This window comes from Papaver somniferum, chromosome 6 (assembly GCF_003573695.1).
Source record: "Papaver somniferum cultivar HN1 chromosome 6, ASM357369v1, whole genome shotgun sequence".
Taxonomy (NCBI): Eukaryota; Viridiplantae; Streptophyta; class Magnoliopsida; order Ranunculales; family Papaveraceae; genus Papaver; species Papaver somniferum.
In genome coordinates this window covers 80,354,798-80,426,886 of record NC_039363.1, presented here as the reverse complement: position 1 = coordinate 80,426,886, position 72,089 = coordinate 80,354,798, and the positions used below count along the sequence as shown (strand labels likewise).

General features: G+C 37.8%; 1 protein-coding gene and 1 pseudogene across 1 annotated transcript; both read right to left on the bottom strand.

Annotated features, from left to right (window-relative positions):
• Positions 1–21,112: 21,112 nt before the first annotated feature.
• On the bottom strand, positions 21,113–24,409 carry LOC113290971 (calcium-transporting ATPase 12, plasma membrane-type-like). Its single transcript, XM_026540553.1, has one exon. It carries the CDS (start codon positions 24,407–24,409, stop codon positions 21,113–21,115), a length of 3,297 nt encoding a protein of 1,098 aa, XP_026396338.1.
• Positions 24,410–25,248: 839 nt separating this feature from the next.
• LOC113288129 lies at positions 25,249–32,100 on the bottom strand (annotated as a pseudogene).
• Positions 32,101–72,089: the final 39,989 nt, after the last annotated feature.

Here is a 72,089-nt window from a genome sequence, read left to right as displayed (position 1 = left end):
ACGATTCTTCTTCAGAATATTTTAGCTGATTTATCTAATTACTGTGAATTTTGGATATGTTATAATGGATATCCGTATGAAGAGAATCACATGTCCTTAAATTCTTCATCAATTGCTCCAAGTTGCCGCTTTGTGTAGTAAAGTGTAAAATTTCGAAAGACGAGCTTGCTGCAAAAACATTCATTTGCTTGCGTCTTTGAAACATATGGAGCCGTCATGAAGAGATGTGCAGTATCATGGTGGCAGATTGTCAGTCCCCAGTTTTGATGGGACCTTCTCTTCGTTCCTTCTCTTTCTTCTTTCTTATTTATATAAAGGTAGAGATATCGAGGTTCAAAGACTTTGTGGAAATACCTAGGGGGCGTCGCTCGTCTGTGAGTGTTATGAATCCCGTCTATAAATTTCTTCTTGCATGTCATCTGCGATGTCGGAATTTGATGCTTGACCCCAACTTTTGAAACTAAGAGACCGAGGAATCATATGAAAAAGAATCCTTCAGTTTGGGGATGTCTAAGGGCAGTCAATGACGCGTGCACATTCATAACTTGTAATCCCGTGCAAAATTTCAGATTCTATAAACCTGAGTGTGGAGGACATATCTTTCTGCTCGTATGCCTGATTGATGTGCCCTTTTGGTATGTTGTAGTAGAGACATAGGCGAACATATTTTGTCAAGGAAACATTGTCCCATTTCTCACTCGTTGGTACGTTTTAGTAAACCCATGGCCTGGAGTGTGTTGTACCTCATTTGTAGAGGTGATGAGAACATCTTGTAGAAGACTTTAGCTTGTGTCCGTCCGTCGTGCAGGATTTGGGAAAACTTTCATGTTAACATGTTTTCATGTCTACACATCTTGATATGAATCATTAGTGACTGGAGAAGTCTGATTCATCGAGTAACACTTCATAGAATGGATGGTTGATGAAGCGGTCTTGAGGATGTTATTGTGGAAACCGTTGTTGATACTGAGATCATGATTGAATTTGATCCATAGATCCTTGTTGGTGCTGAGACTGTGGAAGGAGTTTCTCTAAAGATCCTTGTTGATGCTGAGACCGTGGATGGAGTTGCTCCAGGATTTGCTATAGATACTAGAAATATAGAACCATGATTATCGACATAGTCCTTATCCTCCATCCAATGAGCCTTTATATTCACGAACTAATTGGTGATTTGAGCATCCCTAATATGAAGATGTACTGTGAGTTCAACCCAAATTCTCCTGAACAGTGTGACTTTACTGTGAAGTGGCTTTGTCAGAGAATCAATGTTGTTGCGGCAGATAGCAGTGGCAGTCTCCATTCTGGTGTGATTGGTGGGGAGAAAAAGTTCCTTGGTGATGTATAGAGGTTGATGTTTCATGGCATCACATCAAGTTGAAATGACTTGTTATGTGGAACACGTTTATTGAAATTGATTTGAATTGATCTTTCCAACCAGATCAAGTCCCCAAGTGCATCACAGAGGTGTTCATCTTCTTAGCAAAAAGATATATGTTGAAGGAGTTTGTGCCATCCATGGACGTATGATGTTGCATCTGTTTCATAAGTCTTGTCATGGGGATAGTGAATACTTATCGATTGTAGTTCAGCTACATTTTGATCGTCTTAGTATTGAATCAGTATGTCATCGTCGAGATAAGTTGTACTCTTTGATTGGGAGTATAATTTGAAATCTTCTGAAGAATATAACACTAAGAGATTGGCCTTGGATAAGTAGGTGATTGACAGTTGCAGGGATTTTCTTTTGGTTTGATAGATTCAATTACTTAATGCAAGTATTGCATATATTTTTGGAGGAATTGAAAAATAACAGATAAGTTAAGAAAATCCTAAGTGCTTCGAACCTTAGATGCTTGAGCGTTGAAGCGTTACATCCCTTAAGCCTTGATTATCTTAGGTTTGATCATCTCAACCCTGAGTATCTTCTGTTGATTCAACATTCCTTTCGTTGCGGTAGTGGGATTCAACACTTGTGCAGACATCAGAGCTTTCTGATTTTGTAGCACACATGGACACTCCTGCAAGGCTGATGGATGAACGCCTAAAGTGTTCTTTGCCATTGGACATCATCTTGATAATGATCATTCCAGTGCGGTGCTCAATTTGAAGAGGAGTCGGATTCAACCACTTGGTAAAATACTATTAGAGCGTCTCGCAACAACAAAGTTTCTAGTAGCATTGAGTCCCCATGCTATGAAAACATTGTGGGAGAATATATGACATAGACATGAATGGAATGATACTTTCCAGAGTGCTGAATCTCTTGACGAATGTCAATGCATCCTCTCCAGGTTCTTGCTTCGTCCCCATCAGAGTTTGAAGTTCTTCCAAGCGCCATGACAATGGAGCGTCCACTGATCGTTGTCGTATGCATCAAAAATAATTTCACTTTCCTAAAGTATATGATAAGAAAGAGTTCGTTTCCACAGAGAGGCAATTGTAGTTAGTATGTGTTCAATTTCCTAAGTAACCAATTTGGGGGATTTCTGATTTTTATGTAAGTAATACAAGTAAATCAAAAGCAAAGTAAATTGGAGAAAGTAATCAATAAGAGAAAGATATTGGTCAAGGAATTCATCTTCATTCTTAAATAGGTGCTTGCATACATGATCAAAATTACAATCTAATCTCTTTTATTATCAAAAGCCTACAGTATCAAGAGAGCAAGATATTCTATTAATATCCTAAGTTCATCAACACACACATTAGAGATGCATATGTGATAGCTACCTAAAGAATAACCTAAAGCCTTGCGCTAATTAAGTTCAATTCCTAGGAGCATTAAGTGTGGGGAAAAGGCTAATCAATGCAATTGTCATACATTGCGCATGATAATTAGGACAATGATCAAACTCTACATATGATTACGAGAGTGTATCACTACAAACCGTAATCATATCATGCCACACTTGTATTTGGGGTTATCGCTCGATGAAAAACCCTAAAATAGCAATGGACAATGATGCAAGTTCAATTAATTGGCCACTTAACTAAAGAAACACCTAAATCCTATCACAATACATCAATCATGTGATCATAAAAACAGTAGAAGTTCGAAATCGGATTACATCCTTAACCAATAATATAAGATTTAGCTACTCATAGCTATGGAGTTCATCATAATCAATAATCAAATAAACAAGATGAAGCTTAAATACGAAAGCAAACCCTAGTTGCAGCTGTCTCCAAAGCTCCAAGTAGAATACATGATATCCTCCAAAGTGTTAGAAGTCTTTCTTTTATAATCCTCCTTAGGTCAAGTCTTCAAAAGTCCAATAGATAGGAGTCCTCCAATCCCATGTGTGAGAAAACCCATGTAGAAAAAAACTAGCCATAAAATATCGTCGGAAACTGGCCGAAAAGTTACCAGAAAGTGCTCAGGGGACCGGTATAAGGGTCTCAGCTGACCGGTAAAACTTAATAGTCAGCCGTTAAACTTGACGGCTGACTAACGGTGTAACTGAATCAGAGGCTGAGTCGAGAATGAGCCGGTCTTCTGACTCAGCTGAGTGACCAAGGCCTTGGCCAATTGCAAAGGCCATAAATGTGATGCACCATCATGTCGCTTCATTCCTTCTCTTCCACACATCCAGTGTTGTTCATGCCTGCAACACCAAATTTAGTTCATCCTTCTAACTCTCAGCTACCCTTTCAATGCAGTAACATAACAGACCCAACCTGCAACTCAAGCCATAACTTCCGTGTTCCTATACATTCACCAACAACATCCATCCTTCACTTTCATTTGATCATTGGAGCACCAACTGCAACTGCACTTCACATACAAACTGCAACACAACCCCTACCACCAGATCCAACAACTGCAGCTGCAACCAAACTCCAGTACAAGCACTTCCAAGCCATTACATTTAACTGCAACAGTATCAGTTTCATATCCTCGACATCACAACAATCTCATTTCAGCATCACCCCTGCAACTACTTCATAACTAGCTGCAGCTCATTCATAACTTCAACAAAATCTCACGCCAAGGTATAGCATGTAATTCCACCAGTTGCACACATCTCAGCACCATTAGCCATGCAATATCAACTCCCTCAAGTCTTTACCTCCCTTCCTCATAATCGCTACAAAATTGCAGCTGCGACATGTCTGCAAAGCCATCTCCTCACTTCAGATGTACCTGCTATATCCTGGCAACAATTCACTCCATTTCTGCAACCACACATTCACTGACAGTATCACCTTGTAGTAGCTCAACAAACCATGATAACCCATTACAGTGGCAACACTTTGCACATATCATAACCTGTAAAATCCTAGGCATACATCTAGGAGAATCCAAGTCTTCCCTGTACTGCATTTCAGCTTACCACCAGTTTCATTCTCGTCGCCAACATCACCTGCACTCCACCAGAAATCCTCAGTATCACCAGTAACAACCTGGTTTTCTTAATCTTGTTACAACCACCAACAGCATCTACTAACAAAATCACCACCAAACAGGTTGACAGTTTTCTTAAAAATAACAGTACCAGCACCTGCAATTGCATCTTTGATTCTGCAGCATTTATTGTTCTTTCTCCCAGATTTTTTCATCTTCATAGCACCATCATCTCAAAATCAAGCCATTAACTGACCCCATGAGTATCATCGGCTCAAATTCATCCCGGATCTGAATTCAAACATATTTGTGCAACTTTGTTGGCTCAAATTCTCGAATTCCTCTCACTGTAACTCATTTCCAAGACATGCCCATGATCATCAGCACCTTAATTTCCCTAAACCCTATTGAATCAACATCAGAACCACTTTAAATTCATAATCATCTGAAACCCTAACTTCCTTCCTCATAACATCAACAGATTCATTTTCTCGATCTGATTCAACCCCATCATCATCTCCATCTCTCTGTTTATTCACTCAAGCATCAGCAGAACTAGATTATCTCTCAAATTCCTCAGTCGATTATCTCATGAATTCTCGATTTCTCTTTCTTTCTTTTCAGTTATGGTGCCGCCATAATTTTTGCAAACTTCAGACGATAAGAGCAACAAATGATGACCTGATAACTTTTAGGTTTTTTGTAGGAACCTGGATTACTCCAGACACTCAGAAATAGGATAGGGGCCACCCAATCCATATATGGCTTTCCGGTTCCTCGTAACCGACAATCTAAATCTCTATCCAACTCATCTGACAGTTATGGGGAACTGAAAATTCATTCTTCACCTCCTTCTCGCGCACCCTAGCCCGCTCCAAGTATATCTCCCATGGAATTGGCCTTTATGCTCCTTTTCGCTCCAAATACCTAATTTCTTCTTATTTTGCTCATAATGACTCCATTGCACCTAATAAACTCAAAATCAAACATAAGAGACATAATTCATAAAGACAATAGCAAAGAAAGCATAAATACTAGATATAAAATTAGGTGTTTTAGACACCTATCATCCACCAAGTCATTTAGGTCAGGATTTTCTTCAATTGAGAGATGTGCAACTAGAGGTTCAATGGACATCTTTTTCAGCATGTATCTGTGTTCGTCCTAGGATCATGTCATATCCTGGATATTCCTTGATTATGTGAAACTTGGTTTCAATCCAGGTTGAGCCTATTCTCATCTTGAGATGTAGCCATAAGCATCTATGGGTGTGACTTCATGATCTCTTATTGAGATGGGAGCATGAGTAGTTTCTTGTCGAGTGATATTTGCTGCCATGATGGTTTTCAGTGAAATGATGTTGATGGCGGTGCCATCATCGATCAACTCTTCCGAATTTATTTCAATTGAGATGGATTATGGTAAGCAATCCCCGGTCGTGCATCTCCTTGTCTGTGGCTTGAGGGTCAGGGAATGTTTTCTGGATGGACAGTCGTCTGAAATGATGTGATTCAGTATTGCAAACATGTCTTTCCTTTGTGCCTTTGACATATATGTTCGACCAAGGATTGAACTGCTTCTTTGACAGGTTGTTCAGAGAGAGTGAAGGTCTTGGGATTTTCAATTTCTTCTTCAGTTGGATCTCTCCCGATGAATGTCAATTTGATTGCACCATCTTGAATCCATACTTCCAGTAACTCGATCACTTCTTCAATGAGAAGGGGGGATTTTGAGTCTGCCTGATCATTTCCCGTTTGTTGATGTTGGGTCGAGGTTTGTGCATTTCAGGATTGGTTATCCTTTATTTGCGCTTTCGGATGAGCCTGGGAGATTAGAGAAGCATGATTTTACTATGGTGCCTCGGCTTTGCTTTTGCTTCCTTCAGCAACAACGTTTAGGAAAGGTACGAGATTGTATTATTATTGATCAGGCGCCTGCTGCCTCGACTCTCTCGTGGTTCCTCGAATTTTGTAGTCTTTGCTTTCTCTAGTAAAGCAGGTGCAATATTTATTGATCTTTTTGCTGCTTCATGAAGATCTGAGAAAGTATGAAGTCTGAGATTTTCCAATAGAGCTTTGTATACCGGGATCATTCCATTGATGCAATGATCTAAAAGTTGTTGTTGTGACGTTAGGATCATGACAATCGAAAGCTTGGATTCTGAACCTTTTCACGTAATCATTAGGATGTTCATTGTTCCTCTGAAAAATCCTTCCCAAATCAGAGTGACTTGTCTGAAATAAAGAAGTACTTTGTGTAGAAAGCATTAATCATCTTTCCGCAACTAGCGATGCTTCCTGGTGCGATGTTATTGTACCAGGTGTATGCTTTGCCTGTCAGGGACTTTGAAAATTCCTTAAAACGGACAACATGGTTGTACTCATGCTCGTCTAGTGATTCTAAGAACCGAGAAACATGTTCACGAGAATTGCACGTTCCATAATATAGAGTAAATGTTGGATAAGTGTAGCCTTTCGGAAGAGGAATTCTTTGTGTTGCAGCATGATATGGAGGTTAGTGACGGTGGACAGATGATGTCTTATCTTTTCCTTGATCTTCCAAAAAGCGCTTCAGGTCTTCACGAGTGATGAAACTTGCAGTTTCCCTTGCTGGTGGGTTATCTTCTGCCTTACGGATTTCATCATCATCTACGACATGGATTGGAGAGACTTCAGGATCAGCAGTCGAGGATGTTTCCTTAGCTTTTCCTTTCTACGATCGGCGTTGTCCCTGAGTTTGCTCAAATGACATCTTTTCAGTGAGAGTTTTGAGATAAGTACATAACTCTTTCCGTGTTGCATCCATGTCAGTCTGATTTCTGGCATGAACTTCTTGTACCTTCATAAGATTAGCTACGTAGGCGGATTTTATATGACTTCTTCAGGAGACCGACCGAAGAGAGGATTATTGATGGTGTAAGTACCATCGCTTGCGGCATTAACATGGTTGGTCATTCGAGCACCGGCACTGGGAGGATTAGTAGTGATATCTGGCGTGACATTGCTGGCCGGAGGAGTGGTGTTAACGGTACCACTAGAGCCTGCAACGTTGAGAGGGGTAGCACTAATAGTGGCAGTACCACTAGAGCTTGCAGTGTTGGGATTGGGTGTTGAACCAGGGTTAGTAACTGAACCAGATCTAAGACCGACCATATTTATGAATTGATATTGCAACCGAGAAATTAATCTCCCACTTTGGTCGCCAATCTGTTGATGAGAGAAAATGATTTACTGGTTTTTCGAAGAAAAGTGATGAGACGATGGTCGATTCCTCAAACGAGCAAATTGCTTTAACCTTTTGGAAATAGATGCACTGCACGGGAGTGTTTTGAGTTCGAGAGATCAATTTGTAAGACTCTGGCCTAGACTAAGAAAATGGATGTTCCAGAGTCAATTCGGTCACAAGATAGGATGGGCCGATCTGTAGGAGGAAAGCTGAGAAGTATGTCAGATCAATAGTGATCAAACGATTGTGAATATGTTGTAGGTTTCTGCAAATTGATGAATTGTTGAGTTCCAACAAGTTTGAATTCTGCTCTGTTAGGAGTGATTTTTCAAATGAGAATTCCTGTGATAATTCTTGTATATCTGTGGTATGTCCTTCAATCATGAGTTCTGAGACTTATTTATATTGCAAGAATGTAGACACATTGATTTCCAGTAAGTGTGAAGGTTGTTCCAGTGAAAGAGTGGGAAAGTGGGAAATCGTGGTTAAACCAGTTCCACGTCGTGCGGAGACTTGGTTGATTGTCCACCCACAACCTTGCTAACTCCCTCAACTGCTTGTAAGACTTACTCACATCTCTCATTGTGGGTGAACACACGTGTCGTAGGCCGCCAGACCAAAATCCTAGTTAATATCCCCCATGTGACATGATTGATGTCTCATGATTGTGGAGTCTTCAAGGCAGACGTGTATTTAATTAGTCAATTCTTGACTTGATTGGACGATTAGCCTTGATATTTCTCATTCGAGCATGATTGACGAATGCTCTATAATTCATGGATTGAGCATGTCTGTTGAGACAGATGTATAATTCTCGAATGAATGTTGATAGTTTGATCAACATGATAAATATTGATAGTTTGTTGCTCGTTTGATGAATTACTGAATATTGATAGTCTGAGCAAATATTACTCGTCTGAGCAAATATTGCTCATTTGATGAATTATGGAATATTGATAGTTGAATCAATATTTCTAGTCTGAGCAAATATTACTCGTCTGAGCAAATATTGCTTGTTTAATGATTATTGGTAGCACGACCAAATAAAATATTAATTTAAAATATTGGCAGCTGAACCGATTATAATCAATTAGAATGTTGATTGTTGGATCAACATAAAAATATTGGTGTTTGAACCTGTTCAGAATTATGCGTTGCAAAGCATTTGATTCGAAAACCCTAATTTTGATCGATTGCTGATCAATTGATGATTTACTGAAAATCAATGAAAGAGAGGGACCGGCTACATGGGATGGTGGACTGACCATGTAATGCCCATATGCTCGAATGAGCAAGCACCAAAGTTCTTTGCATACCAGTTGGTGAAAGAACGATTAAATGCTGGTTTAATCATTTATAAAAATAGTGCTTGTATGAGCATTAGGTAATAAAACCTAATTATGGAGAGATGAGGTACCGACCAAAGGGTATAGAACCGTCCCTTGGTGGTCGTGGGACCAACAAATGGTCGTTTGATCAAATTCCAAGTTGTTTGGAAAGAGTTGTTTGAACCTAATATGAATTGTAGAAGATCAAATTATGTCAAAATTATGAAGATGTGTGGGACCGGATCCTTGCAAGCCAAAGGGACGGCCTTGGTCGGTCAAGGTGGCATGCCCGTGTCACGATATTGCTTGTGGGTCGAGATTTTTGATATTTTCTGGTGCGCGTTTGAGCAATATTTAGGATTTTCAGAAGAGTTTGATCTTTGCTGAAACTCTCAATTTTACTTGAACGAGAAAGTAGGACATTTCTCGGGCGACCAATATTTTAAAAATATTAAAACGATTAATCTTTTAGTATTTGCGCGAGAAGCCCGGTCGGTCATGTGACCATTAGACTTTTTGGCTTTTTGGTAGTTTGAGCAATATTGGTGACATATGGAAAAATTAGGTTTTTTGCTCAAAAGAGGGAGTTTCACGAGATGAGATAAGAAATAATAATAAAATAAGGAATTCGAGAGGTTGTGGGACCGGACACGACTAGGGAATGACTGATCGGACGGTGTGCCCGGTCCCGTGATACCCTTCTTTATTTTATATTATTATTTTTCATCGTGTGAGGAAATATGGAGGAACTAGGAGTTTTGCTCGAACGAGGAAGTTTGCTCGAATGAAGGAGTTTTCATGAGATTAGGAAAAATAATAAAATAAGACAAAATAAAAGGGAAAGCGTGGGACCGGCCACGACGGCATGACCGGCCGTCCGGTGAGCCCAGTCACTAGGCGCTTCTATATTATTTTATTATTATTATTATTTTTCTTCCCTATTTTGGATAGGTTTCCTCGTTCTTCCATATTTGTGAGAGCTCGTTCATGCATTTGGGTGCTCGTTCGTGCATTATTGCTAAATACACTTGCACCATTTTCTCAAGGCTTACTCGGTGGTGGCCCAGATGCCCTACGTTGAATATTTGTTACTAACCCATGGAATTCTGCTCGGATAAGCCATAAATTGAAGTAATGAAATATTATGATGAACGTGGAATATTTTCTAGGAATTCAATCGATGAATCTTGCGACTAGAAATAATTAATTGATGACTCTGTACTAGCAGGAAAGTTGTCTAGGAGCATTATAATTATTCGATAATCGAGGTATGAGCTAGTAGAAGCGTCATACTCATTCTGAGTGTTTATTCTGTATAGTCAGGGAACATTGCGACATCCTAAAGACGTTATTTCTCTATACTAGTGGTTAATTCATCTAGGAGTTGTCTAATAATTAAGATTATATACGTATGTATTCTATATAGTCAGGGAACATTGCGACATCCTGAAGACGTTAACGCTCTATACTAGCATGAAATATGTCCAGGAGTCGTCCAATCGTTTTTGATTCAATATAGAAACAAATACTAAAATTTCTCAGTTGATGAAATATGCTGAAATCTCACTTGAGAGACTTTAATGATTGCATATTCATGTGTGCTCTGAGAGGTTTATGCGCTCGGTCAAATATCATGACATGAGGTTTGTACGCTCGGTCAGGGATAATGACATGAGGTTTGTACGCTTAATATGAATCCTAAATGCGTGCTCTGAGAGGTTTGTACGCTCAGACCGTGACATGAGGTTTCTGCGCCCGGTTAGAAATACGAATTTCACATACATATCTGAAGCTAGGTCAGAAATATGCAAAACTTTGATTATACGATTTTAGTCTTTGTCAAAAATCCACCATCAACACTTGTATTCAAAAGTTCCATCTATGTTAAGTTTTCTGTTGAATAGCCATTTACATCCTATGTGTTTACACCATAGAGATAAATCTATAATATCACATGTACCATTCTGTTTGATGGAATCTTTTCACTAATTAATTATAGAATTTTCCACCATGGAGCTTCACAAGAAGTCATGGCTTATTTATAAGTATGTGGACCAGACTCATCTAGGCATGTTATGAAGTCAGATGCAAAGCAGGTTTTGGCTCTAATCCTTTTACTTCTCCTCGGATCAATCTCTACTTCATCTTCATATAAAGACAGAGTCTGACTGGTTGAAGGGGCATCTAGGGGATCAACATATCTCTTGCTAGAGTCAACTTTCAATGGAATTTTGTTATCAAAGAATACAACATCCCTACATAGTTGTATCTACACCAATTTCAAAAATTTAAGAATCACAACTATAAATCTATATGCAATAGTATGCTCATGATACCATATGAAGACACTGTCATGCAGTTTTGGTTCCTATCTTGGTTCTCTTAGGTGGGGGAATTGCAACCTTAGTCAAAAACCCCCACAATTTGAAGTATGCATAAGAAGGTTGTCTACTTTTCCATAATTCATATGGATTTCCATCTAATCCTTTAAAGGTATTTTTCTTACGTTCAACTGCACCATTCGACTGAGGTGAATAAGGAGGTGTAGCCTCGTATATTATGTCATGTTTTATACAAAATTCTCCTATAAGAATTTTATACTCACCACTACAGCCAGATCTAACAGTTTTAATGGTAACATTCAATTGGTTTTCAACTTCTAGTTTATACATCTTAAAGGCTTTTAAAGCATCATCCTTACCCCTTATCAAGTATATATGGTAGTGCCTCGTGCAGTCATCTATGAAAGTGGTAAACCATTTGTTACCACCTCTAGTTTGAACCAATTTCATGTCAACTAGGTCCGAATGAATTTATTCTAAGTGTTTATAATTACTCAGAACATTTTTTCAAAAAGGTTTTCTAGCATACTTCGTAACTATGCAAATTTCATATTTGTGTTCTTTTTCCAAACCGAATTAATTTATTCTAAGTGTTTATAATTAACCAGTTTATGCATTATCTTATAATTTATATGTCCAATTCTACTATGCCAAGCATTTAAAGACACACAAACATAAGCAGGACAATCAATCTTCTTTTATTACAGCAGAGTTTACATTAAGCTTATATAGACCGTCAGTCTTATAACCCTGACCTACATAATCCTTACCCTTAGTGGAAATAACTTTGCCAGATTCAATAACAATTTCGAAACCCTTATCATTTAAAACACTAAAAAAAAATATTTTTTGCAGATATCTGGAACATGAAGAACTTTATTCAATGTGAGAGTCTTGCCAGAAGTGGGCTTCAGCCCAACTTTGCCTTTTCCTACAACCTCTGATGTAGATGAGTTACCCATATGTTAAGTTTCTTCCCTTCCCCTACCTTTTGATACGACATAAACATATCTCTGCTTCCACGGACATGTTTGGTAGATCCAAAGTCTACCCACCAGTCTCATAAGAGGAAGAACAGAAGAAAACAAGAAAGAAGAATGGAAAAGAAGAAAATGATTCTTCCTTCGATTGGTTTGGTATAAATCCAAATATTGTTTTACTAAGTCACCCATCCAAGAAGATATGGGCAGCCAAAAGGAAAATATATATTGTTTGGGACCAGGGTTCCCTGAGCAATTACTCGATCCCCTTGATAGTTTTTTTTGTGAAAGAACTATTTTACCCTTCATACCAATTGGTTGATTTCTTGTTCATCCAGTATCCGAAAGACGCGTTCAAGTAGTACATTTCACATAATTCTTCGAGATCTACTCGATGGTACTAGTTTCATGTCCAGATTATTATTTGATTAATTTTTACTAATTAAAGTTAATCGAGTCATTAACGGATAAATCGTCTCTTGATCGGTCAAATAGCGTTGACGAGCTTGCGAATCCTTACATGTTAAACTCTTATAACTTAATTTTCAAGTATTTTCCTTGATACTTAAGGAGACATCCCAAAAGTGAAATATTAAGATATTTTTTAGACATTCAAATTTATGTGCTTACCATATCTCATAGGTTTTCATATCTATAGTTATTATATTAGTAAAGTATATGAATGTATGCTAGCTAATATTAGCTATCAACTAAGAGTGATTTCGGTATATTGGTTGGATTACACTTGGAATTTTTCAAAACCGAAAATTATAAATTTAGTGCATATCTTATGGAATTTTGGATTGGTTAATTCCTTGTTGTCTAAATAATCCATTACACTATATATCGTGGAGCTTGTATTATTACAAACTCAGCTCGTGATAAACTGCCTAACCGTTTGTGTGGGAAGTCCACTCATTGACAAAGTAGAGTAATCCAAATAGGTGAAATCTCTTGTGTGGCCTTCGTTTAATGTCTTCTCTGGGATCATGAAGCTTTTAGTAGTACCGTTGGTGGGAAGTTAACTAAATCGTATTGTTATTTTAGTTTTAGATGATTCATTTGATTGAATAACGATGTAATCATCCTTGATTTATCAAACTTGATTATTTTATGGTCCTTCTCTTTTGATATATGGCCTCTCAAGTTTATTTGAGGATTAACTATTTCAGATCTATTGATTCCATATTTGAAGATAGGACTAGTGATCATATAATGTTAACAAACTCCGTTCTGTATGTGATTAATCATTAATAAGAATCAAGTTGTTTGTGAAGGTATTTTGAAGATTAAAGATTAAAGACTAGAAGATTTTCTTTTTGGTATTCTGATCTTTGTGATACTTCTTGCATACTTGATTCTCTTGGATCTAACAAGTTATTTATTTCAAAAAGTCAAACTTGTGGAAAAGATCAGGTAAACTAGTTAGTGACTTTTCCTCGACAATTGCTTGACTAAAGCTTGTCAACTCAGATAGATTTTTTCTATATTTTTTCCTTGGTATTGATCTTTTTACTATAAGAGTTTATATTGGTTAAACTAAAAATACTTTATACTCAACTATATCTCTGACCTACCTAGGTTTAGACGATGCACAGTGAGGTGGTTACTGAAAAAGGTTAGTCATTTACTATTTCGGGTTACGATTCAGAGGAGTTGAGATAACATAAGTCTTCACCGCATATGGAGCAACTTGAGATAGTAGACTCTATCTCGGGATTAACGTGCATATACCATATTGGTCGTAGAAGAACTGAATAACTAGGAGTAGTTTACTCGGTCTTAACTATACGAAGTTGGATAGTCAATTTGTATAGCAGTTTAATTTCGAGAGTAATAAAAACTGGACTAAGTCCCGGGGGTTTTCTACCTCGTTCACAAAATCTTGTGTGTCGTGTGATTTACTTTACTTAAGCATTATATTGCTTGTCTTTATAATTAAAGTAAATATACTTGTATGTTAATCAAACTGGGTACGATACCATACATTGGTTTGATCACGAACTTAAGTTACATACCAAGTTATACCTTGTTGAAGTGATCTTTTGATAGTTTCTGTTTCTATAAGATTCCACAACGTATGTCTATAGTAGGTTGATATGAAAAGATTGTGGTGTACTTGGTACCCTCGTCATTTCACAAACAAACATAATGTTGGTATACAACATTGAGCTTTGTGCTTCTTTTTTTAATTCCTATTTTTCTTTTTATATTTTTTTGTTCAAATGTCCAAGGTTTAAACCATTAACGAGAATCATAACTTATCATTCAGAAAGATTTTTCAGTTAATAGTATGGACCAATAGCGACAGTCCAAGAACCCATTATTCATGGGTTCAGACTACTACTAACAACAACCCAATAGTGTCACTAATTGGATGATTATTGTCTTATTGGTTTTCATTTTTTCCTCCGAGTGCATGCTATTTTTTAAGGTTGTCTAAAAGCTCACTACAATTTTTTTTGAAGCCTAACATCAGGCCATTTCCACCAACTAAACTTCAAATATCAATCCTTTTCTTTGAATTTTGTCTCAATGATCAAATTTACAGATATGCTCGAGTATCAACTCCTTTTATCCCCAGTGGGAGATTGTGAAATTCCTATTTTAACGACCACATAGGATTTATGGTCCTTTTCCTAAAAACTCATCTTCAACGGGAATTTTAAGAGAGGACGTCAGGGTTATGTGGCAAGCGGTTAGATTTACATCCTCAAGCGCATCTTCTTGTTTCAGAGGTTCTTTTAGAGGGTGTGGAACCTAGTCATCATTATCTATAACTATAATTACAGAATGTCATAACCAACTTTAAATCAATGTTTTAAAAAATTTCAAACAAAAATAAAAGTAGCGATGGTTGGAGATGTTTTTTATTCACCTCCTTGAGGACATTTTAATTTCTCATCCGTAAAACTTCAGCACATGCTTCACAACATATTATCATTGGAGATGCTCTAACTGGTGTTTGGGAGTCACTGAAGTCCCTTGACTATACACACCTGTCATGTGGTTATTTTAGGAGGGGTGTACTTAGTAAAAACCTGAGATGCATTTGTAATTTCTTTTCCTTTTTATTTTGGGCCACTCTCATCCGTCCACGTGCGCTGCACGGATTGCTTCTTCCTTGGGAAGTTTAGCCCTATTAAATGTGTAAGAGAGGAGGACGGCTTTGTAATGAATTTCTGATTATCCAATAGAACTTTTGTTCTCAAGATGATTTTCGAATCAGAGTTACTAATTCCGGTAATCTTGTTCTTTCAATTTGTTCATTATAGAACAATTAACATCAAAGTCGATCAATCCTGTCACCATGGGAGGACAGGGAGCTCAAGCTACTAAGGATTTACAGGATACTCAGAAGAAGCAACAAACCCATATAGATAAAGTAAATCAAGATGTGTTGGATATGAAGGAACAACTGAATCAAGTTCTTATACAATTACATAATCTAAATAACAAAGAAAGTAGTCATGGGGAATCATTTGTTGCACCGACAGAGGGAAGTACTGTACCAGTAGTTAATCAGCTTACCGAGAATCGAAATTTCAGCAACTACAATCGATTTCCTAAGCTGGAATTTCTCAGATTCGATGGATCTAATCGAAAAGGGTGGGCTCAGAAGTGTGATCGATTTTTTCTCCTCCACAACATGATAGAAGAGACTCAGAAGGTGCAGATGGCAGCGATGCACATGGATGGCAAAGACGAGAGGTGGATTTCTAACGTACAAACTTATAGATCTATCTTATGTTGGTTTGAATTAGCTGAACAGGTCTGTTTGCGTTTTAAGAACCCATCAAACGACAATATTGTGGGTATGTTTAATAAAATGGCTCACACAACTATAGTAGATGAATTTTTTGATGAATTTGAGGTTGCTAGGTCTTTAATGATGATCATTCATCATGAGTTTTTAGAGAGCTATTATATAATGAGCTTCATTGGATCTCTTAAAGAAAAAATACAACACAATGTCCTGAAGTTTCACCCCACCACCCTCATGAAAGATTTTACTCTATCAAGGTTACAGGAACAATCCTTAATCCACCAAAAAAAATCTCAAAACCCACCCAATTTTTTTTCTCTAACTCTTTTTCCATGGGAAAACCTGCCTTCCAGTCCAAGTTCCAACAAAATCCATTATGCCTCCCACCAACAAATTCAAAACCACCACCACCAGTACTTCCTAAACCAACACAACCCACCCACCCACCTATAAAAAGGCTCACCCCTGAACAACTTAAACTCAGAAAGCACAAGGGTTGTGCTACAACTGTGATGATTTCTATAGACAAGGTCATATCTGTAAAAAGCAATAATTATTCTGGATAGTTGTAGATGAAGGCACTACTGAGTTACATGTGGAAGAGGAATTAGCTCAGGAAGCTGAGAATGATACTTCAGAAGAGAGTGATGTTGAAATTTTTGTTCATGCATTAACCGGTTCTCATTGTGGCGAAACAATAAGAATACCTGGGCTTCTTAACATTCACTCTATCTCTATCCTCATTGACACATGCAGTACTCACAGTTTTATTGATTCATCTCTAGCTCACCAACTGCATTGCAATGTACAACCTACTCCTCTGTTGCAGGTAACAGTATCCAATGGTGACAAGACAGCTAGTTATGGCATTTTAAAATCCTTAAATTGGTCAATGCAGGGTCAGTCATTCTCTGCAGATCTAAGACTGCTTCCTCTTGGTGGCTGTGATATAGTGATGGGTGCTGATTGGCTCAGACAAATGGGTAATGTTCTTTTCAACTTCACTACTTTAACAATATCCTTCATATACCAGGGCACTGAGATTACTCTTACTGGCATGTCCAACTATAATCTCCTAAAACCAATCAGTAAAAAATAAGCACATAAATTCTTTCAGAAAAATCAACATGGATTGTGTGCACAATTATGCTTCATCTCTGCCACTCAGGCACCTATTCCACCTTCTCCAGAAATTACTGGCTTATTGCAAGATTTTCATGAAGTTTTTGAGGAACCCTCCACCCTGCCACCTCATAGAGGCCTAGACTATACTATACCTCTCAAACCCAACTCCACTCCAGTCAACCAAAGACCTTATAAGTACCCTTATGTTCAAAAATCTGTCATTGAATATTTGATTCAACAAATGCTCTCTCAAGGCATTATACATCCAAGTCATAGCCCATTTGCCTCTCCAATTTTATTGGTTCAAGAAAAAAGATAATAGCTGGAGATTTTGTGTGGATTATAGAAGATTAAATGATATGACTATCAAAGACAAATTTCCAATTCCTATCATTGATGAACTTTTGGATGAGCCACATGGTGCTGCAGTTTTCACTAAGATTGATCTCAGGTCTGGCTATCACCAAATCAGACTATTTCCTCCTGATATGCACAAGACTACTTTTAGATCTCATCAAGGTCACTATGAATTTCTAGTCATGCCATTTGGCCTCACCAACGCCCCTGCCACCTTCCAAGCCCTTATGAATGATATTTTCAAACCATTCTTGAGGAAATTTGTGTTGGTCTTCTTTGATGATATTCTGGTTTATAGCCCTGACATGGCCACTCATATGCAACACCTTCAACAAGTCCTTTCTATCTTTCAACAACATAAGCTACATGCTAAACTTTATAAGTGTTATTTTGCTCAATCTGAATTAGAGTATTTGGGACACATCATCATAGCTCAAGGAGTAGTAGATGATCCAAACAAGATTCATAGTATGACTTCTTGGCCAATTCCTAAGTCCATCAAGGAACTGAGAGGATTTGTAGGCCTCACAGGCTATTATAGAAAATTTGTTAAAGGATATGGAAATATCAGCAAGCCATTGACTGAGTTGTTAAAGAAAAATGCTTTATTATGGTCTGAAGCTGCAACTAAGGCCTTCAATCAACTCAAGATGGCTATGAATACTACACCTGTATTGGCACTCCCATATTTCTCAAAAGAGTTCATCTTGGAGACAGATGCTAGTGATAATGGTATAGGTGCAGTCCTTATGCAAGAGGGGAGACCCATTGCTTTTCATATCAAACCATTGGTCCCTAAGTCTATGGGACTCTCTACATATGAGAAGGATATAATGGCAGTAGGATCAGCTATGACCAAATGGAGACACTATCTCCAAGGACATCATTTCACCATCAAAACTTATCATGAGAGCATCAAATTTTTCTTAGAACGGAAGATCACTACTGGACTGCAACAAAAATGGCTCATGAAACTATTGGGCTTTGATTATGACATTCAGTACAAAAATGGGAGTGACAACAAAGTTGCTGATGCATTATCTAGAAGGGCACACATTGCAGCTACTTTACAATCCATCACTATTTCCAAACCTGTGTGGATGCAGGAGATTGCTTCTAGTTATACTGATGACCCTAAAGCTCAACAACTCATTGCTCAACTGCTAGTTTCTCCTTCTACAACTTCAAATTTCTCTTATCACCAAGAGATTCTCAGGTTTAAGTCCATATTGTACATTGGTACTCCCAACAACGTAAGATCTTCTATCTTGTTTTCTTTGCATTCATCAGCCATTGGAGGTCACTCTGGTATATAAGCTACTTATAATATGGCCAAGATACATTTATTTTGGCCTAAAATGCAGCAGGACATTATCTCCTTGGTCACCTCTTATGATATTTGTCAGAGGAACAAGCACGAAAACACCCTACTTGTTGGCCTCTTACAACCACTACCTATTCCTGATCCAGCATGGAAGCATATATCCATGGATTTCATTGAAGGCCTTCCAAAGAGTGAGCACAAAGATGTCATCTTAGTGGTAGTTGATAGGCTCACAAAATACATCCATTTCACTGCACTTCATCACCCTTACACTGCAATTACTGTTGCCAAAGCATTCCTACATAACATCTTTAAGTTGCATGGTTTACCCTCATCCATCACTTCTGACAGAGACAAGGTATTCACAAGTAACTTCTGGCAAGACCTTTTTCATCACTTAGGCACCAGTCTAAAACTCAGCACTGCCTATCATCCATAAACTGATGGATAAACAGAGAGGGTCAATGCTTGTCTGGAGAATTACTTAAGGTGCATGACAGATTTTCAACCAAAGAAGTGGTTCAGCTGGCTAGATCTTGCAGAATGGTGGTACAATACTAGCTACCACGCCAGCATTAAAATGTCCCCAATTAAAGATTTATATGGTTATAATGCTCCCCATCTGGCTTTTCCTTCTAACATCACTATTTCTGTGGCTGCTGTTGAAGAGTATCTTATACACAGGAAAGCTATGCTTGATATTCTTAAAGATTCCTTATCTGTTTCTCAAGCAAGGATGAAGTTTTTTGCAGATCAAAACAGAACTGAGAGATCTTTTGAAGTGAGAGATTCATTCTACCTGAAGTTACATCCATACAGACAAGTATCTGTCTCCCTAAGGAAGAACTTCAAGCTTTCAGCTAAGCACTATGGTCCCTTTACTGTCATTGCTAAAGTAGGGAACTTAGCTTATAAACTACAGCTACCACCAGAGGCCAGAGTACACCCTGTGTTCCATGTCTCACAGCTTAAGAAAAAGATTGGTTCTACTTATGTACCTTCTCTCACATTGCCACTAGTAGATCATGCAGGCCAAGTCATCATCACTCCTATCTCTGCCTTAAGCTACAAAACCATTACAAGGGGAGATCACCGTGTTCACCAGGTACTCATTCACTGGTCTAATGCCACAGCTGAGGAAGCTACATGGGAAGATATTGCTACTATCCAAGCTCATTTTCCAGCTTTTGTCCTTCAGGACAAGGACAATTTGGAGGGGTAAATAGTGTCATGTGGTTATTTTAGGAGGGGTGTACTTAATAAAAACCTGGGATGCCTTTGTAATTTTTTTTCCTTTTTATTTTGGTCCACTCTCATCCGTCCATGTGCGCTGCACGGATTGCTTCTTCCTTGTGAAGTTTAGCCCTATTAAATATGTAAGAGAGGCGGCCGGCTTTGTAATGAATTTCTGATTATCCAATCGAACTTTTGTTCTCAGACTGATTTTCGAAACAGAGTTACTAATTCCGGTAATCCTGTTGTTTCAATTTGTTGGTTACACAACAACACCTCAAAGCCTCCGCCTCTGGATCCCATATAGTCGCACCAGCGCCCAAATAAGCTTTTGCCGCGTGTCATCATATCTATAAACTGAAGTCGTAATGAAGTCAACAGTAAACACATCCACATCTTCTTCTTTGCAGGTGAACTCGCCGGTGAATAGCTTCAGCCTTCAACCGTTCTCTACACAGGGGTAAACAATTTTCATCTTTCCTATTTTTCTTTCGTTAGTCTTTCATTCATTTTGAAGGATAATTCTTAATAAAAATATCTCAAATTCAGTTATTAGCGGTTATGAGTTTATAAGTGCATTTGAAAGCGAAAAGTCAAAATCAAGTCGATGTTTTTCCATTATGCTAATTGCAGAAATTGAGTTTTCTCTACCTTGTTGCTTTGTGTTCATGAACTGGAATGAATGTATATGTGTAGGTTGTCTAATGTTCACGATTCTCGGGTAGCAAGTGTACTCCTCGGTGATTTTGTCTTGGTAGGTTAATCCTGTTATTGCTACAGGATACAATGGAAGGGAGTGGGAGTTGAAACTCCAACCTCCTTGATCGGTGTCAGAGGTAATGCTATCGTCCCTTCGCTACTCTCATTGAGGACAATTTCGTCTGAGAGAGATTTTGAAATTGCACCGTGAATCTGTGATCGAACTAAGTGTTTAACAATGATTAAGTTTCTCTGCTAATAGATATGCATAATATTTCTGATTTTCTCATTCCCGGTAGTTATGATTCTTTTATTTACTAATATTTCTTAATATGCATTACTGAAATGTTAAAACTGGGAAGTTAAGAAGAACACTGCATTGTGACTAGGTTACTGGAGTTGGACTTTGAGACAGAAGAGATGTCGAAGGAGTAGACTGTAAAGGACCAGTGGAGCTGAGACAACTTGGAACACCAATAGATCTTTTAGCGAAGAAACTTGAAATGCACTTCACTGCATAATCGATAGGCCACGACATGATTGCAAATAAGATACAAGCAAGCCACTGCATCTTGTTCAGCCTTGGAAAACCAGTAAATTTTTCCGCAAATTCCATTAGTAACACCTCCAAAATAATAGGAACTCCAACTGATACTAGAAACCAATGGCTTCCAATGATTCCCTTGAACACATTCTTCTTCTCTGGTGCTCTTGCATTGAACTGATTGAAAACCAAGCATAGAACAAAACCATTGAAAACCATGGCTTTTTTCAGTTTTCGATCCATTCCTAAGATGTCGCCGTCCTTGATGAGTTGAAAGGTTAGTAAAACAATTGCCTGATAACACACTTGAACAAATATATTCCTCCTCATAGACTTGGTTATAATAGGTTGAGTCTGATTTATTGGTCGCGTTTCCAGCAATTTCTGAGTTGGTGCCTCTGTCAACAGAGCCAATGCAGCCAGAGTTCCCACCGTTAAGTTCACCAGAAACAACTGGAGTGGTGTTATTGGAGTGTCGCCTTGGAAGACAGTTGTGACAAAGGTCAGAAGGATTCCTGAAATGTTTGTGGTGAGCTCAAGCTGGAGGAACTTGCGAATGTTTTGGTAATTAGATCTCCCAATCAACAAGACTTTAACAATAGAAGCGAAATTGCCATTCGGAATACTAATATCGCAACTTTCTTTTGCCATTGCAGAGTTGTTTGTCCCCATGAAAAGACCTACATCTGCTTCTTTTAGAGCTGGAAGTTCAACCGTTCTGGTTCCCATAAATGCAACCACTTGACCTTTTTGATGTAAGCTCTGTACCAAGAGAAGCTTATCTGAAGGACTTGCACTGCCCATCACGGTTATCCTATCTGCTTTTTCCCTCCTCTCGTCAGCGGTGAAATTTCTGAACTCTTCACCTTCGAGCACAATAGCATTTAAGTCCTTCTCAGGGACAAAAATTCCATATTCAATAGCTATGGGTTTCACCACTGCCAAGCTCTCTGCAGATACAAGTTTGATGCTAACGCCAGCATTTCGTAAAGCATCCACAGCCGTCTTTCTCGCCTCTGGACAACATGGATACTTCACACCCAAAAGTAACAACAAGATCAAGTTATTTTCACGCAATTCTGTAATCATAACCTTATCGTTAACACCATCATCCTCAGCGCCTTCAGTTATAGTGCTGTAAGCGAATGCAATGGACAAGAGACCTTTGTTATCCATATCCTTAATAAATTGACGAAACCCATCTCTTTTTCCATCATCCAGGACATTTTTTATCCCATCAATATTGTAGTATTCAGAGCACATTTCCAAAATAGTCTCCGCAGATCCTCTCCAATGCAGATGAAGTGTTTCTCTGGCACCTTCATTCTTCCTCATCAATGACCCTCTTTTTTTGCTGTCAGAACCAAAGGATGAACTAATTAGTACTCTTCGACTTTGTTTCAATTGCTCCATATCAACTCCCAAGTTCAACTCATCCCAAGGAATTAGGAGTGGATCCTCCATCGGACCAGATAATGCACCAGACTCAAGAACTGTTGCACCAACCCCGTCACAAATCATCTCCACAACCTCAGGAGATATGACAGGGATGTTATTTCCGCCAGTAATTTCCTCACCAATGCAGAATACGTCGACCTTCATCTGGTTCAATGTAGCTTTATTGATTACGAAACTTGTCATCGAACCCAAGGTGGTACCTCCAGATGATTCACAAATTATAACCTGATGATCTTTTGATGTTCTATCATTCCAGTACGAGAGTGATAGACTGACGGCTAATGGCAACCCTTCATGCAACCCCACCAGCAAAACTGCAAACACGTTTGCCAGACTAGCAAATATTCCTCGTGGCCTTGTAACGAATCTCTCCACAGCTTTCATCAACTCTTCAGCTGCAGATTTTTTGCTAATTTGATCCGGGTAACCAGTTTCATCATCTTTTTTCCCTTGAAAGTAACGCAAAAGCAACACCAGAAGAATTAGCACCGCCAAAAACAGACCGATATTTTGAAGGTAGTTATTCATCTTATCAATTTGATGTTGTAGTGGTTTTCGTTTTCTGTTGGTATCATGCATTACTTTGCTCATCATTTCTCCCATTATCGTATTCATGCCTACTGATGTAACAAGCATTTGACCAGACCCATGAATCACCTTTGCACCATAGTATAAAAATGGGTTCTGAACATGACTAATTGTCGATTTATGATGCAAGATACCATCGTCCACCTTCAAATTGCCATCACCCAAATATAACCCATCAGCAGGAACCCAATCTCCAGCTCTCAAGAATACCAAATCACCAACCAGCACTTCAGAAACAAAAACTTCTTGCAGAATTCCTTGCCTTCGAACATTGGTCATCCCAAGTTTATTCTTGTTAACTAGCAGCTTCTGTGACTTTCTAGAACTGAAGTAGTTTCTGAACGAAGTTACAGATACTAATATGAAGACGGTGATTAATAGAGTCGTCCCGTCGTACCATCCATTTTCTTGGCCTTCTTCCTTGAGACCAGACCCAAGAGCTATTACTGCACAACATAACAGTAGGATAATCGTGAAATCTTTGCAGGCCTTGAAAAGAAAGTGGAAGAAGCTTTTCGCAGGATCGGTCCGCTCCAGCAAGTAAGTGTTTGTTCCATATTCAGCTTGTCGAAGTTGAAGATCTTCTTCAACTTCCGGTGAAATTCCATTCTCCAAATTGGTTGCAAGAGAAGCTGCAATTCCTTCAACTCCTCCATGATCACGAAGAGTAACCAGGTTCTTCTCCTTTAAGATACTAATGAGAGTATCCTTGTTGATTCTGGTTGGGTGTGGCAGAACTTCTTCATTATCACTGTTGTTATTGTTGTTCATGTTGGTGATGTTCGTGCCGTTGCTGACTTCATCATCGCTGTAGATGTCAAGATGAATATCTTGCAACCGATCGTATCCATCACTAGAAAGAGCTGTGTAAGTTGGCAAGTCATCATCAGCAGGGTCTGTGATGGATATGTTGTTAGTTCCATTGTGGCTAATGGAATACTTCAGACGTAGATAAGCACGAAAAAGCAGTAAAACCTGTCGCCAGTGGTTCCGAGTACTAGTACTACTTCCTTCAGTTGGTGTGCTAGCATTATTCTGCTCAATAAGCTCAATACGGGTTGAGTCAATATCATGATCAACCGGTAACTTCATGAGCACGAACGGTATCCGCAAAGCTGAATAGAAATACAGATTACAAATTTCTTCTTCTGGTGGGTAGTTCTGTAAGGAGTAAGAAACTAAATACAGAGTACTTTTCTTCTGAAGATGAGTATGAGAAACTAAATACAGAAAAAAGCAGCTAGAGAAAGCAGAGACCCCTTCTGTAGCAAGAGAGAGAGGACAATTTAAAGTTTTGTGTGATAAGAAAAATCACAGCAAAAAGAATTGGGAAGTGGGCGCGTTTATGTAATGGCTGCACCCACTGCAGCCTGCAGGAAATTTCCTCGAAGTTTCAGTTCTCAATGTGTTGGATGATTGACATTTGGATATTAAGTCGATGGATGAGCCGTGGAAAATTTTGGTTTCAGCTGTTATATACAGTTTCCATGTCATTTCTATAAAGCTATTACGAAGGAAAAATGGAACACACTAAAATTGGTATAAACTACAAATGAATCTAGGAAGTTGTTAGCTTTTGAGGAAGTTGTTGTCATGTATGTGCTGCGTGGGAGATTTGATGGTAACCTATGTTATCCTTACTTTATAAAGAATAGGAAATGAAATGTCATAGTCAATCGTCATCACTGATTCTTTACATGAGAAAAATTCATCATCTTATATCCCAGACCGCGTTCATCTTGAATTAAAAGTCCCGCCTTCAACTTAAAAACCCCAAAAAAGAAAGGAAGAAAAAAAACATATTTACTGGTAAACCAAGATAATGTGGCTAAGCATTTGCCACTCGTACATGACTAGTGTAACTGGGTCAACAATATTTCACCAAGGAGTTGAAGGTAGTATCTCTACTTTTTAAGCATTTTCTTGGAACATTCCGCATCAACAGTTATGCTAGATTTTATATCGAAAGAAATCCTAATTTTATGTTTGTATATTACCACTACAATGGTATGATTTCAAAATGATGCAACCATTCACCTTATCACACAACCATTGATATGGTAAATGAGAGAGAGACGGGGCCAAAAGAGTACAAAAATGACTCTGAAATCAATCAAGCCTTTTTCTTTTCTCTAATTGGACGAGTCAAAATGATACAAAATCTTTACGGGAATGAAAATTTACTCAAATGAGATTCATCAATCCATAGGAGTAGGACCATCTTCTTCAACTACCATCTCGGCTCCAAGCTTACCCAAATTAATAGCAGTCAGCATCAGCTTACCTGCTTCAGGAAACCTCTTGTGCTGCATCAAAATCCCTTCAACAGTCAAACCTGTGTTATCCTTCACGGTAGACAGCTCATTATCACGTTGTAATGGCATTACTTCTTCAAACCCACTATAAGTCTCAGCTTCAGGCCCATAACACTTGTTTGCTGCCTGGAAGAGAACAGTTTCTCTCAACACCCGTAAGGTCATTTCATCACTCCATCCTTCATCCATAGATGCTTGATAGAGTTTTCCCCAATCGTCCTGATCTGCAGCGTTCTTCCAACATTCTTCCAAAAGGCTTCTGTTGGATTTCCGAAAGGAGGAGCTGGTCCATGCAAATACGTCAAATGCCAGCAATGATAGTTCTGGGATTTGACTCTCAAGGCAGAGTTCGATCAGGTCTCCAGGTGGGAGAAGCCTATCACAATCTTGTTTCTCTTCGTTATCAGAAAGCAGTCTCACGATTACTTCCTACAAGAGACAAGTGCCATTAGAGGCACATGAAAAATCTTAAGTAGACATTTTATACGACCAAGAATCAGCACATGTATTACAGACAGTCTGTCCACGCCTATATGTTATGTCCAAGGCACAGTTTTCAAATTGTTTTTACTTCAAAGAAAAGAAATATTTTTATGTTTATCAGTTCAAGAGAACATTTGGTGCATAAAGTAGTTACACATACCTGCAACATTAGAATCTTTAAATCAGCATCGATTCGCCTGGTCTTTATTTCAAAATCAGAATCCCTCCCTGTTGGTAGTTCAATAAAAAAAAATGCAACTATTAAGACCTATCTAGCATGAGAAAGTCAGGGAGAGAGAGTGGTGTATTTATAGGAAATTTCAAATTAGTGGCGACAAAGTAATCAATGCTAAACCTGCTAATGCAGCAATTTTAGACAAGCGTAATAAGCGCTTTCGATCAGCCAAACTTTGCTCGGATCTCACAATGTCAATATCTAAACCATTTTCAGATGCTGGAGCAGAATCATCCTCCTGGAAAAGCGCCAATGCATGAAGAGTTACTGATGCAGAAGAGAATTGGTTTAGAAACATCTCATGAAGCCACAATAGATCCTTATGCTGCTTCAGGAATATAACAAGCTCTTCCTGGAACTCTTCTCCAAGTCGCAGTAGCTTCCCAAATTGGCGATTCTGATACAATTGCTCAAAGACGTAGTAACTAAACCCACCTCTGGGACCCAAGCTCTCATGCTGCAAAACAGAATTTTCCACATAATTATTATCAAAAAAAGCACAGGGGGTATGGAGAGAGACGTAAAAAATAAAAGAAAAGCATCAAAATTGGAAACAAAGTAATAAAAATGTCCAATAGATGAACAATTATTCTTGTTGCACATGGTCTTCACTTAACAATCAACAGAAGCAAGTCTACAATATGCAGAAAAAATAAATCATCTTTAAAATGTAAACAGTGTTCCCACCATCAGACTTCGCAAAAGCACTGTGTCATTGAGGTCGCAGCATATATTCCACAAAGAAATATAACTTTCATGTCATCTGGCAATAGACAGCAAAGGTGATGAAAGCTCCCTAAGGATGAGCTCCATTGGCTCTTCCACGCATTCAGAGAAATCCTGCAGGTATATACTGATTAAATACAGAAGCAAACTAGCAAAACAAATATCCACTTTGGTTCCGCAGATAAAAGTCCAACCTTTCTGCTATCTCACACAAGAATCGATGGTGTACTAGATATCCTAACACACACAGAATAGCAAAAGCATTGAGCTAAGAAGCAAAATGCATGTATACTCAAATTCTTAACAACCGACATAAAAGGAACAGGTGTACAACCTTAATCCACCATTTTACCTGGTATCTGGCTTCTGCAAAACCCTTGATTAGTTGATAAAGTGAGTCCAAAAGCACATCCCTCCTATTCCAATACTCATCTAAGAGACCTTTGTGTTCTTCTCCACGTTCCAATTTTGCTGTGATAGCACCAGAATATGTCTCAAGTAAAACATTGGCCAGCCCTTCGAGATGAGAATATAAATCCGACTTTGCTGATAAATCGGTTGCATCCTTTAACAGTTGAAGCATGAAATCGGCAACGCTCCAAAGCCCATTACGGACAACAAGCTGACAATACCAAGGTGTTAAGCTTTCCAGAGATGGGTACCAAGTATGGTGCTCATTTCTATAACGCATCCCAGAGTGAATCAATGTTGTGCAAGCATTAGAGAGTTCACAAGCACGTCGAATCTGAACAATATATGGCTGATCTCCACTGATTATGTATTCCAGCTGATCCGATAAGCAGTAAAATACTTGTTCCAGATCAGAAACTTTGCTATAAAATACTTCACCATTATCTCTGTCCATGAGAAGCACAGTATTCCGACGGGCTCGCTCACCAACTAATTGAATCAGGTCCCAAAGTGAACCTGCCATTTTAGGTGGTTTTGAAGCAGAACTAGTCCCATCAGAAGAATTCTGGTTAAGCAAGTTTTGCAGTTCTCTTAACTGTATCATCCCAGCAAGTTTCTCACCATGCTCCATGATAGTTTGCATTGTATATCCTGCTAGGAATAAAAGATAACACGGGCTTCATACAGCAGAAGACTAATTGAAACTTTTTAAACTAACACTAGTCAATCATTCACCCATTTTCTCATACATAATTCCAAATAGCTAATGTTCCTACCTAAACCTAATAGACCGGTTTAATGAAGATTAAACAAGAAATCCCTATATTACTTTATTCACTAACTCGATGCACTGTAAAAACTAAAGCAGAAGAGTATCCACAGTAAAGTAGATCTGCGTAACCATATAGACTGTTGGATGCAGTGTTGTTGGAAAGTCAGGAAGATATTAAGGTAGACAAAAATACAGAAAACAAGTGTCGGATGAAGACCTGATTTAAAATGTTAATGACAAGTTAAAAAATTGATGGAATAGGAAACAGATCCTTACTCTGTTTAGAAGAAAGCTCCTCGTGGCACTTCGATAGAGCAAGAAACTGAAGAAACCTTTGATGCTTTTGTTGCTTATCCAATAGTTGGGATGACATGACGGCCATAGCCACAATCTCAGCTCCACGTGTTGTTGTCCAATGTTTAGCTAAAGTGTCAATAATGGACTTGCTCGTGCGAGCAAAAACATTTGTTTCGCCATCCTTTTCAAATGATCCGGATTTTCTAAGCTTTTCTAGTGAGCTATCAACGTCACCAGATAAGAGAAAATCATGAAACAGGTGACCAAGTAAAGCTTCTGATTCTTCATCCTGAACACTTCGACGAGCAATCCCACTTAAAGCCATCTTCTGTCCGTCAACAGCATCCCTTGCATCAGAGCTAGTCCGCCTAGCAGCAACATTGCTTCCAAACATCAGGGTTTTTCTTTCTTCTTCAGCAGGACCTTCATTTGAGCTCCCTTTATGCGACACACTTCGCTCAGGAGGCTCCACCCCACCGAGTATAACTGCCTTCTCAGGTATTGCCCATACTCCTGCTTGTTCTGTTAAAACGACCCAAGCACCATCTTCACTACCATCTGTAGATGGGAAAACAGAAGCATCCAAAACTCTTCCTGCATCCCAAGGTAAATCAAATTGATATAGTCGTGTCGAGTTTCTCCAGTAATTGGATACTGTTGCAGTTCCATCACCAGAAAGTATGATTGCTGATCCAGAAGGCTTCCCCCCTGCACGCAATCTCATGGAGAACAAGAAATCTTCGTCTTCTACTCTTGCTTTTGGGATTATTACTTGGATAGGACACTTTTTCTCTAACACCTTTTCCTGTACTGGCATGATATTTTCGGAAGAATAATCCATTCCAAGTTTATACTGCATTGTAAGAATAGAGTATTGTGTATAGCTAGAACTGCTCATTCGATCCTTACAAAAAGTAGCAATAAGAATCATTAATTCTTTACCATGCTCATCTACCTGCATGTCTACAGGCCATATCTGTTTCTGACCTGCCAAATCCTTCTTAACTCCTAAGTCACTATCCGTGCCAATAATCTCATGGGACCAAAGCATTGAAACATTCAACTCAGGAGTAAAATTAACATTAAAACAATGTATCTCATGATCTGTCAAGAGAAAGAACTGCCTACTAGACTCTGTTGCGCTAAGAAGCCTAAAACGCCAGATAACTGACCTTGGATACCCCTTGCCAGCTAGAGGTTGGCCATTATCAATACTTTGGTTAGCTGAGTTATGAAAGCTCAGAGGAACTTTTTTCTGAGAGATGCCAGAGGGACTGCACTGGAACTGCCAGACTTCACCACTGGAACAACATGCTAGGGCAAAACAAAGAAAACCCCCGGTAACAGGAATAGCAGAAGTAATCAGCGAATTAAAAGAAACTGTTGCTGACAGTAAAGCACTTTCAAGTCCTCTATATTGTCTACTTCTGTTTGGAGTAGTTTTTCCACCACCAGGTGTTATAGTTGTCTCACACTCATCATAGCTAGCATGACTAACAACTGGTGAGGGCCCACCTTTAAAATAAATGTCTGGCCAGTATATGACAGTTCCTGTTTTCTTGTTAAGCATTATGATACCTGCAGACTTGCACTGCTGTACCACCTTGTCTTTGGTCCCACTTCGGCTATCCCAATCAACAACAGAAACCATCCATGTTTTACCATCAGTGGCGATTGAGCTTTTATCAACTCCATCCGTTTCGGATGGAGGGAAATCAAGTACAATACATTTTTTTGAGGGTGCTGGAGATAGATAATTCCAAACAAACAGCCGTTTTCCACAGATAATCCAAGATAGGGCTGTCCCCTTGTCCATTCCACCGGAGATCCCGGTATCACCTGACAAGAGAAATGTGGTTATCTCCCTGAAGAAATTCTAGCCAAGTAAATGCAGAGAAAGTTAAGACCATATTTCAAATAAATACTAACTGCTAACCTTGAGCACTCTTCTGCGGATAACTGGACTGTGCATCACGAACTTCTTCAGGGAACTCACAGTCCCTTTCTCACTTTCCTTTAGTTGCGGAATTCTGGGTATATACAGGAGGTCAATAGTTTTTACATATTAGAGGAAAAAATAACAGGAAAATGTGCTCAATAAAACCTTGTTTTAGAAAGAGAACAATTTTTGGAAAACGATAGATTAAAAAAGAAAGAAAGCCTCCACAACAGGGTACATGTGGAATAAAATCAGTAAGTATTTGAACTGCCAAACAAATACAGGTAACAGGAATCAAAGGCCCAGAAACGAACATGTTGTGACTAGTTGCTTGGTTCGTTTTCTGGTATGTTCAACACTATTGAACAAATTAGGATGAAAACTGATGATACCATACATGAGCTCCCACAATAACTTGAGATTTCAAGGAAACATGTAGAAGCAAAAGGACCAGAGTCCAAAAGGCTGTGAAGTGCACAGAAGTCCAGAACATTAGAATAACAAAAGATGCAAATTGCGAAGGAAAATGGTCATGATTCAATAAAGTAAACTCTAAAACTAAAACGAGTGGCAGTTGAACAAAATTCAGTGGATGCTTCCGTAATACCTAATTTCCCTGGGCTATAGCGCACCAAAGAAGACAATTATCTTTCTGATTAGTGATTATCTTACTGGTAGACTATTTTTCATCGATTTTAATGATGTATTCTATTGGAAATAGCCATATTGCATACTAGTTCCAGTATAACTGTTCAAATCAAATTGTTGGTCCATACTTTTCCTAACTCGCATGTCCCAGTTTCTAGCTTGAACGGTATTTCTAGACAGTTTTTCCCGAGCAAATAAACTGACATAAACCATTTTGGTCAATTTATCCACTCGGTGGTGGCCTAAACATAACATTACTTTCAATAGTAGCTTCCCACACAACAATCACGTGAGCTGGATTCGATCACTAGTTCCTCTTTTCACTCAGCAAAAGACTTACTCAGCAAGGGAGGTCTAAGCAGCGAAGTATTATTTTATAGCATTCTGTACACTTTAAGAACTTAATAATGGCTATTTGTAAGCCAAGGATGCAAATGCATGACATTCTTCATAGAACCATTGATATCTCAAATATCCATCTTATGAAATAACATGACTATGAAAGATATTACACAATCATAAACCTCAGGTTGAAATTCTCAAAACGTCATTAAGTCCTAACAAAAAACTTAAAACTTACTTCTACAAACTGATATAGTTGAGTCAAGAACAATGCCCAAAATCACGATACACAAAACTGAAGTTGTAAACCCTAAATCAAATACAGTACAACAAGAACATATATGTTAAATAATCAGTCAATATTTGAAATGGAAAAACTTTAATCGTGAGAAACGTAAGCCTAGAACTTTACCATGTTTGCATTTGAAATTTGATTTTTACCTTGCAAGAACGGATAATCGAGAAGCCCATGGTGCAGGAGTCCCGGTGTTAGGTCTGTTTGGAATTGAAGTTCCGAGAGGAGATGACGAGTTTTGCCTGTCTGGAAGTGGAGTAGCAGGTGAGGTTGGAAGCTCGTGACCTAGATTTCGGTCTTTCTGGGAACTGAAATTGTGCTTCTTAACTGGGGGGGGGGGGGGGGGGGGGGGGGGGGGAACATGTTTCGAAGTCGGAAAGATGGAAAGTATGAGGGTTCTGGGGTTTAAGTAATCGTTGGATGAATTATTAAGAGCTAGAGCACTATGAATCTATGATTGCCTCATCCCTTCCCTATCCCTCGTATGCAGGGAAGGGATATCACAAGGAAGGCAGCTTCACTATAGTGCCTTTTCATCCCTTCCCTGCATGATACGGAAACTGAGTAACCGTATGAATAGTACCAAACCGTTACTTCGTAGCCGTATTTTTTTTCCAGTTTTTTTTTCTATGGGAATTTATTTGTTGAGATAAAAAAAGATATTTTAAAGTAAAAAAAATATATATAATAGGTCAAAAAAGAGATATAATAGGTCAAAAAAGAGTTTTAGTAAAAAAAGAATGAAAAAGGAAAGTTTTGAGGTAAAACTTTAAAAACCAGAAACAGCTATTCAGTAGCCGTGTAAAATGTTAAGGCTACTGAGTAGCCGTAAAGCGTAAAAAAATACGGCTACTGAGTAGCCGTGTGATTTCCCTTCCCAACAAGCGGGATCAGGTGTGATCCTCCATGTAGGAAAAGGGGGGATATCCCTACACATGTAGGAATATGGGAGACCATAATAGATGGTTTTTGGAGAGTTTGGGAGATAGTGAGGGATAGGGAAGGGATCAGAGCAACCATAGTGCTAGCTCTAAGGAAAGAAAAGAATGTAAGACTGAATTTGGCCCTTTACTGCGATTTTGATAACCACGCGTTTGAGCTTAAAAATCAAAATGCGGAAAATATGAGTTGACAGAAGTTGACAGAATTTTGCTAGGGAAAAGGAATCCGAAAGTCGTGCCAGACGCACCAAAACTTTACCCTAGGATTTATTGTTGGAAAATTGACACTAAAACAGGGTGAAGAAAAGAATGTTGTATTAGGGTTCAAGGCTCTAATGAAAGATTCTTTTTGACAATTATTCGACCATTTCCCAATTGAATTGGCGAGTACAAACAGGTCAATGAATATCGTCGTCAGAAAACTTGAAGCCCCACAACAGTGTTGGATTCAAAGCTTGTACGACCTTGATCCAACCAAGAACACACTGGTTTTGTTTCTGATGATGCTTGTAAGAAAGAAAACAGATAGAGTTGAGATGTTCTTTTGAATGGAAAACAAGTCTCCTATTTAAAGAGGAAATCACACCCTTTGGAGATGACTCTTCATCTCTACAAGCATCTTTTCAGAGTGAACAGGCGTGTCTCTTCCTTCAATGCATCCATTAGTGAAACGAGATTTCTGTTCAGTTTTTCCAACTGATAATATAAACCCTAGAACATAAAATTTCCTGCGAGACAGCGTCTCGCACTCTGCAGGGGGCCCTTGCCCCTAGACCCCCAGCGACCTGACCGGTCAGGTCGAACCCCGGGAACAGCCTAAATTCCTACAATTCAAAGGCTTGTTGAAAACATCCAACATTTATCCCCAGTGGGGAACTGACGAAAGAGATTAAAAACTCTCAACATTGGGATTAGGAATGGGCAGAGTGGGTCCCAATTCCTATTTCAGTCGGGATAAACTTCGGTGAGCTGTTTTCGGTGATTACAAATTTCGTATTTGTTAGAATTCGGATCCTGATAATTCGAATACAACTAGATTAATCTTGGATATTGATTTTGAGATCGTTCAAGAAATCTTCTACACAATCAGGTACAGGGACCTCTGGTCTATACATATCGATTGTCGAAGAGAAAGAGAGAAACATTATATACATTCTTATTCAACGGTCTTTACTTTGACATACATTTAATTGTATTAGGTTTGTCCATACAGGTTGTCGAACGCAAAATTGGTGGTGTACTTGGTACCCTTTCCTTTTTCAATTTCGATAATCATTGTATTGGTTTGATCTTTAGACCAAATGAGTTCACTAATATAAATGAAAGATCATTTACTCTAATTTATCAATGATCAAAAGAATTACTTGGGTGATCGATAAATCCGTTTGTTATTATAGCAGCGTAAAAAATGATTCTGCTGAAAATAATAAATTGGGTGTGTCGATGAGAAACGAGTCTAGACCCCTAAACAAATGTACTGCACAGGAGTACCTTAGATTCGAGATATTAATCTGTACAATGCTAGCCTAAACCAAGAAATGGCCATTCCAGTCTTACTTCGGTCACAAAATGAAGAAGAAGGGTTGATCTTAAGGAGGGAAGCAGAGAAGGTGTTGACATCAGATCGATAGACTATGTAAAATGTGGTTGATTATGACTTATCTCAGAAAATGGAACTTGTTGCAAAAGATGATAAGCTGCAAATTCTTTGTATTCTCTGGATACTTGCGTTAATGATCGTTGTTGTAAAATCTATTCATAGCAAGTCATAATAAACACCTTGACCTCGTTGAAAGTGGAAGTAGTTGAGTGATGGAGAAGTGGGGATTGTGTAAAAAATTGTGAGAACCATGTTCCTATTGTGAAGGGAAGACTGGTCGGTTTTACATCCACTACTTCTATACTGCCATCAACTGTCCTCATTTCCTAACACTTTCTCATAATGTGCATGTTGCACGCCGCACGCTGTAAACCGCCAAACCAATACCCTGATGAATCATCCCCCCGTTTGTGACATGTTTGATGTCTGAGTATTTTTTGTAGAAAATGTAACAAGTCCTACATGGTAGTTGCTCCTAATTATTTCGACCAATCACACGCAAGTTTGGTGGCAGGTGGTCCTAAGTGACAAGTCAAGTCGTATGAATGAGACTTGTCGTGAGTCAGCGCTCAAAAAATATCATATGGTGCTTTTAGGTTAAATAAATTAAATTATTAAATTATTTATGAAATCATATTCATAAAATATGGTTTGTAATCGATGCATGTAAAGCATCGCTTTCAAGCAAGCATCTCAAAGATAATCGATGCATGTAAAGCATCGTTGTAGGGAGCCCACTCGAGTCAGTCGCAGAATTCACGGTCTTAAAAAGGGACGTGACTGGCTGTCTTTGAGCAGATGCCAAGAGTTGTTCGAGTAGGTTGGGAACGGGGTGATCGGTCCTCATATAAGAGGGGTGACCAGTAATCATTATGGCACCTCATTGGTCTCCCAAATGGGATCTAAGCTGGTCAATTTGGCCAGCTAAGTTGGACGGTCGTGATTATTTTAGACTTACATGGGAGGTTTTGACCTTATTAAGACCTTTTTTTTTTTGAACAACTAGAAATTGTGAACGAAGCATGTAGGCTAGAATAGATCCGATTGGCGGAAATAATAGAGGGCCCGTCAATGAGTATCATGGAGCTTGCTTGGTCGTGCCAGGAGGGAGCCAAGCTTGTCAAACCGACCGGCCAAATCGTGTGGTTGTGATCTTTCCGCGACTGACTTGGACGGTCTAGATTAATTTTCTTATATAAGAAGCATCTTGACTAGCTTTAGATGGGGGAAAATGATTTGCTGGTTTTTACGGAATTGAGGAGACGTCCGTGTGGAGACTCCTTGAACCGAGCGAAATGTTGAACCTCACACAGATGCACTGCAAGAAGGGAGTACTTTAAGTTCGAGAGATCAATCTGTAGGACTCCGGCCTAAACCAAGAACAATGGTCGTTTCAGAGTCAATTCGGTCTCAAGAAATGATGGATTGATCTGTAAGAGGGAAGCTGAGAAATGTGCGGGATCAATGGTGATCTGATATTGTAGGTGTGTTGTGAATTCAGCGTAGGAAAGTTCTGAATGATTGAATTTTACTCAATTGAGAGTGATTGCTCAAACAATGAGTTCGTGTAGACGAAAGATTGTCTGTATGAACTTGCCGAGAAATTGCTTATCCTTTCAATCATGATTCAGAGGTCTTTTATATTACTAAGTTTAAAACACCATGATCCCATGAAGTGTGACAGTTGCTGGAATCAGAGAGTGGGAAAATGGGAAATCATGTCAAAACCAGTTGCTCATCGTGCAGAAACTTGGTTAATTTTCCACCCACTACTTTGCTTACTCTTCCAACTGATTGCACGACTTGCTCACATTCTCGTCGTGTGTATGAACACATGTGCCGTAGACGGCCAGACCAAAACCCTAGTTAATATCCCCCATGTGACACGATTGATGTCTCGTGATTGTGGAGTCAGTTGTTGAATTTGTGGGACGATGAGTCCATGTATTGCTGAGTTGAACATAATTTGCAAATATTCTGAGACTCATGAATTAAACGCATGTCTGCTGAGACGAAGTATCATTATTGAATAAATGTCGATAACCTAAGACGAGCAACCTGTGTTGCTGAATAGATGAATATTGATAGTTGAACCAATATCAACAAATATTGCTAGTTCGAGCAAATATTGCTAGTTCCAGCAAATATCGCCGGTTTGAGCAAATATCACCGGTTTGAGCAAATATTGCTAGTTCGGCTTGGCAGCAGGACCAAATAAAATATTAATTTAAGATACTGACTGCTGGGTCGAGTATAATAAACAAAAGTGGTGATCGTAGGATCAACATAAAATTATCAGTATTTGAATCTGCTCAGAATTATGTTTTTTGCAGAGCTCTGGATTCAAAACCCTAATTTTAATGAATTAACGATTTAATGAAAATCAGCGAAAGCAGGAACCGCAGGGACCGGCTACAGGGGACGATGAGTCGACCATGTAACTCCCAGATGCTCGAATGAGAAAAATTCCAAAGTCTCGAAGACCAGTTGGTGAAAGAATGATTAAATGTTGTTTTAATCATTTATTAAAATAATGCTCGTGTGAGCGACATGTAGTGAAGCTTAGTTATGGAGAGATGAGGGATCGACCAAGAGGTCATGAGACCGGCTCTTGGTGGTCGTGGGACCGTCTGATGGTCATCTGAGCAAACTCCTAATTGTTTGAAAAGAGTTTGAACCTAATATGAGCAATTGAGCAAATTAGGTTAAAATTATTAAAACGTGTGGGACCGGCTGTTGCAAGCCTTAGAGTCACCCTTGGTCGGTCAAGGGGATGCGCCCGTGTTGTCATAGTGTCCGTGTATCAGTCCTGAGAGTTTCGATATTTTCCGATGCGCGTTTGAGCAACATTTTGAGAAAATATGCAGAATCCAGGGTTTTGATGAAACTAGGAAAATCATGAGATGATGAAAAATAATTGATAAAACAGGGATTGCAAAGTGTGGGACCGACCAAGGCTAGGAAATGGTCAGCAAGCTAGCAAGCTCGGTCCCTCAACACTTTTCCCAGTTTTATATAATTTTATGTATTTTCTCTGATTTGAGGGAAATTCCATGAAACTGGAGAGTTTTATGAAATTAGGGAACTTCTATGAGATCAGGAAAATAAAATAATAATAAAATAGGGAATAATATAGTTGGGACCGTCAATGGCCAGGGCATGGCCGGCCGGCCAAAGGGCAAGGTCCCAGGGCACTCTTCCCAATTTTATGTAATTTTCATGATTTTAGAGAATTTTCATAAAATCAAAGAGGTTTGTTGAAACCAAGGTATTTTGTTGAAATCATGGAGTTTTCATGGAATGAGGAAAGAAAAACAAATAATAATAATAATAAAATAACGAGCGTGTGGGACCGGCTAGGGCCCGGTCCCACGGTTTTCCCTAATTTTATAATATATTTTCATGAGTTTAGGGAAAAATCATGAAATCAGGGAATTTTCATGGGATGAGGGAAATAATAAAATAATAAGGAACCGTGAGGTGTGGGACCGGCCACGGCTAGGGCATGGCCGGCCGGCCGGTTAGTGTGCTTGGTCCCGCGACACCTTTTCCTAATTTCATTATTTCCTTAGTCGCGCGGAAACACCGTGGAACTGGGAGTTTCCTTGAAACGAAGGAGATTTACTCGAATGAGAGAATTTTCATGAGATCAGAGAAAAATAATAAAATATGATAAAATATAAAATTGGGCGTGGGACTGGTCACGGCATGACTGGTCGGATGGTGAGCTCAGTCCCCTGGAGCCTTTGCAAATATTTTATTATTATTATTATTATTTTTCTTCTAATTTTGCATAGATTCATCGTTCTTTCGTGTTCTGGAATGCTCGTTCGCGCATTCAGATGCTGGTCTGTGCATTATTGCTATATACACTTGCACCATTTTAGTCAGGGCTTATTCGATGCTCAGATGCCTGCACGTTGAATATTTATTACTAACCCATGGAATTATGCTGGGAAAACCATAAATTGAAGTAACGAAACATTCAAAGAATCGTAGAATATAGTTGAATATTCAGCTACGATTAGAGATAATTAATTGATGGCTCAATACCAGCAGGGCTTCCTATCTAGGAGCATTAATTATCTGAGAGTTGAGCAATATGAACTTGCTGGAGTGTCATATTTCTCCTATATAGTCAGGGAAAACCTGGTTGCATCCTGAAGACGTTGTTGCTCTATACTAGCAGGCATGCTGCCTAGGAGCCGTCTAATATTTCGATTCTATACAGAAATAATTATTAAAATTGCTCGATATTCATGAGATGTGCCGTGGCCTCAATTGGGAGACTACACATCTACATATACTCTGAGAGACAGCCTTCTCAGTCAGAGGTTTTATGGCATGAGCGTTCACGCTTTATTGAGAGACATGAGTCTCAATACTCATCTGATTTCCGGATCCTGAGTATGTATAATTATGGTTTTACAATTTTTCCCTTGTCGAAAATCCACCATCTACATTAAGTCCCCTGCTTAGTGAGGGACAGTTATGTTCCTCAGTCAGCATTGAATGGTGATTTTCTAGGTACTGACAAAAATAAGTAATTGAACTTAAAAGATAAGATGTTACCGGATTTAGACTAAATGAGCAAACCATGGTTTGAGCGGAAACCCCAGTGGCATAGTAGAGCATCATCCAGCGAGCATAAATTGGTGTGGAACCGCTTATTTGTTGGTGGAACCATTTTGTTATGCGTTTGTTATTGGTATATCCATGACTCCATGTCTTTAGAATCAGATAGTGGTGACTTCTGGTTACAACTACTCTTCTGGCCCTTCTGGGGAACGCTCCAGAAATATCATTTCAAAGACGAAGACTTCTGCAGATGTTCATGCCGAGGTGAATCAACCTTTCAGAGACGCTGGAAAGCTGATGCATTGTATGTCTCTCGATCATTAGAAAAAAGTCGCCGGCTTCAGCAAATGAGACTAGAGGCTGAAGATAAAGTATAATCTCGCGCGGAAGGCGTAGCTTCTGATTCAGATGTAGATGAATGAAGAATTTCGTCATAATTCGTCATCAGAAAATTCAGAAGTCAGGTCTTTATTGAAAATGTTGTAGAATCTTCTTCCGATGTTGTATTTTCGTGATCTACCCATGTTTCTTCATCCTCAAAAAATTTCCAAGATTTAGCTAAGAATATTTTCGGATTTTGAGCATGTTGAAGGGCCGAAATTGACGAAACCATAAACTTCCAGGAGACTTCCAGAAATTTTTCAGTTGGTATGTAGTCCAATGTTTTGGCCACATCTTTTTGATCGTTTCTCCAATTGCTATGAATTTTGGATATGTTGTAGAGGGCATCTATACGAAGAGAATGGTATATGATCCATCCCTAGATTTTTCACCAATTTTTCCCAGCTCGCTTATTTGTGTGTGACAGTGTAAAATCATCTCAGGAGAGCTTGTTAAAACACTCATGTTGTGTCTTTAGACCATTCACTTGTGTCTGGAACGGTTGGTGAAGGATTTTAATGTCATTGATTCATTTGAGATCAGGAACCATTCATTGATACATGAGCATTGTGCTTGCAGTGCCATCTTGTTTCTGTCAGTCGTAGAAACATCACTTCTGAAACCCTGGTCACGGGACCATAACTGAGGTTGCTCTCAAGAGGGGGTGATGTAATGACCATGGTTGCATGTCCTGGTGGTACCATTACTTTTATGATGAATGATTAGCACATGAGAGTCTGGTTTCACAGGTCTCGGACTGTGAAACTGATCATCATGATCAGTGGACTGTCAGTCCCCAGTATATTGTTAAATCTCTCATTTTCGTTTTTTCTTCTTCTGGAAAGACTTGGATAGAGGACCCAGGTAGAAAAATTGATGTAAAGACCTAGGTGGTCGAAGTTGAAGGTACCTTTATGAAGGAATTAGTGGAAAGACTTGGTGGACACCGATCGACTTTGGAAGTCATGAATCCCGTCTAAGAATTGCTACTTGCATGTTGCTGGAAGCTGTAGGGACCTCATACAAGGTCGGAATTCGATGCTTGACCCCAAATTTTGAAGCTAAGAGGCTGAGTTATCTCATGAGAAAAGAATCACTTAATTTGGGGTTGTAGAGGTCAGCCAACGAAGCGTGCACATTTGTAATTTGTAATCCCGTATAAATTTTTCAGATTCCGTAAACCTGACGGTAAATGCCATATCTTTCAAATGGTATGTCCGATTGGTGCACCCTTTTGGTATGTTGTAGACGAACATCTTTCTTTGAGGAAGTAATTTCACATTCTTCACACATTGGTACGTTTTTGTAAACCCATGGCATGGAGCATGTCGTATCTCATTTGTAGAGGTGATGAGAACATCTTGTAGAAGACTTTGGTACTGTGCGCGCCCATCGTGCAAGCTTCAGAAATACTTTCATGTGAACATTTTCATGTCTACACACCTTGATATGAATCATTAGTGCTTGGAGAAGTCCGCTTCATCGAGCAATACTTCAGAGAATGGTTAATTGATGAAGCCATGTCATGAGGATGTTGCTCTTGAGACCGTTGTTGATGCTAGATCACGATTTAAATTTCTCCAGAAATTCTTGTTGATGCTGAGACCATGAACGGAGTTCCTCCACATATCCTTGTTGATGCCGATACTATGGTCGGAGTTGCTCCAGAAACAGAAAAAGGCTAGAACCATGATTATCGATATAGCCTTTGCTCCTTTATCCAGTGAACCTTTTATATTCACGAACTAGTTGGTGAGTTGAGCATTCCTAAGATGAATATGTTCTAGGAATCCAACCCAAATTCTCCTGAATATGACTTTACTGTGAAGTGGCTTCATCAGGGAATCGATGTTGTTGTGGCAGATAACAGCGACAGTCTCCATTCTGGATGTGAGGAGAAAAAGTTCCTTGGTCGTGCAAGGCTTGTGATGTAGAGAGGTTCCGTTGATGAAGTTTCATGGAATCACATCAGATTGAAAATTCCAATAAGATCAAGTCCCCAATGTATGTTGAAGGAGTTTGTGTCATCCATGGATGAATGATGTTGCATCTGCTTCAGGAGTCTTATCATGGGATAATGAAGAATTAGTGATTGTAATTTAGTTACACTTTGATTGCGCTGGTGTTGAATCAGTGTGTCATCGTCGAGATATTTGTGTTGAAGATAGATGCGCCGTTATAGGAGGTGTACTCTTTGATTGGGAGTACAATTTAAAGGCTTCTTGAGCGTTGAAGCGTCATATCCCTTGAGCATGTATTAGGTTTGATCGTTTGGGTCTCAACTATCTTCTGTTGATTCAACATTCCTTAGTCGAGGTAGTGGGATTCAACACTTGTGCAGACATCAGAGCTTTCTGATTTTGTGGCACACATGAACACTCCTGCAAGGCTATGGAGAAATTCCCAAATTGTTCTTTTTCGTGCTTGAACATCATCTCAGTGAGATGCTCGATTCGGAGAAATGTCAGATTCAAACACTTGGTAAAATATTGCTGAAGTGAGATTACCCACTTATAGCGTCTTGCAACAGCAGAGATGCTAGCAGAATTGAGTCCCCATGCTAGAATAGCATGTGGGGAAATAAATGACATAGACATGGGAGGAATGAGACTTGCCTGAGTGCATGTACTTTTGATGAATGTCTATGCATCTTTTGCTGGTTCTTGTTTCAACCTCGTAAAAGTTTGAAATTCTTCCAAGTGCTCTGATGATGGAACGTCCGCCAAATCTTCTGGATCAGCACTTTTTTCGTTGGAGAAATGTGTAACCAAAGGCGCTTTGTAAGTACCCATTTTTCAGCGTGGATCCACGCTTGTATGAAGGACATGTCATATCCTGGATCTTCCTGATTATGTGAAACTTGGTTTCCGTCCAGGTTGAACTTATGTTCACTTTGAGAGTGATATAGCCATAAGTATTTCCGAACGTTCCTTCAAGGTCTCTGATTGAGATGGGATCATGAGTATCTCCTTGTCGAGTGATGCTTGTGGATCTATGGTTTTCAGTTGAATGTTATTGATGGTGGTGCCAGCATCGATCAACGTTCTTCCAAATTCGTTTCTTCTGGGATTGACTGTGGTAAGCAGTCCCCAGTCGTACATCTCTTGGTCTATGGATGGAGGCTCAAGAAGTATTTTTGGAATGGACTTCTTGACAGGATGTGGTTCAGTACTGTGAACATGTCTCTCCTTTGTGCCTTCGACATATAAAGCAATTCACGTTCAACCAAGGATTGAACTGCCTCTTTGATATGTTGTTCAGAGAGTGTAAAGGTTCTGACTGGGAGAGGATTCGTGTGTACTTCTTCAGTCCCCAGTTGAAGCTATTGTGGACCAACCTTCTCTTTGAAAATGTGCTTCAAAACTCCGCAGTCTCTTGTGGGATGATTGACGAACCTGTGGAAGCGGCAGTAACGAGGACTTTCCATGTCTTCTTCAGTTGGTTCTTTCTTGACATATGGAAACTTGATTGCACCATCTTGGACCCAGACATCCAGGAGTTCGATCACCTCTTTAATGGAAAAAGTAAAGTCAGGTGCTTCTTGATCATGAACTCTTGTGTGTTGGTCAGAGGCTTGTGCATCTTGCTTATCCTTCCTTTGTGCTTTTGAAGGAGCTGAGGTATGCTTGCGCGGTGGTTTGGCTTTCCGTTTGCTCCCTTATGCAATAGTGTTTGTGGAATGCTGGAGGTTTTACTGCTTCTTGATCAGATGCCTGCTACCTCGAGTGTCTCGCAGTTCTTCAACCTTTGTAGATTTTGTTCTTTCCAGTAAAGCGGGTGCAGTAGTTGCCGATCTCTTTGCCGCTTCATGAAGCTCTGATAAGGTCTGGAAACGAAGATTTTCCGATAAATCTCTATAGACCTGGATCATGTCGTTGATACACAAGTCTACCAGTTGTTGCTCCGTGACGTTTGGATCATGATAGTCCAAGGCCTGGACTCTGAATCTTTTCACGTAGTCATTGGGATGTTCATTGTTCCTTTGAAACATTCTTCCAAGATCAGAGAGAGTAATTTGCTCTCACACAAAGAAGTACTTTCTGTAGAATGCGTTAATCATTTCTCCCCAATTGTTGATAGTTCCTGGTGCGATGTTGTTGTACCAGGTGTATGCCCTACCTTTCAAGGATTTTGAAAATTCTTTGAGGCGAACAACATGGTTATGTTTATGTTCACCCAAGGCTTTCAAGAACCGAGAAACATGTTCCCGAGCATTGCCTGTTCCGTCATACAAAGTAAAGGTTGGAGAGGTATAACCTTTTGGAAGAGGAATCCTTTGCGTAGCAGCAGGGTATGGAGGCTGGTGACGATGGACATGTGATGTCTTATCCTTTCCACGGTTCTCCAAAAGGCGCTCCAAATCTTCCCGAGTAACGAAATTTGGTGATTCCTTTGCTGATGGATCGTCTGCAGCTTTGCGGACTTCGTCGTCATCCACTGTATGAATTGGAAGTACCTCAGGATCAGTATCTAAGGATTTCTCCTTTTATTTTCCCTTTCCTTGAGTTTTCTCTGACATCTTGCCAGTGAGAGTCTTCAGATAGTCAAATAGCTCCTTCTGTGCAGTAGCCATATCGTTTTGATTCTTTGCAAGAGTTTCTTGTACTTTGATGAGATCAACGATGGTAGGTGGTGGGTTTCCTCTGACTTCCTCAGGGTGTCGGCCGAACAGAGGATGACCTTCCGTGTTAGTGTGAGGAGGAATAACATCACCACCGTCAGTGTTAGAGGCCGGAATGATTTCCGGAATATCCTCATTGTTGTTGTTGTTGCTAGTTCTAGCATCGTTTGTGTTGGAACCTGTAACTAACCCAGACCTAAGACCATCCATCTTGTGAAATTGTGAGACTGAAACCGAGAGATTAATCTCCCACCGTGGTCGCCAATCTGTAGATGGGGAAAACGATTTGCTGTTTTTTACGGAATTGAGGAGACGTCCGTGTGGAGACTCCTTGAACCGAGCGAAATGTTGAACCTCACACAGATGCACTGCAAGAAGGGAGTACTTTAAGTTCTAGAGATCAATCTGTAGGACTCCGGCCTAAACCAAGAACAATGGCCATTCCATAGTCGATTCGGTAACAAGAGATGATGGGTTGATCTGTAGGAGGGAAGCTTAGAAATGTGCGGGATCAATGGTGATCTGATATTGTAGGTGTGTTGTGAATTCAGCGTAGGAAAGTTCTGAATGATTGAATTTTACTCAATTGAGAGTGATTGCTCAGACAATGAGTTCGTGTAGACGAAAGATTGTCAGTATGAACTTGCCGAGAAATTGCTTATCCTTTCAATCATGATTCAGAGGTCTTTTATATTACTAAGTTTAAAACACCATGATCTCATGAAGTATGACAGTTGCTGGAATCAGAGAGTGGGAAAATGGGAAATCATGTCAAAACCAGTTGCTTATCGTGCGGAAACTTGGTTAATTTTCCACCCACAACTTTGCTGACTCTTCCAACTGATTGCACGACTTTCTCACATTCTCTTCATGTGTATGAACACATGTGACGTAGACGGCCAGACCAAAACCGTAGTTAATATCCCCCCATATGACACGATTGATGTCTCGTGATTGTGGAGTCAGTTGTTGAATTTGTGGGACGATGAGTCCATGTATTGCTGAGTTGAACATAATTTGCAAATGTTCTGAGACTCATGAATTAAACGCATGTCTTCTAAGACGAAGTATCATTATTGAATAAATGTCGATAACCTAAGACGAGCAACCTGTGTTGCTAAATAGATGAATATTGATAGTTGAACCAATATCAACAAATATTGCTAGTTCGAGAAAATATTGCTAGTTCTAGCAAATATCGCCGGTTTGAGCAAATATCACCGGTTTGAGAAAATATTGCTAGTTCGGCTTGGCAGCAGGACCAAATAAAATATTAATTTAAGATACTGACTGCTGGGTCGAGTATAATAAATAAAAGTGGTGATCGTAGGATCAACATAAAATTATCAGTATTTGAATCTGCTCAGAATTATGTTTTTTGCAGAGTTATGGATTCAAAACCCTAATTTTAATGAACTAACGATTTATTGAAATCAGCGAAAGCAGGAACCGCAGGGACCGGCTATAGGGGACGATGAGTCGACCATGTAACGCCCAGATGCTTGAATGAGAAAATGCCAAAGTCTCGAAGACCAGTTGGTGAAAGAATGATTAAATGTTGTTTTAATCATTTATTAAAATAATGCTCGTGTGAGCGACAGGTAGTGAAACTTAGTTATGGAGAGATGAGGGATCGACCAAGAGGTCATGAGACCGGCTCTTGGTGGTCGTGGGACCAGCTGATGGTCATCTGAGCAAACTCCTAATTGTTTGAAAAGAGTTTGAACCTAATATGAGCAATTGAGCAAATTAGGTTAAAATCATTAAAACGTATGGGACCGGCTGTTTGCAAGCCTTAGAGCCACCCTTGGTCGGTCAAGGGGATGCGCCTGTGTCGACATAGTGTCCGTGTATCAGTCCTGAGAGTTTCGATATTTTCCGATGCGTGTTTGAGCAACATTTTGAGAAAATATGCAGAATCCAGGGTTTTGCTGAAACTAGAAAAATCATGAGATGATGAAAAATAATTGATAAAACAGGAAATTGCAAAGTGTGGGACCGACCAAGGCTAGGAAATGGTTGGCCAGCTAGCAAGCTCGTTCGCGCATTTAGATGCTGGTCTGTGCATTATTGCTAAATACACTTGCACCATTTTAGTCAGGGCTTATTCAATGCTCAGATGCATGCACGTTGAATATTTATTACTAAATCATGGAATTATGCTGGGAAAACCATAAATTGAAGTAACGAAACATTCAAAGAATCGTAGAATATAGTTGAATATTCAGCTACGATTAGAGATAATTAATTGATGGCTCAATACTAGAAGGGCTTCCTATCTAGGAGCATTAATTATCTGAGAGTTGAGCAATATGAACTTGCTGGAGTGTCATATTTCTCATACATAGTTAGGGAAAACCTGGTTGCATCCTGAAGACGTTGTTGCTCTATACTAGCAGGCATGTTGTATAGGAGCCGTCCAATCTTTCGATTCTATACAGAAATAATTACTAAAATTGCTCAGTATTCATGAGATGTCTCGTGGCCTCAGCTGGGAGACTGCACATCTACATATATTTTGAGAGACAGCCTTCTCAATCAGAGGTTTTATGGCATGAGCTTTCAAGCTTTATTGAGAGACATGAGTCTCAATACTCATCCGATTTCCGGATCCGGAATATGTATAATTATGGTCTTACGATTTTTCCCTTGTCGAAAATCCATCATCTACACTAGCCTACTTTGGATAACAACTAGGCCTTTACCCGTGCCGTAATGGCACGGGCATGGATTACTGCTTTTACGTCATATTTTAGGTATCTTTCTGGACATCCAGTGAAAATAGATCCAAGTGATTGGAATTGGATCAGCCGGGAAACATCTTTAACTCGTGCCAGATGCACCCTTAAACTAATATGGACAGAGTGACCGATTTTATTCACCCGTTTTATTCGGTACAATTGCCACCTAACAATGGATGCTTTTTTTATTCTAATAACCTGTTGATAAAGATTAAGCAAAAGTTGAATACCGATTATGAATCTATACAGGTCACCAACTTCTTCAACATTCGTCCCCCTTAATAAGGTTCTTCGACATCACACCTTTTAAATGACTTGAATGAAGACTTTCATCTATTAGCAATTATGCAATTACCTTATTCAACCAATATATAAAGCATACACAACAATATTTACCCCGCAAAGAATCTAAATTTACAGTTAGACTTTCATCTAACTATTTTGTTCATTGAGAATACACAACCTAGTGGTCAAGATTAGACTTATATCTAACAGCACGGGACTTGATCATGTCTATTTTGTTTATCGTGAAAATTATGCCACCAAAACTCATTAACACCTCCAGATGCCATCAACTTGTTTATTTATTTTTTGAATTGGGCTTCAATATAGGTACAACAGTGTAAAACGGTTGGTAGAAGGCTGGAATCCCAAATCAATCACATTTTCAAACATTACTCATATTCACATTCCACATAAACATTTCTCATATTCACATTCCAGACAGAACTTGAAATAGTCATGATTAAGTAGTACAAATATGCCTTATTGAGAGGATTTAGTTGTTTAATCCCGTATATCTTCAAAATTTCCAGTTTAATTAGATAAAAAAAACAAATATTACCTCAGTAGCGATGAACGTTCTCTTAGATTAAGTTGTAAAAATATGGTTAATCTTTACAAAATTTATGTTTTGTAATTCATACGATCCTTTAGGACAAAAATGGTTAGTCTTTAACTAATTCCTCAAAATCCTATGGACCTATGCGTAGTAGAACACCACTTCATTCACTTCTTCAAAACAAAGTAGTGTCCCTATTTCGAAAAGAAATAAATCATCAAAGGTCGTTCACCAAATTTGTAACAAAACTGAAAACGCAAAATTATTTCAAAATCAATCAGATTAATATTACAAAATCGGTTAGCTTCAGGAATTACTTTTCTCTCTTTGGTGATATAAATTATTCCAAATTCACATAGATTTATGTTTATTCATTTTCCTAAAGTTTAATAATTTGTAATTTTTGATCCATTTGTTTTCTTATCTTCTCTCTTTACTTGTTATCATGAACTATTTCTCAATCATGCATAATCACATGAAGTCGAGGAGAAATGGCAGAAACAAAAATCATGGCAAAAAGGGAATAAAGAGAGATATAATAAACTAAATCAATTTACAATTGTTCGCGTGTAGCCTTGTATATGGTCAAAAAAAATTTATATAAGTTTCATCTTCTTTCCTGCCCAAACCGACAAATCTTAAAACTACAACTATTGATTTATCTTCTCCCTGTAAAAATCTGGCCTTTAATATTTATTTTAATTTAAAAAAAAAAAGAAAAAAAGAAAAGAAAAACAAATTTTAAAACTAATATCAAATAAAAAATAACAAAAATTTTTTTTATCCAAGGGTAACTAAATAGTTTATCTATCTTAGGACACCTTTCTCATCTTACTACCACTACTTCTTCTACCACCACCACCACCACCATTAACGTCATCACTCCACCATTCTCACCAACTCCCACCACCATTACCCCAACGCCGATCCACCACCCCGCCGACTATCATAACCACCACAAATGCTTACTGATTTAATGTAAAATAAATTTATTATGTATTGTATGAAAATATATTTATTTGATTAATTGAAGAAACATTTATTATGAAATATCAATAAAACATCTATTATTGAAAGTTAATTAAATTAATCATTTTACAACCGTAGATTTTGCTTTCCCAAGAATGAATCCAGAGCGTACTTTATCTTGCCTAATTGTTCGACCTTTCTTTGTTTTATTAATTTCTTTAGTTATTCAGTCGCGTCGTAACGGCATGACCTTCATAATAAGTTAAAAATATTATGACAATTTTAACTCTTGGTATAGGTATCAACTTCTATTTAATTTTCGTTTACATCATATTGAAAGGTGATTGTAGTAGGGTTTTTTCCCGTTTGAAACTCTAACGCCCTTTTTACTGTTTAAAACCAATCCCCTTGCTTCCCCTGTAGAATTCATTCGGTTCATTCAGAATTTGAAATTTTGTCGAGGTTCATGGGTTTTGATTGTCGATTGTGCTATTCTGTTACCAAATTTGTATGCGTGTAGGTAAATTGCTATCATTTTTTATGGGGATTTGCAATTAAAAATCCTTTAACCATTTTTATTTCCCGTAATTGAAGTTAGGTTTTATAAAGACAGAAAACTAATTCATTTTTGGTTAAGTAATTCCCAATAAAACAAGAATCCTTATGCAATTCCTGGCTTTTACATATTTTAACTAGTTTTCTTTGTAGTGGCATTTAATATGGTTTTTCAGAATTAGATGTTTTTACTTTCTCTATGAATCTGCAGGTAAAAGTACTGAACTTCGGTATGCGTGGCTTTGAGTTCGTTAGCTTGATGTCATCTTATATTTTTTATTCTCCAAGGCTTATGAATTTGAAAGCTACTGGAAGGATCAAATTTCAAGGTTGTCCCCATCTGTGTTTTTAATACTAAACTGGCAGCAAGTGACGAGAATACAAGCACCCAGATGATGGACGATGCAGAGGAAACTGGTCCTGTTGGGGAGGTTTCGTCTCCGGTATCAAGCTAAATCAGCTGATGATAGAATGGTTTCCACTATCGATTTAGTCAGTCATTTTCTTTTTGCTGGTCAATCAGAGTTAGTAGAAAACTTCCTAGCTTGGCATGTGAGACTTCTATGTAGGGTAAATTTTTGCAACGGCCAACCCAACTACTAGATCATCCTTTGGAGATTTCCTCTATACAGTCGGAACTAATTTAACTTAAGAGTTGTATCCTTTGCATTAGAGTTGGCTTGTATAGACTTTCCTCACGAATCATATCCAATTATTTGTTTGGTATATTTCTTGCGATTCTCCTCGTTAATCGAATTCTCGTTGTCTATTATGTTTGTGTTCTTGTTATGCAGTTGGATGCCACTGGGAGGCCTGACGAGAGCTTGGCAGTGGAGATTGTTGGTCTTTTACTCGCTACATCTAAGGAAGAGAACTTGCAAAAAGGAACATTGCTGTCCCTTGCTATCAAAAAGGAACATATCTCAACATTTCATCTGTATCCTTCGTACAGATTCAATGTCGTTATTTGATGCTGAAATGATTTAAGCAATCATTGTTGTCATAAAGGTCACTTATGAAAAACATTTCGGTTTGAGGGTGGATTACAGTTTTAATATACACACAATATATTATACTGCATTTATAAGTATTTTTCCTCTCAATTCGTATGTGTACTACTACAAAAAGATGGTTTATTAAAGGTATTGCAATATGAGAGCACAAGGTCAAATTCAATGCTTCATGCGATGGCATGTTACATGCTGAGATAGTTCATCCTGACATCAATGCACACTTCACTGATCATACTTGTGCTCCTAATGATGGAACTCGTGATCCTCGTCCTACGAACAATCCTCTCATGGGACCCATTCAGAAAGCCGAAGTAAATTTAACTTCTTATTGTATATCCATATTAACTGGTTTCCGGTAAAAGTCACCCATTTAGCCATCTATATATACCTGCCTAACCATTGTTGTATATAATTTTCCTTACGTCATAAGTTCTACATTTTGCAGCCGTTCCAAACTATTGTATCTCCATCAAGTGCTATTGCAGAGTGGATGAGTACTAGCCCTTCTTACCACTTACCACACTCCTAAAGTCGTCGTGAGAGCTTGAGCCAAGGATCTAATGTGATGAGCATGGATTTTCATCCACAGGAGAGGCTAGCATATAAGGATATAAGCATTTTAAGGCTACTTGTAACATTTTTTTCCAAGCGGTTCAAAGATGTCTAAACATTTGGTGTATGTATCAGTATCCAAATACACAACCGTATTAGATAGGTACCAAATTTATATTATTTTGCTACTATTAAAGAAGTACCCAATAAATGGTTTGAGATCCCCTTAAAAAGGTATCCGAGTTATATTATTTGACCATGTTGAAAAACTACCCAATAAATATTTTGGGCCCCCTTAAAGAGGTACCAAATTTATATAATTTGACTTTGTTGAAGAAGTACCCAGTAAATATTTAGGGACCTCCTTTAGGCTTTTAAGAGGTACCCGATATATATTATGCTATGGTTTTAGAGAGGTATTTTATTTCTGAAGAGGTCAGCTATGTTTGTGCTTTAAACTCCTTTTACGTTTTTGTTTTACATTTTATGTTAAAAAAAGTTTCAGAAACATAGTTGTGTATTGATTATAGTTATGTATTGATTATATATGTTATGGAGGAAAAAAGAAAAAACTTAAATCTTCTTCATTTCTCATTGATCCTTAAGTTTTAGGTAAAAGATGGAAATGAGCTATACATTAGCTATCGTGGATAACATTATTGAGAAACCATGCTCTCTTGGGCATATTTTATGTGGGGAAGTTCACTTTAGTAAGAAAAGCAGTGCATATTGTCCTTGGGACAGTCCTATAGAATAAATTGGGTACCTCGACGACATGGTCGTATAAATTTAGATGGGTACCTTATTACCGGAGGAATGATGGGTATCCCACTTTGAGGGTAGTATAAATTTTACTAGGTACTCGTAGCAGTCTGTTGCATAAAAACCTTTTGGGTACATTGTTTTAAGTTCCAACGAAATAGGTCTTTGCTTCGCGGGTATATTTGTGCAACCTGGTAGATTAAGGAGGTGATGAAACCCTGGTTTTAGGTAGCACACATGGATAAATGAATAATGTGCACATGGGGGTCTTTATTCCTGAAGTTACATGATCCAGTTCAACTCCCTTAATAGTCAAGGTTACATCACTCTTTATAAATTTAAATGGATAAAGGATGAGAAAGACAGTCACGTTATAAATTTAAATCAATCATAAATTGTCACGTAGAACGAATCTTACGATCTCAAAAGCGCCCCAGAAAGTTTGGTTTCCCTTTCTTGAGAGGCATCAACCGAACGTAGATATCGATGCATGACTTTATCGTATGACAAATTTCCAAAAAAAGTTCACATCCATTGCCGTGTCATCAACTTCACCCCGAGCAAACGAAGATATCATGAATATAAGTTACTTATTTTTAGTCAGCCGAAAGGGTAACTGAACTGGAGCGAACGAGGGGTGGGAGCGAGACTATTTTTTCAAACAATGGCGCTTCAAAGACACCCAGCAAAGAAGATAAAGAACCACCCCATGTAGCAGAATTGGGATTACCTCTGGGCAGATCCATGCATTTTGAGCACCTCCAATTTCACCACCATCCAAAAGGGTGGCTCTGATTCCGTACAAGTCAGCAACCTGTAACCAGATAATAAGATTATTTAAAATAATAAACTGGGGAGAGAAAGAGAGAGTTATACAGTTATCAATATTGAAAGTGAAATTCGATGACACATATGTCAATGGAATACGGTCAAATGTACACAAGTAGACAATTCATTCAGTTTGATGTATCTATAAATTCTTTACAAGATAAAGAGAATGATGGGTCATACAAAAGGAAAGTTACTCCTTACCATGATAAGAGTTTCTCGAGCAACCGTAGAAAGCTCAAGAAACATGGTCATCCACATGTATCCCAAGAAGAAGCATTTAACCATTCATACAGGAGTTTCAGAGGATATTAGCTCTTAAAGCATGAATCAGCACGAGCAAATGGAAGATGGTCTGCTTAGAGTTTTATGTAGTAAATGTTCATTCACCAAAAAATTGGCAGGTTTATGTGACTTATCTAGGGACCAGAGTTATCATCATGAGAAGGTCAAGTACTAGAAAAAGGTAAACATACATGAAACAACAAAGGCTTCATCTCGAAGGTCTTCATAAGAGCATTAACTTCAACGCTAAGGACCTGATAATCAGAACAGGAAAAAAATTGCATGTCAGATGAACTCTGCTCTTACAAGAACATATACCGAATAAATTATTCTCCACAGATTGTAAGTTTCAGAGAAAAAATGTCCTCGAACTTCACTGAAGAACACAAGTCCTGCTTCTAGATCAAGAGGCAGGCTTAGGACTTTAAGAACAGGTGAGGAAATTGCGTCATTATGTACTACTTTTAAACAAAAGAAAGTCTGTCATTTCAGATTCCAATATGACAGTCATGAAAAGTTTACAAGAAATACCTGACACATAAGATGAAACTCTCCACCGTCAGGATTAATTCTGAAATCTACAGAAGCTTCCACAGGAACATCACCAAACCAACCCCTAGAATTGTGTAGAAATATTCGCTGACCACGAAAACATAAAATTGTTGTTATTTCCTGCACATAACCAACCCCTAAGGCTATACATGATTCACTAGGCTGACTCAACCTTGTACGGGCGGGTAAACCAAAAATAACAAAGCAAACTCTTCAAAATTCAAACTAATAAGCTACAGACTAAATGAGAATAACAAGGGTGCCTTAAGGAAAAAAATATTAGCATGAACTAAAGATACAACAAACTATTTCTCACCCTTTGTACTGTTCCTCTTAGTGAAGCCAGCTCCAGCTCATCAAGCGGTAAATGTTTCACCTACAACATTACAGCGTTAGAAACAAGTGAACAGCATAACCGGAGCTACTCAAAATAACTAAGACCATTAATGGAATGAAGTTAGTGTTAGATCATTGCTCGGTCGAATTCGCATGCGTTGCTATCTCAAGCATGTTTGTCAATGTTAGTGATCAAAACTATAAGTCTTGATTTCTAGTCTATTATAGCTAAGTCTCGGACTAGGATATAAAATGTAGTTGAGCTCAAGGACTTCGTGGCGATTCATCATACAAGTAGAAGAACTACTCAAGGAACCGGTGGAACTTCTCGCAAAAAGGTATGTGAAGACTTGAACTTATCTATCACTCAAAAGTCTATCTACTCTATCTCCTACTATTTGAGACAAGAAGTCGTATGCTATATATATAGACTTGGATTATACACATTTGGTATTTCGATTCGAGTATACCTCGCCTATCTATATCTCGAAATATGTGTTAGTAAGCTTTTCGATTCGATCAAGTTTATCTTTACTATGTGAAGAAAGTCATGATATGTTTCACTCATCTTGAAAATTGCTTTGACGAGAAATGGTGTAACAACTATATAACGTCCTCTAAGAATGTTTCAATGATTGAAATGAGAGTTTAGATTACATAACCAACGGTGGACATAAGCATTGTTGTGGAAACACATTTATGTATAAGTCCTATTCCTTGAACCAAAGTTTGCGAACTTTGTTGATCAAGAGAACCGGGAGAATGGCGTGAGACAAGTCCGCGAACTGCCGAAGTTCTCAAACCCGAGAATTTCTGTTGGAGTTGACAAATTACTAGCGTGAAGCAAAGTCCGCGAACCGGAAAAGTTCTCATTCCTGAGAATTTCTGCTGGAGTTTGTAAACTCTGCCCGGTAACTTAAGTCCGCGAACCTAGTCTGCGAATTTGAGAAGGTTATATATCTGAAGATGATTTCTGAACTTAAACTTAAAAAGACTAAGGAATGCAGTTTCCAAAACGTGGCTATAAAAGTTCATGAACCGATTCAAGTGAATCAAATAATCTTTGCTTCAAATGTATCTTGTGTAGTACATAATATTTCCTTGCAATTGAACAACTCTCTAACTAGTTCATTTGAAGTCATTTGAACTAGTTATGGTGAAGAAGAACATGGTTGATATGAAATGCTCATATGGCTAACCTTTTGGTTAACTATTGTTGAACCAACAAGTGCATACGTTTGGGTATAATTAACAAACCTAGAAACGTGCATTGTCAAGTGTGTGTAACAAGCTAAGTTTTTTATCTAACGGTTAAGAAATATTAGCTTGAATCTAAATCAGGTTTTCATCTAACAGTGAATATTGAATGCTTTGTTACTAAAATAACATTGATTGCAAATCCTGATTTGAAAGACTATATAAAGGAGACATCTAGTATTGTGCAAACCTAATCCCCACACCTTACATGTGATACTAGTTTGCGTGCTAGAGTCGTTTCTCCTTCAACCTTTGGTTTTCTTCTTCTAAAACCAGGTTAACTACTTAAAGACTTCATTGGGATTGTGAAGCCAGACTAATACTACTTTTATCGTAGTTGTGTGATCTGATCTTGCATCTTCTATGGTACGAGTACAATCAGATTTATTGGCTTGAGATTGATATCTCCGATAGGCAAGATATAAAAAGTAATCACAAACATCTTCGTCTCATTGTTTGTGATTCCACAACATCTTATTTTGCTACCATATGATTAAGATTGTTGTGAGATGATTGATAACTCTAGGTTGTTCTTCGAGATTATATGACCGGATTATCAATTGTTTCCTGTTCACCTTGATTATTATCAAAATACAGAACAAAACCTTTAGGGTTTATCTGTGGGAGACAGATTGATCCTTTGATAGACTTGTGTGTGTGAGACATATTTGTTTATTGTCAAAGCCTACGATTTTGGGTCGTAGCAACTTAGTTGTGGGTGAGATCAGCTAAGAGAATCAAGTGCGCAGTATCTTTCTCGGATCAGAGGCGTAGGAGTACAATTGTACCTTGGATCAGTGGGAGACTAATTGGGGTTCAACTACAGTCCAGTCCGAAGTTAGCTTGGAGTAGGCTAGTGTCTGCAGCGGCTTAATACAATGTGTGTTCAATATAGACTAGGTCCCGGGATTTTTCTGCGTTTGCAGTTTCCTCGTTAACAAAATTTCTGGTGTCTATGTTATTTCTATTTCCGCATTATATTGTTTTATCTTTATAATTGAAATAATACAGGTTGTGCGTTAGATCGTCAATTAGAGTAATTCAACCTTTGGTTGTTGATTGTCATTGATTGATCCTTGGATATTGGTCTTTGGTAGCATCCAAGTTATTCCTTGTGTTTGATTAAAGACTCGGTGATTTCTATTATCTTGAGTAAATCAAAACAAGAGAGAGATATTAACTCCTTGAGACACTTTTACCTAGATTAAGTCTGACTGTCTAGTTGATTCTCTAGAAATTATTTCGCAGTTAGTCCATACAGATTGCTAAGCGAAACATTGGGTGGTGTTGTTAGACCCCCGCGTTTTCAATTGGTATCAGAGCAGGCAAACACGTTAAATACCTTATAAGTCTGTGTTTGTAGTGATCTGATTATGGACGAGTTTATCTCTAATAACGTACCAGTTCAGAAATTACCAGATGATTCTAAAAGCTTGGACTCACCTGAGAGAACTATCACATCTAAGTCAATGTCTAAACATTCTCTTGATGTAAAAGCTGTTGATTGGGAAACTCTCCTAGAAGAACAGTTGGATGAACTTTCTGATGAAGGTGCTTCAGATATTGATAGAGATGTTAATGAGGAAGTCTCAGAGTATGTTAAGTTTTTGGATTCGTGGAAGATGAAGAAGACTACAACTTCTCATGTCTCACCTCTTCTGACTCCTCTCTGTCGAGAAAACAAGAAATTGAGAAGATGTTATGCAGGTGTTTACTTTTCGAATCGTCCTAATGAATCGATCCTCAAGGATTCTGAGGAAAACCTACGTATGAAGTCACTTGAATGTAATAATCTTTATCAAAATTACTTTTTGTTGGAAGAGAAACTTGCAGAATCTGAAGCAAGGTTTAACTCTCAACAAATTAGTTTTGATGACAGAGAAAATGCTTGTCTCGCTCGAGAAAAACGCCTTGAGGCTGATTTAGCTGTTGCTCTTGATAAAATCAAGATGTTGGAAGATGACTTGAAAAAGTTCAATACTAGTTCAAGAAAATTAACCATTATGCTAGGAGCAGGTAAAAATCATCGTGATACACGAGGATTGGGCTATAAGGGAATAGATGCTCCAAGTATTATCAAAGAGGTAAAATTTGTCAAGGCTATTGATTATTCTCAACAAAAGGTTTCTACTGATGGCAAAAGTGAAATACCTTCACCGGCATTAAGGTTCTAAAGAGCAAATAATCTCAACCTCCAAAGTCAGCACATACGGATCGAGGTAAGAACATTCCTTATGTTTGCCATTATTGCGGAAATAAAGGTCACCTGGAAAGGAGATGTCGTTTTCGTATTAGGAATAAGAAACTTCATGATGTTCTTGTTTGGGCATCACAAAAAGTTGTGAAACCAAGATCATATGCTAAGGCTAATCCCCTTAACATTACAGGTTGTAACTTTCCAACCTTTAGGCAAAGGAATCGTTGCTGTGATAAACCTAGATTTGCCTATAAATGTTATACGAAGCCTTTTCACAATCGTAATGGTTATCAAAAGGATAACTTCGTAAAGACGAAGACAAGATCCGATGCTCCTAATTGGAGAAAGACTAACTTGCAAAAGAATAGTCAATCCAATTCTCTTCCGAGAATCTTGAAGAGATTAATGGGAAGAACGTTTCGGTTGTTCCTAAACGCACTCAGAAGTGGGTACCAAAGAAAGCTAATGATGCTTTGAGTGTGAAAAGGAATGATCTTCCAAAAAATTCCATGACTGTGGAGAAGGCAGTATCCATGATGTTGGAACTTAACAAGTTTTTTGGAAAAATGGAATTGGATGTGAAAGGCTCTAAAAGTGATCCCTTTCATGATAATCCAAAGGTCAATTGTGGTGAACAAGACATTGTTCATCCCAACACAACTTGATTGTGTTGTAAGTGCATCCTCACCAAGGAATGCCCTGCTATGTATACGGTGAGGGAAGCACGAGAATTAGGGCGCACATATTGTGTTCGATAAGGCTGTAGAATTCAATTGGATTCTTCTATAAAGGCATGTCTATAAACTTGAGAAAGATTTGTGTTTTTATTTGCTTAGAGTAATTTAATGATGAATGTAACTTGCTTATCGTTCATTTCTACCTGACTTGATCTGTGTTTAAGGTTCTTAAGTGCTTAGGTTTGAAAATAGTAGTTCGGGATGCTTGGACTCCATGGTACACATACCTGATATGCTTACCATCTTTTAAAATCAAAATCCAGGGGTTTAAGTTCGCGGACTTGAAAATTCGTTTGCAAACCCGTATGCATACTTGCCTGTAGACATCGATATTCGGTAAACATGTTTTGGCTGTAACTTCTTAATCCGAACTCGGAATGACCTCATTCTTTTTGCATTCTCTTCCTCTTTGAATTCTCTTCAAAATTATGAGAATTCCTGAATTTGGATGAGTTAATATTAGTATTTGTCCTGCCTCTTGTTTTTGAGTATTTTGCTCCGTCTCATCGCACTTGTTCCACTTCTCTTGGACTTGGGCACTTGGATTCTTGGAGTACTACTCTTCTAAGATCTTTTGTAGCTTTTACAAGAATGTTGTTGGTGGATCACAAAGAAGAAAGTTCAAGAATGGGCAGTAGTACGCTTTATTATGGGATTCTTGAATGTTCACAATCATTTTATGTGAACTATGGTGCATGGTCGTTAATGACTTTGTATGTTCTTCTTTGTTAAGAAAACATGTTTATACGCCTTTGGTAGCTATTCTTGGTGTAAATCCGGGCGAAAACGATTGATTATACCCTCAAAAGACAAATCATCTTATATGTGCATTACGAGTTTGTCCTGATTCCTAGGAAACTTCTTATGAGAATTTATTCTTCTTTTGAGAAGGATTACTAGAATTTGGAATAGCCATTATTGTGACTACACATAGCTATTATTGTTCATCTTCTTGTTCTTTTTTAGGTTTATTGGTATTAAATTCTAAGAATATTTGGAGGATGATGTTTTTTGCAGTATTAATCTTTATGATTTGTTATATTGCAATTTGTTATGGGATATTGGTGTTTACGTCCGTGAACTATGTTTGTCCCATACTTTGTCAAAAGTAAAGTCGTTCGTGGTCGATATTCACGTACTGGTAAAATAATGAATGGACTTTTGACAAATACAAAAGTTAAGCCTATATTATCAATCTTTGATGGAAGATAGGTTAAATTCTTTGTTTTCAAGGATTATGTCTATTAATATCGTTATGCAAATAGTGATTGTAGATAGAATGAATCCTGGTGTATTCCGCAGTATTGATCATCCCTGATCCATATTTTTATGTATTACTGTGAGGCTCCGTAATGTATCTTATGTTGAGCATTATACAACCAAGTTGATTTTCTTAGCTTAGTTGTTGTTCCGTGAGATATGTTATGTCAGGCATATTGAACTAAATTAATCATCTTGTTTGGTTATTTAGTTATTTCTCCGTAAGTTTTCTTATGCCGAGCAAATTAAATGAAAATTAAATTTATTACTTTTGTGATTAGTTTGGTTGTGTATTCCAATTAGATTAACTATGGGTTCTCTTGTAATTAATCTAGTTGGGTATTTTCGTGTCTCCATAAGTTCTCTTATGTTGAGCACAATCAATTGAATTGATCACCTCTTGTGTTTAATTTGATTGCGTATTCCGATTAAATTAATTATGGGTTTATTTGTGATTAATTTGATTGAGTTTTTTGATATAGAAAAGTAGGAATTACCAATGGGTATTATTATTGTGGTTCTAGTTAATGGCAGGTCCACCCATTAGGAGTCCATTAATCGGTGGTCCATTTCTATAACAAATTAAAATTTTGGACCCAAAGTTTTATCCACTGGTCCAACCACACGTGTGACATTTTTTAAAATACCGAAAACAACCTTGATATACATCAATAACAGAACCAAATCTTAAATCATTTGTTTCATTTTCTCTCTCGGTTAGGAAAGCTCTGGCGATTGGCGATGAAGATTCAAGGTCTTTGATCGATTTGATCAGATTCTGCAAGCAATATTTTATTCCCTAAATTTACACCTCTTTATCTCCTTCGATTGATCCTTTCTAACACCCTAAAAAAATGGTGAGATTTTTAATTTTTCTTTAGGGTTTAACATTTTCAGTCTTCTTCTTCATTAATCGAGTTTTTTATTTGTTGTAATAGTTTGTTTTCGTAGGTTCTTGCTGAAATTTGGGTGATTATTGTGTTAGATCTATTAGTTACAGTAGTACAGATCTAATTTTGAATGTTTGATTGTTGATCTATTAATTGGTTTGCATTTCTGATGATCTGTTTGGTTTGGTAATGGAATTTGTTTATTGAGCAGTTCATGTGTTCATTAGAGAACGAAAATTGTTTAGATTATTCAGTAATTGGTGTGGATTGGGTTTATTCAAGGATGATTTTTGTAGTTATAAACATATAAAAGCTTAACAGGAATGTTATCTGTTGATGTACATAATGAATAGAGGCCTGTTTTTTCCTTAAAAAGAACTGAATGAATTGAGTGTATATTTGATGTATTGTCGAGAAATTGAGTACATCTTCTATAGATTGGATTTTGATTATGCAGGATATTTGATGAATTGACTGGAAATGAATTGAGTACATCTTTTATAGACTGGAAAATGAATTGACTTTATATTTATTGTAGTTTTGAAACTATAAATTGTGTACGTCTGTTATAGATTGGAAATAATGAACTAGTATCATACTGAATGCAATGTTGCTCTACTCTTTTTGGATCTTGGTGAGTATATATTTCATGTACTGAGACTTCTCACTTCTCAGTATTAAGATAATGATACAAAATCAGTGAATTAATACGTTTCTGACTATCAAAATGGTTACTTGTGCACAGGTAGCCATTGCAGATGGTCGATTAGTATCATCAAAATGTGGTTGTTAAGTAATTTTGTCAGTGTATAATCGCTGCACTTCATAAAAATCAGTGTATAAACGATGTACAATGTTATTTTCTCATGGTATAAAGACCACACTTCAGAAAATGTCAGTCTATAAGCGCTGCACTATTTGGAAAATTAAGTGTATAAACGTTGTGTTGCGTTATTTTTCAATGCAATTTGGTGGTTTGGCAACCTTGCATTCTGAATTTGTTTTGTGTTTATTTTTTGTTACTAGATTTAATCATTTTAGTTTAACCTTGTGCATATGTTAATGCCAATGTTACCACAATCCTAAACCTCGTTTAACTTACATTCGATAGTCACAGAGTATATACACTGCACTGCCAAAAAGACACAATGTATATATATATTGCACTGCTGAAAAGTCAGGGTGTATATATGATGCATCGGTGACAAAATCCCAGTGTGTATGCGTTGCACTGCTAAAAAATCTATGTATAATTGTTATATTGTGTTATTTCTCAGGTTATAAATGCTACACTCAAGAGAAAATCGTTGCACAAACGATGTACTTTGTACTTCCTAACTTTATATATGGCGAAGCTTTCATACGCAGGTACTGTGTTATTTCTCGCCAGATTTCATTACTATCAGGAGTAGTTTAACCCAATGGCTGAGTAGTGGTCCTTGTCAATGATTTAGCTGACAGTAGTGCTTCTAATCCAGAGGATTATCCTGAGTTTATTTTTTGATTTTTGGTAATTTTTGGTTTTGTTAAATTAGATCTTTGAGATCTTTGCCACGACTTCACTTAAAATTTTAATTTCTATTCCGTTTCGTTAATGGTGTTGATGGTGTTGTTCATTTTGTACTCAAAAGGTGGCGGTGCTACTAGACTTTACAAGCAGTTGATAAACAAACAAGAGATCTAAAGCAAACGTCTACAAGATATGTAAGTCTATCCTCTCTTATTGTGTAAATTACAGTACACCATGATTTACTACAAACTCATCTCTCTGCTGTGAAGACAAGTGCACCATTTGCCAAAATGAAATTTACATCAGCCTGATTTGTGTTTGTGCCGCATTATGCATAGGTGTTAGATGGAATTTGTTATCTTTTCAAATGCTATCCCTGTTATGATAGTTAAAATCCACTGAAATATGAGTGTAACAAATATGTACTGACACAACTGTGAAAGGAAGAATTGTTATCTTAGCATTATGCAAAGGTTTTAGATGGAATTAATTGTCTTTTCGAATGCAATCCCTGTTATGATGTTTAAAATCCAATAAAAGTATGATTGTCGCTAATATGTACTGACCGTTGTGAAAGGAATAATTTCCTTTCTTTGCATTACGCATAGGTTATGTTGTCTGAACATACCAATAATGTTATTATGAAATTTTGTAGATTTGCTTGCATTTTATGAATCGGGGAATAAGAATTTTTCATAGTACATAAATGACGTACTCTTAAAAATCAATTTCCATTTGTTCCTATTGTATCTGCCACTTGACTATTTTGTTGTCTTCCACATTATGTTAATTTAAAATGGTATCTAAAATGTATGTTAATTTTGCTGGAATTCAAGTCCATTAATGAGAGGTAAGAAATAAATTTCTTAGCTATAATATCAATTGAACTTTCTTTCTTGTATGTACGCTTTCTGAGGTTGAAGATGTTTATGATTTGCTTGTATGGAGAGATAATCCCAGTAGCTCCTGCACAGATACCTTCTACACGGATCTAAAAATGAAGTAGCAGTAGGTCAATGTGTACTAAATTCTTATTTGGTGAATCCTTCATACACAGGTTTGTTTAGAATCTAACATAATAGAGGGAAATCACAGGGAAACTTGATATTGTTATGAGCTCATTTAGTCACTTAGATGGGGGAACTCTGGCCATAAATGGATTTTTTTGTGTAAAAAATTGTACATAAATCATGTACTCTGGGAAAACCACAGTGCATAAATGATGTACTGTACAAAAACCACAGTACATATACCATACACTCTATAAAATTCATTTTATTTTGCCGCCTTCCATGCAAGATGGAAGTATTAAAGTGTACGTATCACAGATGGATAAAAATGACCAATTATTTTGATTTACAGGTTAACATTTTCTGGTGCATGTAATGTACCGCATGTTTGTGCTTAAGATAACCATCTTCCTCTATTTCATTTTAGAAGGGACCTGAATGCCGATACAAGTTTAGGAAAGGATATGCCCTCTCTGTATTTGTAACATGAACAAGCCTGTTATATTTTGAGTTTAAGAGAGAAAGAAAATGTGAGACTGATCTAAGGAAATGGGATCTATGCAGATGATGGAAGCTTGTGACTCTCATACTGCATTACCAAGAGTTTGGAGTGTTTTGTGCAGACCAACTACACTTGGTGACTGACCTGTGGGGAACATTATCTTTTGTATCTTTTTTATTTTTGGTCCTCAAATGCCCAACTACACAAGTCAACTGAATGATCTCATTTATCAGTGGGAGATATAGAGAGGGAAAGGGAGAGAAAATAGGTCTTGTTAGCTTTTATATTTGAATATTAGCCAAATGTTTTGTATAGCAGTCGAAAGGGATGAACGGAAAGAAGGGGTGTCTTCTTTGCCGATTTCCCTTTTAAAAAAAATTGTTGTTTTGTTCCAAGGTCGCTCACTCTCATACAATAGTCAAGTATTGTACTGTTAAGTTATGGATTACGTTGATGATAATGTAAAAAAGAAAAAACTTTTGTTCTTTCCTTATTATTCATACCATCAACTCAAAATCCAAATTTTGAACCCAAATTTACTAAATAAGACCTACTTTTTTTAGTACAGCTAATATGTACCTACAATTTTTCCAGTATAGCTAATATGTAGCTACATTTTTCAGTATAACTGTTATGTACGTACAATTTTTCTCAGTATAGCCGATATATGTACCGATAGCTTCTTTTTCTTCAGTATAGGGGATATGTGCCAATGTGTGCCTACCGTTGAAAATGTCAAAACCTACCTAATTTCTTTTTGGTGCAGTCGATATACAGTGACAGTACATCATATATGTACTGTTGGATCATATACTGTAAAATAAATTTGAGAACGCAAAAACAGGATGACATGGCTATAAATCAGTATTATCAACCCTTGAGTTTCTATGAGATATCAGGTCATATACCAAAGTGTAATTTCTAAACCATCAGATAAGTTGGGGCTTGATTTGCTTGATGTTTCTCACAATCAGTTCACGGGTGAAATTTCTTTGGGGATCACAGAGTAGAAGAACTTGCAAGGGTTGATTCTTTCTCATAATCGTCTTAGTCGAGAAATTCCTGCAAGAATTGGAAACTGAACATATCTTCAAGCGAATGATTCTTCGTCTAGTTTTTGATAATTTCATATGATTTCTTCACCAACGATATAGATTTTGATGATTCTCGTTTTTGTTTCTTACTCATTTTTGATAAATCAATAGTTGATGCATGTTTTGATGATTTTTGTTTCCGTTTCTATTCCTTTTTGATCGATCAATAGAAGAAACCTAGGGTTAGGTTGGATTTTTTTTCTTGCTTTCCTCTGTAGTTCGTAAAAGTACGTTGAGTTTTTCCCCAATAGAACGATGAGATACTACTCACACGTTTGGAGCAGGGGTTGTATATGTCTTTTCCATATTTTAAACAAATATGGACCCTAGGCTAAGTTATTATTCCGGATGGACCATACTATAAATAATTATTTGGGCTTAGGACCAACCAACAAATTTTCCTATAGAAAATCATTCTTATGGTTTTTGGTGTCCAATAAAAATCCTTCTTTTCTTTCGAAATTAAGATCGCTCTTGTTGTTCTTTCGGAATGACATCAAATGGGGGAGAGTTCTTTTGAACTTGTGCTTAATGGTCATATGTTGAGAGGTGTGCGGCTATGGAATTATATAGGGGTTATCTTGTATCTTTAAACTCCTTGATGAATTCAATTAGCTTCGGCTTTATGATTGCATCTAAATTAGTTGGTGTGTATTTTTTTCCTTTTGTCATGAAATGTCTCTCTCGGAAATTTCATTATGATCCCGTTCTTGTACCTTTGCCAATTTTATTGACAAAAAGGGGGAAAATTAATATGTAGTTCATACTATAAATACATATGGTTTTCGGATCATTGTGTAAGGGGGTGGTTTTCATATGAGATGGAGTATTGACTAAGGGAGATGATACATATCACCATAGTATTATTGTTGAAGTTGTGATACAATTGAACTTTGACGCTGTGTAATAATACTATGACATTGTATAACAATGATCGAGAACTATGTTTTCTCATTATTATACCTACGGATCTTCAACAACGGTGATGCTAAAGTTACAACCTTTGGGATCATTGGAGTATTTGGAAGTGACGAATATTTCGAGGCATGTTGAAGATTAGACATGTGGAATAGGTGCTACTAAAGTTTGTTTATCTTTTTTGTATTCCATATGTATTGATAGTTTTGTCACTAAATTTGACAAAGGGGGAGATTGTTAAAGCATTGCTCGGTCGAACTCGCATGCATTGCTATCTCAAGCATGTTTGTCAATGTTAGTGATCAAAACTATAAGTCTTGATTCTAGTCTATTATAGCTAAGTCTCGGACTAGGATAGAAAGTGTAGTTAAGATCAATGACTTCATGGAGATTCATCATACAAGTAGAAGAACTACTCAAGGAACCAGTGGAACTTCTCGACAAAACGGTATGTGAAGACTTGAACTTATCTATCACTCAAAAGTCTATCTACTTTATCTCCTACTCTTTGAGACAAGAAGTCGTATGCTATATATATATATAGACTTGGATTATACACATTTGGTATTTCGATCCGAGTATACCTCGCCTATCTATATCTCGAAATATGTGTTGGTAAGTTTTTCGCTTCGATCAAGTTTATCTTTACCATGTGACGAAAGTCATGATATGTTTCAATCATCTTGAAAATTGCTTTGACGAGAAATGGTGTAACAACTATATAACATCCTCTAAGAATGTTTCAATGATTGAAATTAGAGTTTAGATTACATAACCAATGGTGTACATAAGCATTTTTGTGGAAACACATTTACATATAAGTCCTATTCCTTGAACCAAAGTTTGCGAACTTTGTTGATCAAGAGAACCGGAAGAATGGCGTGAGCAAAATCCGCGAACTCAGTTCGCGAACTACCAAAGTTCTCAAATCCGGGAATTTCTGCTGGAGTTGACAAACTACTTGCGTGAAGCTAAGTCCGTGAACCGGCGAAGTTCTCATTCCCGAGAATTTCTGCTGGAGTTTGTAAACTCTTCCCGGTAACTTAAGTCCGCGAACCTAGTCTGCGAACTTGAGAAGGTTATATATCTGAAGATGATTTCTGAACTTAAATTTAAAAAGACAAAGGAATGCAGTTTGAAAACCGTGGCTATAAAATTTCATGAACCGGTTCAAGTGAATCAAATCATCTTTGCTTCAATTGTGTCTTGTGTAGTACATAAGATTTCCTTGCAATTGAAGAACTCTCTAACTAGTTCATTTGAAGTCCATTTGAACTAGTTATGGTGAAGAAGAACATGGTTGATATGAAATGCTCATATGGCTAACCTTTTGGTTAACTATTGTTGAACCAACAAGTGCATACGTTTGGGTACGGTTAACAAACCTAGAAACGTGCATTGTCAAGTGTGTGTAACAAGCTATGTTTTCGATCTAACGGTTGAGAAATATTAGCTTGAATCTAAATCAGGTTTTCATCTAACAGTGAATATTGAATGCTTTGTTACTAAGCTAACATTGATTGCAAACCCTGATTTGAAGACTATATAAAGGAGACATCTAGTATTGTGCAAAACTAATCCCCACACTTTACTTATGATACTAGTTTGCGCGCTATAGTTGTTTCTCCTTTAACCATTGTTTTTCTTCTTCTAAAACCAAGTTAACGACTTAAAGACTTCATTGGGATTGTGAAGCCAGACTGATACTACTTTTATCGTAGTTGTGTGATCTGGTCTTGCATCTTCTATAGTACGAGTACAATCAGATTGATTGGCTTGAGATTGACATCTCCGATAGGCAAGATATAAAAAGTAATCACAAACATCTTCGTCTCATTGTTTGTGATTCCGAAACATCTTGTTTCGCTACCATACGATTAAGATTGTTGTGAGGTGGTTGATAACTCTAGGCTGTTCTTCGGAAATATAAGACCGGATTATCAATTGTTTCCTGTTCACCTTGATTATTATCAAAAGACGGAACAAAACCTTTAGGGTTTATCTGTGGGAGACAGATTGATCCTTTGATAGACTTGTGTGTGTGAGACATATTTGTTTATTGTCAAAGCCTGCGATTTTGGATCGTAGGAACTCTTAGTTGTGGGTGAGATCAGCTAAGGGAATCAAGTGCGCAGTATCCTGCTGGGATCTGAGGCGTAGGGAGTATAATTGTACCTTGGATCAGTGAGAGACTGATTGGGGTTCAACTACACTCCAGTCCGAAATTAGCTTGGAGTAGGCTAGTGTCTGTAGCGGCTTAATACAATGCGTGTTCAATATGGATTAGGTCCCGGGGTTTTTCTGCATTTGCGGTTTCCTTGTTAACAAAATTTCTGGTGTATGTGTTATTTCTATTTCCGCATTATATTGTTTTATCTTTATAATTGAGATAATACAGGTTGTGTGTTAGATCATCAATTAGAGTAATCCAACCTTTGATTGTTGATTGTCATTGATTGATCTTTGGATATTGGTCTTTGGTACCATCCAAGTTATTCCTTGTATTTGATTAAAGACTCGGTGATTTCTATTAGCTTGAGTAAATCAAAACAAGAGAGAGATATTAACTCCTTAAGATCATTTTACCTAGATTGAGTCTGACTGTCTAGTTGATTTTCTAGAAAGTATTTCGGAGTTAGTCCATACAGATTGCTAAGCGAAATATTGGGTGGTGTTGTTAGACCCCCGCTTTTTCAGTTAGATACCTCAACATTAGATGAATATCGAGGTTGATAGCATACATTGGGTTTAAGTTGACCCTCTTTAATAGCAAGGGACAACATTGTTCCTTTTTGAAAGTTCTCTTCTTTAGATGCACCGAGGAAAAGGCCATCAATTTCCACTGCCAAGCTCTCGTCAGGCCTCCCAGTGGCATCCAACTGCATAACAAGAACACAAACATAATAGACAATGAGAATTCGATTAACGAGGAAAATCGCAAGAAATATGCCAAACAAATAATTGGATATGATTCTTGAGGAAAGTCTATACAAGCCAACTCTAATGCAAAGGATACAGCTCTTAAGTTAAATTAGTCCTGACTGTATAGAGGAAATCTCCAAAGGATGATCTAGTAGTTGGTTGGCCGTTGCAAAAATTTACACTACATAGAAGTCTCACATGCCAAGCTAGGAAGTTTTCTACTAACTCTGATTGACCAGCAAAAAGAAAATGACTGACTAAATCGATAGTGGAAACCATTCTATCATCAGCTGATTTAGCTTGATACCGGAGACGGCAACCTCCCCAACAGGACCAGTTTCCTTTGCATCGTCCATGATCTGGGTGCTTGTATTCTCGTCACTTGCTGCCAGTTTAGTATTAAAAACACAAATGGGGACAACCTTGAAATTTGATCCTTCCAGTAGCTTTCAAATTCATAAGCCTTGGAGAATCAAAAGTATCAGATGACATCAAGCTAAAGAACTCAAAGCCACGCATACGGAAGTTCAGTACTTTTACCTGCAGATTCGTAGAGAAAGTAAAAACAACTAATTCAGAAAAACCATATTAAATGCCACTGCAAAGAAAACTAGTTAAAATATGTAAAAGCCAGGAATTGCATAAGGATTCTTGTTTTATTGGGAATTACTTAACCAAAAATGAATTAGTTTTCTGTCTTTATAAAACCTAACTTCAATTACGGGAAATAAAAATGGTTAAAGGATTTTTAATTGCAAATCCCCATAAAAAATGATAGCAATTTACCTACACGCATACAAATTTGGTAACAGAATAGCACAATCGACAATCAAAACCCATGAACCTCGACAAAATTTCAAATTCTGAATGAACCGAATGAATTCTACAGGGGAAGCAAGGGGATTGGTTTTAAACAGTAAAAAGGGCGTTGGAGTTTCAAACGGGAAAAAACGCTACTACAATCACCTTTCAATATGATGTAAACGAAAATTAAATAGAATTTGATACCTATACCATTTTGATTTGTTGGATTCATATCCGGATTTGATGACTTCATTTCCATTCGTCTATGGCGCTCTGCAAACTTGCATAAGAGAAGATGAAGGAGAAACGGTAACAAGAGTGGTTAGGAGAATTTAAGAGGATACAAGACATATAACTTCTGAACCCCCGACCTATTTGAAGCTAACCTAACCAGAGTAGTTTACCTGGCTGACTAGGGAGGGTATTATTGGGATGAATCGGATCTGATGACTGGGCGGGTCACAGTGAGTCAGACTCGCACATTGTTGTTACCTTGTTGCGGAGTTCAGCAATTCTTGCGGATAAATTTTTGATGTGGGCTTTCTTTGATGGGGGCATGAGGGACAAATCAGTAGTTGACATGTGTTTTTCATATTAATTGATTCCAACAAATTTTGTTTCCAAAAAAACAAGACAAGTTTATTTTATTGAGAAAATATTGGTTATCTTAATTGTTTATATTTTATCTTTGATATTTTTGGAAGCAAAATTAGTTGAATCAATTAATATGAAAAATACATGTCAACTCCTGATTTGTCCCTCATGCCCCCATCAAAGAACACCCAAATCAAAAATTCCTCCCTTGCCCCTTTTCCTAAAATACCAAACTTCTTTGACGTTTGCTCATTACTTACAGTGATTAAAATTGACAATATTCGCTATTTTCAGTAAAGGTGCAGATTTTGTTAAACTCGTCCAAAAGCAATCAACTATGTGTGTGTTGCGACTCAGTCTGACCCGCCGAGTGAGTTGTATTGTTTTTTACCAGTTTAACCTCCCTGGTCGAGTTAAAATCTGGAGTTAGGGTTAGGTTTAGAGAAATTGGTTAATCCTCTACTTCTTTTCATCGATGGCTCTGTGATTTAAGCAGAGAGAGACAGTGAAGATCCACAGTTCAATCTTTGAGTTAACAATGTCTTCCATACTAATAGATTTTTTATTAGCTACATTGAGCACAACTTGCAGAAATTCAATAGTACTTTTACGGGGCCTGGAAGTGGATTTCCTCTACCTCTTCTTACATAAGCAGAGAAAGAAGTTGAAAAACTCAAAGAGCTATAGGCTAGAAAACTTGCTCAAAGGATTGAGAGACTATCGGTACAGGTTGAGTTTTCTATATCCATTAATATCCCCTTTTATTGTTCATCATAATGTTATATTGCTTCCAATTTTGGTGGATTTATGCTTGTTTTAGTGACTTCATTTTCAGCTGACTTGCTCAAATCTTAGTTTTGCATCATAGTATAAATGTTCGTTGAATAAAATTTGGAAACTCAGGCTCTGGTTTGATCAATCAATATGGAATGTGACTTAACATATCCTTTTGCATTTTGTATTTTTTTTTTTTTTTTGTGAAATTGGTAGCCATTATATCCATGGAATCTAATTGAAGTCGTCTAATTTGTGTATAGTGAATGTGTTACTAGACCACTTTAACAGTATTTTTGTCTACTTTTATTAATTGCTTTCCAACTTTCCAACTTTGATTGCTTCCTCTTAATATACCTAGCAGCAGACATCAATTACAGTATTTAAGTGCAGAATCTCACCTATACATCTGTTCGTTATGTCCATTCTCATTGCAGTATGTTTCTGGGTAATTATAATGCAAATAACTTTTTGCTGGAATCAGCGTAATCCACATAAAGAAGGAAATTTGACGCATTAATGAGTATAGTCTCTATGATTTTGGGTCCAGATCCTCTGTGCCATAATTTCTATGTGCCCTCTGTGCCCGCGAATGATCAGTTGACGCGTGTTTCTGTTCTCCAACTGCTAACTACAAATTCTGTTCAAGCTGCCATATTTGTGGAGAGAAACAAGGAAATAAATATTTAATCCTCCCTCAATAATCTCTTCCATGATTCCATCCGTAGCCATTAGCATTACTCGATTTATACTGTTGGTGCTAAGCTTATTCACGAGTATTTCAGAAGATCTACCATGGTGACCTTTGAAGGCTAAATCTTCTCATATATTGTTTCTTATGATAACGACTTCAATTAATTTAGTTTCGATGAGTTCATAGGAAGAACTGATTAGAAATGTTATGCATGTTTACTACTGATTACTAAAATAATAAGAACGCCAAGCTTGGATGGAATAATATTGTATATTAATGATTCTTTAAACTAGAGAGCCTCTTTTCCCACTCTGCACATACACAATCAAATAAACTCCAGAAAATCTATCAATTTTCTTGTGTTGTTCTTCATTCATGAAACCTCCCATTGGATGATGGAATCCAAATTCTTCTTCAGTAACTATGTTCCCATAGCATAAATTTAATTTAAGATGAATTAAGCAAAAATAAATCCGTAATACCATTGTTAAGCAAAAATCAAAATGAATATCTCCAGAGTAACAAACTAGCTTAGAGAATGATTTGATGAGATAATCAAGGAAGGATTGAATATTTCCTTTGTTATTCCTCCACAAATATGGCAGTTTAAGCAGCTTTACGAGATACCCAAAATCTGGTAAACTCTGGTAGTTAACAGTTGGAGAACAGAAACACGCGTCAACTGTTCATTCGCGGGCACATAGAAATCATGGCACAGAGGATCCGGACCGATGATTTTCAGCAAAATATGTTCAAAAAGGAAAATATATTTATTGAGATACATGAATTTTATGGAGAAAGGATTGTTCTTCAACATTCGACATCTATAATTCTCGACAATCACATGGTGTGACTTTACTGACCATGTAACTCCTATTTGCTTAGGATCACATTCTTCTATTCAGGGTTCACATAAACATTCTTCCATTGATTGACACATATCAAATCGGTTCTAATGGAGTTGACAAAAACAAAATTTTGTCGATTATGGTGCCAGGCTTGGAGTCGGAGAGATTTGCAAACTGGATCAGCAAATCCTCTCAGATTTGGACATTTGGTGAGGGTACCATGGTTCTGGTACGCCCCTCGACCCCTGAATTCGTAGATGCTGAGGTTTTGACATGAGTACTAGTAACCGACTCCGGTAACTGAATGATATAGAAGGCGAACAACTGGCATCCGAAAAATATTATAGTTGCAGCCAATCATTTTCAACACCAAATTCAGTCATTGCAGAAGCAATGCAGTAGCTGATCCAGAAAAAAACATTGCTGCAACAACGTCGCCGAAGGCTGTTCCAGTCTTCGGTTCTTTTCTGTTTGAAATGTCAGACTCCTCCATGTATTGGGAATAATGGTTTGGATGTGCAGGGTCTATTTTGAAGAATGCTGCTAAGAGCTTCCAAAACACTCTGTCCATACTAATAAAAAAAAATAGCGAGAAACTGGTGGTACTCCGAATAGCTAAGAATGGGGAAATAAATGGTTTAACAGACGAAGATAAATCAAGTGAACTCCAGCAAAGTAAGTAAAGAAAAACAAAAATAGGCCTCCCAATAAATGAGAAAATAAATCAAGTGAACTCCAGCAAA

What these genes read in the sequence shown, in the direction of transcription:
- LOC113290971 (XM_026540553.1), bottom strand. Translation starts at nt 24,409, where the DNA reads ATGAAGTTACCGGTTGATCATGATATTGACTCAACCCGTATTGAGCTT.